This window comes from Pteronotus mesoamericanus, unplaced genomic scaffold (genome assembly GCF_021234165.1).
Source record: "Pteronotus mesoamericanus isolate MK-2021 breed Mesoamerican mustached bat unplaced genomic scaffold, CSHL_Meso_final contig_173, whole genome shotgun sequence".
In the NCBI taxonomy this organism is placed as follows: Eukaryota; Metazoa; Chordata; class Mammalia; order Chiroptera; family Mormoopidae; genus Pteronotus; species Pteronotus mesoamericanus.
This window is the reverse complement of record NW_026555072.1, coordinates 883117-955205: the sequence shown is the minus strand read 5'-3', so window position 1 is coordinate 955205 and position 72089 is coordinate 883117. Positions and strand designations below refer to the sequence as shown.

The window sequence follows — 72089 nt, the reverse complement described above, 5'->3', positions numbered from 1 at the left end:
GTGAGAGTGTATTATGTAATTAATTAACTAAGTATTTAATTTTTGCTTCTGCTTCAATTGGGCTGTCTAGATTTCCTGACTTTGTGGATTAAACTTCTATGCTAGTTGGTGGGTCTTTCTATTTATTTGTTTGTTTGTTTCTTTGTTTGTTTGTTTGTTTATTTATTTATTTATTCTTTACTTTTCTTTCTAGAGCTGCCTCTGATGATGTTAGTTCTTGACCCTATATGACTTTGGGTCGTTTGTTTGAGCTTTCCAGGCATCTACTGTCTGTGTCTGCCTCCTGCTTTGTGCAGCTCTGGGACCCGCTTCGGCCAGGGATCCACTATTTCTGTGAATCACTCTGCATTCTCACGCCCGCTCCTTGAGCACGCTTCCCTGTCTGCCATGATCCCCCGCCTGTCTGGGTGCGCACGCACTTGCTCCATCCCAGGAGCGCTTATTTTCCCGACCTCACACACTCCTCTGGCGCCCACGCCCGGCGGGTGCTCCTGGACTGGTCAGTTTAGGGTCTTCTATTCTGTGTTTTCTTCCACTTTTGGCTTTTTGTGGGAGTCGCCTGCCCGCGCAAAATGGAGCTTACGGAAATGGGAAGAAGTCAGCTCCAAGACTCTCTGGTTAATCCTGTCTCCAGTCTCTCCTCCAGGGTCTCTGGGCAGCTCTGTGACCCCTTCGGCCGGGATCCACTATTTCTGCAGACCACTCTGCACTTGCGGACCAGCGCAGGCACTGGTTTATGCCTGTCCTTGCCAATCTGTGCACTCCCTCGCAGGCCCCTTGGGCCCCAACCTGCTGGAGCCCTCGCCAGCCTTTGCTGTCGCGGGTCCACACACGCGCTCGCCAGTCCTCGCCAGCCACTCGGAGCGTGTGTGTGCCCACCTGCCCAGGGTGGTTTTGGGCTGTCTATTGTGTGCCTTTCAGCTTTTGGCTCTTTGGGGACATGGCCTGCCCGTGCACAATGGAGACTATGGAAAGGAGAAGGAGTTGGGATTCCCCAGTTCCTCCTCCCCTTCTTTCCCCAAGGCCTCGGTTTCCAGTCTCTCCTCAGGGGTCTCTGGGCATTTCTGTGACCCCTTCGGCCAGGGATCCACTATTTCTGCCAACTGTGTTGTATTTGCTGGCCGTATTGCTCCCACGCACCCACTTCTGCCTCTTTGGGGGCACGCCCTGCCTCTGCAAAATGGAGACTACAGAATTGGGAGGGAGTCGGGACTCCCGTGTTCCTCCTTCCGTTCTTTCCCCAGTGCCTCCGTCTCCAGTCTCTCCTCAAGGCTCTCAATGCAGCTGTGTGACCTCTTTGGCCAGGAATCCTCTATTTTTTCGAGCTTTTCTGCACTTAGCCCCCCAGCTCTCACGTGCACAAGCTGTGTGCAGAGCGCACAAAAGGTAGGTTAATTGATTCCCTTATGCCTGAGCGAGATGGTAGCTGCAGAGTGGGAGGTGAGTTATCACCGGGGCTCCGCAGGCGACCGTCTCAGTTCTCTTCACAAAGTTTTCCTCACCAATCTTTTCCCAGGTGCCAGCCCACTCTGCTGCCGCCTCTACCCAGAGATCAAGGAGGGCGGCTGCCACTGCAAATTTTTGTATTGGCCCTTTATATGTCTCTTTGCATCCCCAGCCGCCTGTCTCTGGCAGAGAGCGCCCCTAAGCTTTTCAGGGTTGCGTTTTGTCTGTGTGTTTTCCTGGTTTTAGCTGCTGTATTGTAGGGGTCCCTGTTTACGTTTCAGACCCTGTTCTTCTCAGGGGGATCCATCTGTCCATTTCAATGTCCCTCTGGTGCTGGTGCCCATGGGCACCCAGCCCACCCTCTCGAGCCTCCACCACACTTCTCACCCATTGAGATGTGTGAGAGTTGAATCCACTGTCTGTCCGAGGCTCTAAGGCTCCTCTCCCTCTATTGTTCCATTGTTTTCCAGGTGAATTCTCCACTATTTAGTCGCAATTCCAGTTTGGTTTTGGGAGGAGGTCAGCGTGACTCCCATTCACTCCTCTGCCATCTTCGAATTTCCCCTCTCCTTATCTTTAATCTTGGGTTATTTAATTATTGTATATTGTGGTGTGTTTCTCCTTGAGCCAAACTACTTTGGGACTCTCTGAGATTGCTGGACTTGCATGTCTCGTTCCTTCACCAGATTGGGTTCCTTCACCAGTTTTCCTTCATTATTTTTTAAAATAAGTTTTCAATTTCTTGGTCTTCCTCTTCTCCTTCTGGCACTCCTATGATTCAGATGAAAAAAAAAAGTCTGTTGGGGCAAGATCAGGTGAACAGGGATGGTGAGGCACAAAGATCATGCCATTTTTCTTTTTTATCAAAAACTGCTGAACACTCAGTGCAGTATGGGCAGCCGTGCTTGTAAATCACCCATAATGAAATGGGGAAATGTGTTGAAAGAGCCTTCAAATTAGTTTACTGGAGAATGAAGCCTCTTACAACAACGCCACTAGTACACTGATACAGATGGGTTCCTATAACACTCACCTAGCAAGGGAAGTCTATACATATTACAAGGGGCCCACCCTCCAGAAGATAATTCCAGTGTTTTTTTTGGGTCCCTCCTTGTATACAACCTATCACTGTCTGTTGGAGTTAACATTTTACTAGTTTGAGAGATGTGTAGAAACCTTGCTTCCCTTTACCCTTCTTCATCTATTTATTGTTTTAAACATTTCCTCTACATGCATTGAGCACCACATTAGGCATTGCTATATTTTTTTTGCTATAATTGTCAAATATAATTGAGAGAAAAGCATCAGAATGGAAGTTTATTGTATCTACCTATATTTTGGCTCTTTCCACTGGTCTTTCATCCTGATGTAATAAGATTCATAATACTCCTTCTATTACTTTTCTTTTTAATTTATAAACTTTCTATTTTTTTAAGGTGGGCATCTAAGAATGACTTAATTCCCCCATTACTCCTGAAGGATATTTTCCTTGGATAGAGAATTCTGAGATAACAGCTCTTTTTCCTTTACTGCTTAGAAAATACAATGTCACCTCTTTCTGGCTTGCATGGTTGCTGATGAGAAATTTATTGTCATTCAGAAAATTATGCCCCTATTAGAAATGTGTCATTTCTCTCTTGCTGCTTTCATTTTTTTTCTTTGTCTTTAGCTTTCAGAAGTTTCATTATGATGTGTCTTTGCTTGAATTTCTTTGGGTTTGTCCTTTTTAGAATTTGAATCTGTAGGTTTATTTATAAATTTTTGGAAATTTTCAGCCTTATTTTTTGGAATAAGTATTTTTGTAGGAAAGATTACTAGAAGCAGAATCTCTAGGTAAAAAGATTCAAACATTTCAAATTTAGTATGTATTTTCAAATAACCCTCCCAAAATTTATAGCAGATTTTACTCCTGCCAACAGTGTATAAAAGTGCCTATTTACCTACCCCCTTACCAGCAGGAGTTATTATTAAACTATTAAACATTTGTCAATGTCTTGAACAAAAACAAGGCATTGCTGTCTTAATCTGCATTTATTTTTAATAAAACAGCATATTTTCATGTTTATTGACCATTTCTATTTCTTCTCTGTCTTTTCTTTTTTTGCCAAAATTTTTGATAGATGGTTCATCTTCCTTTTTTTAAGATTTTATTTATTTATTTTTTGACAGAGGGTAAGAGAGGGAGAGAAATATCAATGTAAAGTTGCCTCTCATGCACCCCCACTGGGGACCTGGTCCACAACCGAGCCATGTGTCCTGATTGGGAATTGAACTTGTGACACTTTGGTTCGCAGGCTGGCACTCAATCCACTGAGCCACACCAGCCAGGGAGATGGATGGTTCATCTTATTGTTGATCATGAAGTTCTCTTTGTACATTTTGGAAATTATTTTTCTGTCATTTGTGTTGCCAATGTTTTTGCCAATCTGTTGTCAGGCTTTTAAACTTTACTTTTGTTTTCTGTTTGTTTTGTCAAAAAATTAAAATTTCTACCTACTAAAATTTACTCAGCCTTTTGCTGTCTCTAGAGTTTTTGTCCTGTTTTGATAGGTTTTTCCTTCAGCAGGGCTATAAAAATATTCTTTTATCTATTTGTCTAGTACTTCTATGGTTTCATTTTCATAATGAAATCTTGGATCCATCTGAAATATATTTTTATGTAAAGTGAGGTAGAAAATAGCAGATCTTTTCCATAAGGTTTTAAAACAGGGATGTGGTGGGGGGAGATAGAAGAGGTTATGATAATTTTGTATGCCTGGGAGGAGAAAAATATTGGAAAATGGTGGAGTCAAAAGGCTGTCTCCTCTTTTCTCAGTTTCCTCTCTGCGTGCTACCCAAAGGAAAGGTTAAATTAAGTCAACTGAGATGTGAAGGTTGAGAGAAAAACAATTTTAAAAAAATTTGGAAAAATCATAGCTTATACTTATTAATGCTTTAAAATTGAGGTATAATTGACATGCAACATTGTATTAGTTTCCCGTGTATAACGTAATTATTCAATATGTGTATATATTGTGAAACGATCACCACTGTAAGTCTAGTTAACATCCATTGCCATAGTAGGAAAAATGAAATTGTTTGTTTTGTGATTTTTGTGTTACTCTTCTTTTGGTAGAAGGACCTTTTTCTCTCTTGACCAGAGAAGACATAGAGTAACTTGTGTTAATATTATATTTCCTTTATAGTGCATCCTAGTGATATATTTGTTCCCAGTTATGACCTTTAAAGGAAGATACTCATTCAGTTAACAAATATTTTCAATCATCTCTCAAGGAGGTGAATATGCTTATGTGTTTGGTCTCTGGAATCAGACTGCTTAGATTTAAATTTCAGTCTAATAATTTATTAGCTGTGTGATCTTGGGCAAGTTATTAAATTTCACTGTACTTCAAATTCCTCTTCTGCAAAATGGGGATATGAACACTTCATTGTATTGTTGTCAGTGTCAGAACAGTTTCAAACATGTATAAGCAATTAATAAATGTGAACTATTATTAATGCTAATTGCTGGAGTTAGAACACAAGAGATATTGTCCTTTTAGTTACAGACCTGGCATTCTTGAGTGAGGATATAAATTTAAAAATTACAAATAGCACCGTGGCTAGGTGGCTCAGTTGGTTGGAGCATCATCCTGTGCACCAAAAGGTTGTGGATTTGATTCCTGGTCAGAGCACATACCTAGGTTGTGGGTTCAGTCCCTGGTCGGGGTACCTACAGGAGGCAACCTATCGATGTTTCTCTCTCTCTCTCCCCAAATAAATAAACACATCCTTGGGTGAGTGTTAAAAAATTACAAATAGCAATAATTACTGTAAAATAAAGCTAAGGTGCTGAGATAGAGCATAGGGAGAGGAGGTAGAATTTTACCTTAAATAACATAGTCAGGGAAGGCATCTCTTGAAGAGGGGGCATTTAAACTGAGACTTGAAGCATGAAAAAAAATAATTTAAATAACAGAGGAAAGAATATTCCAGACAGTGGGAATAACATGTGCAAAGATCCCAAGGAGAGGGATTTCAGTATATTCAAAGCTTTGAATGAAGACCATTAAGGCTGGAATGGAGTGAATGCGAAAGAGAGGGTGATGAGATAAGTCTGAAGAAATAGGCAGGATTTGTAGACTAGATTAAGGAATTTGGATTTTATCTTAAATTCTGTGGGAAACCACTAAAGTGGAAGAGGGACAGGATATACTTTTTCTTTTTTAAAAAGAGTGATCTTGTGTCGTATTTTTAAAAAGAGTAATCTTGTTGTGTCATATTTGCATTAGAGAAGGGCAAGATTGTAAAGGGAGAGAGAAGCGTGGAGAGGCTTTTGATAGTAGTCCAAATGAGGAACTGGTGGCAGTGGAGATGGGGAGAAGTGGGTGAATATAAGCTATATTTTTGAGGTAGAATCAATAGACCTTGCTGAAGGATTTGATACAGGGAGGTAAGGTGATGGAAAAGAATTTAAATCAAGGATGATACCAGGTTTCTGGCTTGATTAACAGGCTTGATGTGGTATCAATTTCTGAAATGGGGGACATTGGAGGAAGGATCAGTTTGGTAAGGATTGTGTACATGTTGAGTTTGAAGTATCTGTTAGACATCCAAGTGGAGATATGGAGTAGTCAGTTGGATTTATGAATTTGGAGTTTAGGACCAGCTTTTAGATGATATTTAAAGTCATGTATCTAGATGAGATAACCTAGGAAGATTAAAAAGAGAAGAGGGCCTGCCCTGACCGGTGTGGCTCATTTGGTTGGGCGCCATTCCGCAAAGTGAAAGGTCACTGGTTTGATTCCTGGTCAGGGCACATGCCTGGGTTGCAGGTTCTGTCCCCAGTCGGGGTGCATACAAGAGGTAACCAGTCGATGTTTCTCTCTCACGTCTATGTTTCTTTCCCTCTTTCTCCCTCCCTTCCCCTCTCTCTAAAAATAAGTAAATAAAATCTTTTAAAAAGTGAAGAGGGCCTGGGATTATGTGAATATTTTACCTTGAATGTAGGAACTATGAGATACTACAAATAAAATAAGCTAATAATAAATGTACGGATATAATTTAGTGGTAGAGTATCTGATATATGCAGGAAGTCCTAGATTTTATTCCTGGCATCTCCATTTCTCTTTGCCTCCTCAGAAGACAGAGCAGAGCTATACATTCTTCCAGTCTTTTTGTCAATTACTCATACATATTTTTTCTAGTTCATGGAGCACACAATGTGCTCAATAGATATTTTTGAATGAAAAATTATTGTATAAATGAAGTAAATGAGAATATCTGAGTTGTAGTACCTGCTTTGCCATAATGTAACTTTGTGATATTGGGCAGTTAGCAAGCTACAACTTTGTTTATCTGTAAAATGGCAGTAATAAAAATACCCATTTTTTGCACAGGGCTTAAGACAATAAAAAAATACAACAATTAGTACAGAGCTAGCACTGAATTAATGTTAGCTACTACTGTTAGCGCTCTGCACTTTGGGGCATAAAGTAAGGGCAATAATTTCTGCCCTGCTTCCCATCACAAGGCCATTTGTGAAGCCAGCAGGACTTAATGTTTGATTCTACAAAGGGTTATTAATATTAATGTTTTAACTGGTCTGAGCCTCGATTATACAGCCGCTTTATGCCTCATCCAGCAGGATTATTTAAATGAAAATGCTTCTTTACAGTGTCCCAGTACTCTAGCTAGTCAAACCTGTCTCTTCCAACCAATTGTACTGGAAACCACTCCCTAATGCTGTCCTTTAGCTGGAGAATACAATTAACCCTCAGCCCCGCCCCTCTGTGCTGGACGGTTACGTCACAACTCTGTACGCTGATTGGCCCCTGATGGCCAATCACCACTGAGCTTTCTCTAGGGAGGTAATTTTCAAAATTCGCTGCTAGTGGATTGGCCAGAGCACAGGCCAAGTTGAGACCTACGGTCGCTGCGATCCGGTGCTCCTTTTATTTCCCGGGCCGCTCCTGGTCTAGGAGTGCGTCCATAGTCTTTCCTGTTTTGCCCCCAGTCTTGATGTGAGGTAGGCGCCTTTGGGTTTGTACTGCCTGCTCGAATGTCCGGCTTTGTCGCACGCGTATTGGTCCTTGAGCGTCACGCCATCCCCTTGCTACACTCTGTTCCTGTCTTGCTGGGGTGTGTGGCATCCCTGTCAGGAAACTTATTTTGTTCTCCTGCCAGTCAGCAGACTGCAGGGTGAGTCTTGTACAAGGTTGGGCAGGGAGTGTGTATTAGAGGATGAGATGGCAAAGCAAATGAGACTGGGTCACGTCTTTTAGATGGAGCGTCTAGTACATATGCCTGAATAAGTACATTTACAAAATGTCTTTTCACAAGTCAAAGTGTGAAGGATCAGTTTCACCCACTAGACGACGTATTTAAGTCAGAGAATGCAACTTGAGGGATGTCTTTTGAAGTACAGGTTGATGGAAACATGTCCTTTTTCCCTTGTTATCTTTTTATCTCCACTCTTCTATCTCTGCTTCCAATCCCTTCATCTCTGGCTTGCCCATTACTTTCTGCTATGTGATTAGAATCGTAGAAGGCTAGATGTAGAAGGGACCTTAGAGCCTTGCTTCTTAAAACTTTAAAGCGTATACATACAAATCACCTGGGGATATTGTTGACTTGCATATTCTATTTAGTAAGACCTAGCCTGGGGCCTGAGATTTTAAAGGGCTAAAAGCTTCCACGTGATACTCATGTTGCCGGACCATTTACCATTCTTTGAATAGTATGGAGGTTCTTGTCCCATTGCCTTATTTTATTAAGTGAAAAAATGAAGCCTTGGGAGGGAAAATGGACTTGCTCAGTGTCACACAGCTAGCTACAAGCAGGGTCAGAACTAGACCCTGGGCATACTTCCCAGCCCAGTGGTGCTTTCTCTCCCTAATGTCTTGCTGTCAGTAGCCTGCCTTTATATATAAAATAAAGTTGCTACTGTTTCCTGAAGACTGTCTTTTGGAGTCTGAACAATTTGAACTTCTGAAATAGTCAGCTTGCCTCTGTGGGTTGCAGCACTGCTCTGGGTTGCCCAAGGAGGTCTTCGACATGTAGGAGAGTAGGAGAGTCTGAAAAGTGGAAAGGATTCTAATTTTCTTGTTTGAGTAAGACACAATATTTTGTAGGTAGTAGAGTCCAGAGTGTATTGCAGAGAGTGCCATTTTATTAAAGTGTATTTTTAGTGATGTCAATCCCCCTTTCTAGTGGCAAGGAAATTAGCTACTTAAGTCAGTTGTGTGTCCCCCAAAGCAAGTGATTATTGTTCAGGAGAGTGAAGGTGGTATATGACCATCATGTGAATAACTATTTTTTTCTGAGATTTAATTAATCTGTGACATTATCAGCTGGAAGTATTTTAGCCTTTTTTGTTCCAGTCCATTTTTTTCTTTTCCCTTGAAAAACAAAGGTTTCGGAATATGAGTGTATTGTCATCAGTAAAAAAAAAAATGTATGAGGTGTGAATTATAGTGGAGTAAGTGGCTTTCATACAGTGCAGTTAGGGGTGGGTGCACCCAATTTAGCTTTATTGCTGCTTGGCTGAGTTTTGAAGGGTGAGATAGAAAATAGTTTTGGATTTGAAGAAAGAGAAGAGGAATGCCAACCATTTATTTTGAGTGCCTACCATGCTTAGGCTTTCACATACAAATCTATATTTGAGCCACAGGATGCCTCTGCAAGTAAGTGATGGTATAGCTCTTTTGCAAAAGAGAAGCTGAGACTCAAAAGATGCTAATTTGGCTGATTTAAAAGCCCAATTCCTTCTTTTTAAAAAAGGCTGTGCTAATTCTACCTCTTCTCACCACCACACTTAGAGCCTTTCATTTTGGACCATGGACTGTTTTGAAATGTTTTTGAGTGTGGTTGGAGAGACTTCATGGTTTTTTAGAAAGAACTGGGTGATCTATACTGCTTAATAGCTTGTCCTGTATATTGAGTCATTTAACTCATCTGAGGCTATAAAATGGAAACAGTTTTGTTGTGAGGATCACTGAGGTAATAAATGTGAAGGCATACACTTGTACTGACTTTTTGTCATTGACAAAATGTTTAGTATTGAAATACTTCTCCATCCAAGGCAAAACTCAAATTCTTTCTTAATTAAACCTTTCCCCCAAGCTATAGTCTCCTCTGCTTCCCTTTGTTACCAGGATACCCCCAGCCTAGATTTCAGCCCTTTTCTAACTCCTCCCTAGCACATTCTTTATATTCTGCACTCAGACAACCTGCACATCCCTGAACCTTCTGTGCTCTGCATGTTCAACTGTTTGCCTTGCCTGGGCTCAGGTTTTCTTTGCCTGAAAAGTGCCCACAGTCAACTTGGCAACTTCTTTGTCCTTTAAGTCCGGGTCAAATATAACCTCTATATTTCCATTATATTTCCCTAGTACTTTGTATATACCTTGTTAAATCATTTGTCACATTTTTATGATACTGTTAGAACTGTGCATGTAAATAGTTCTAGGATAAAATCCATGATTTATCTGTGTTTCTCTCTCTTTTGCCTGAAATATCTGGTACATAGTGGTAAGTTTGTTGCATTGCCTTAGGGCTTCTCTTAGGGAAGCCTGTTGTTTGTATAATGCATTTGAACTTGGTGTTCAATGTGAGTGGGATTGGAGGAGCAGTTGTATCTGAGTGGGAAGGGTTTCTTGTGTATCCAAAAAAAATGATTCTTCCTCATACTGTATGTACGGGGCCACTTTGAGTGCTATTGGGGACTGTAGTCCCATGCAAGCTGGGGCCTGGGAGAGGACCCATAAGACTTGGCCGGAACACTGGTAATGCAATTGATAGGCAAGACCCAATAATAACTCCGAGGGCCCCTGGGGGAAATCAGGCCTACAAGTAAATTTCACTCCTTGAAGCATGCTTTGTTTCTTTCTCAAGCTTTGTTAATCTTATGCCAGATAAGCAGCTCAAGGCTGGGAAAGAAATTTATAAAATTCCTGGACCCTGATCCAAATCCCACCTGGCGCCATAATGTATGCTCATCTCAGACCCAACCAGTTTAGTGTGTTCCTGCCATTGTCTTCTTCAAACATCACATATTCTCTGTAAGCTTAAATTACTGATGTAATTAGATTACCTATACATTCCTGCTACCTATCCTCTGCTTGCAACCCTCTCAATAGAAACCATTGAGCACAGGGGCTTGGGGCATTCTCCTTGAGAGAGAATTGCCTTCCCCTTTTCTTGACAGGCAAATGGTGTCTGCAACAACTCATTCTTCCATCTGCAGCGAACGAGGGGCCTTCACAGGCCGAAGTCCCCCATAAATGTATTTGCTTGTAAGACATATAAGTATATCCTAACTACTAAGAACTCACAAACTACACACACCTTAAGAAATATAGAATGGGGTCCCGCACTGAGATGGGGTGAGGTAGTATTCTCCCAAATGTTGTAATATCTGTTAAATTTTTATGCTAACAGTTTCTTCTGCTTGAATGCAGCCCTTGAATACTCTCTAGCCTATTGTGCATATGTGTGTTTGCAGTGCATTCTTGTGTCTTTTCTGCAGCATATTACAATTGCCGTGGCCAGGACCTCATGCCTTTTAAAGAGCATTAATCCTACCAGCTAGCCTCCATACTACATGACCAGTCACATTCTTGATTGTTTTCAGTGTAGATCACGTACGTTGTGGCCAATGTTCCTAGGCCTAAATGAAGGGCTAGGCTATAATTGCAGGGCCCAGAGTGGATGGTAGGCACTGTGCTGGGCTTTTTATATAGAGTATCTCACTTAATTTGAATAGTACCCTGCCGGGGTAGGTATACTTATGTTCATTTTATAGATGAGATAAGTGGAGCCCAGGGACTTTCAGTCACTTGCCCAAGGTTAATTGCGTTTAAACCAAGATTTGAACCCATATTTGCCTAACTCAAAGTCTGTTTCCTCCTAGGGATGCTATAGAGAGACTGGGTTTTCTCAAGAGTCTCCAGAGAATTCTGTGATATTTCTATTGAATGGTGTTTTAAAAACTCTCTTTTTGATTGCAGTTCTGCCTTGGATAGACACTGCCCAATCCGTAAGAGATGTCATTGCCACTGCCACTACCACTTGGAAGCTCCAAACATGAGACCAAGAAATCTCAGTCCAGTAAAATTGTGCCCAGTGAACACAGCCAATCTGAAAAGGTTAGAGCAAACTGTCTTTCCCAAGTATCTCGAGTAACCTCTTCCTGGCTTAGTCCCTATTCTTACCCTTAAATCTTTTGGAATATGTGTGGTTTAATTTAAGAAGGAGGGAAGGGGTGGAGGTCCTTGTAGTTGGAAAAGACCAACAAATTAGAACTTGGGGGGAAAAGTGTGAACTTTGCTTTCCCATAAAATCATGGCTGAAATGAAGGCCACCCTCCACAATTTTAAAAAGCAAATAATATTCAGCTCTTGTAATGATAATATCCACACTCTTACTACCTCTAAGATGTTCAAAGCACCTTTCCAGGAGGCTGCTTGGTACATCGTGGGGAGAGTATAAAGATTAGGTCAACAAATGTATTATCAAGCTTTTTTTTTTTAAATTTGAAAAATGGATCCATTCTGACTCTGCTGTTTTGACCATGTGGGTAGTTTGACATAGTCATTTCAAGCCTGGGATGTTCTCTGTTCATTCATCATCATACATATTTTAATTGGAATTTTACTAACACTAATGAATTGTAATTAAGAGAGCATTTCCTAGAGCAGATGTTATTAGGCCAATTTAATTTCCTTGATTAGTTTCCTTTCGGTACAGATAAACATTTTCTAATCATTTTCATTTTAATTTTACAAAAGTGATTTTCATGGAGAGTCCAAATTTTTTTTCCTATATAAATTGGCAAGAAATTTTTGACACATTTATCAGATTTTTGTCCATATCAAATTTTCTGATTAGAGTTACATCATTGTAAGTTTTCTTTGGTGGTAGGGATTTTTCCAAATGCAACTTTATTGGTGCACATTTTGTAAATCTAAATTTTTTAAAAACATTTTTATTGTTGACACTATTACAGATGTCCCCCCATTTTCATGCCCTCTGCTTGCCTCCCCTTCCCCTAGCATTTACCACACTGTTATCTGTGTTTATTGGCTGTGCAGATATGTTCTTTAGCTAATACCTTCACCTTCTTTTATCCAGTCCTCCCACCCCCCACCCCCCTGACATTTGTCAGTCTGTTCCATACATCTGGTTCTATTTTGTTCCTTAGTTTATTTTGTTCATTAGATTCCACATATTAGAAAGATCATATGGTGGTCTTTTACTGACTAGTTTATTTCACTTAGCATAATAATCTCCAGGTCCATCCATGGTGCAGAAAAAGGTAAGATTTCCTTTTTTTTTTAACAGCCCCATAGTATTCCATTGTGTAAATGTACCACAGCTTTTTTATCCACTCATCTACCGGTGGGCAGTAAGGCTGTTTCCAGATCTTGACTATTGTAAATAACACTGCTATGAACATAAGGGTGTATATATTCTTTTGATTTGGTGTTTTGGGATCCTTAGGATATATTCCCACAAGTGTGAGCAGTGGGTCAAAAGGCATTTCCATGTTTAACTTTTTGAGGAAATTCCATATTGTTTCCCACAGTAGCTGTACCAGTCTGCATTCCCACCTACAATGCAGAAGAGTTCCTTTTTCTCCACATCCTTGTCAGCACTTGGTGTTGATTTATTGACAGTAGCCATTCTGGCAGGTGTGAGGTGATACCTCATTGCAGTTTTAATTTGCATTTCTCTGGTGATTAGTGATGTTGAGCATTTTTTCATATGTCTGTTGGCCATCTGTATGTCCTCTTTTGAGAAGTGTCCTTCGCCCATTTTTAAATTGGATATTGTTTATCTGCTGGGTGTTGAGATGTATAAGTTCTTTATATATTTTAGAGATTAACCCCTTATCAGATGTATCATTGGCAAATATGTTCTCCCATATGGTGTGTTCCCTTTTCATTTTGTTGATGGTTTCTTTTTCTGTACAGAAATTTTTAATTTGATGCAGTCCCATTTGTTTATTTTTTCCTGTGTTTCCCTTGCCCTAGGAGACATGTCAGCAAAACCATTGCTCTGAGAGATGTCAAAGATTTTGCTGCCTATGTTTTCTTCTAGGATTTTTATGGTTTTGCAACTTACTTTTAAGTCTTTTATCTGTCTGTATGGCATACGTTGGTGGTCTAGTTACTTTTTTTTTTTGCATATACCTATCCAACTTTACCAACACCATTTATTGAAGGGACTGTTTTTACTCCATTGTATGTAAATATAAATTTTTATTGAGTTCAATTTCACCTGTGAATTTTATTTGGGGATATTTCTACCAGTAATATTAAGTAGGAATTAGATAACAGATTGGTAGTTTATTTCTTAGCTAATTTGTGAGAAAATATTTTAATTTTTTACTAATTATTTCCACTAGGATTATTTATTGTGAACTAGACAAAAGACTAACAGTATACTAACAGTTACACTGTTTATATAAAAAAAGTTTATATAAAGTGTAAATAATCAGATATCATATTTTAAAAGTATATACTCCAATATGATTTTAAAACACACAGGGAAAATTTTGTATTTTAAGAAAGAAGTTTGGTAATTCATTTTAAGCCCTATTTGTTTGTATATACAAAGGAGAAATGATAGAAGGGAGGAGAGGCAAATATTTTGCAACAAGGGAGGCTTTCTTTCTAGATATTGTTTATCTGTGCATCACTTACCCCACTCCCAAATGAGTAAGATCATCTGTGGGAGTAAAAGTTAGGGTAAATCACATTGTAGACCCTTTCTACTCCTTAACAGGCCTGCCTTCCTTCTTTCCTTCCTTCCTTCCTTCCTCTCTTTCTTTCTTTTTTTTTTTTGGCAATATTCAAACCAGATTATAAGGTTTATTACAAAAAAAGCAAAGTTGATATTACATAATTGTTTTTTTCTAACAAAAAATTAAGCTGTTCCTAATGACAACAAAAAGAGTTCTTTCTAATGACAACTAGAAATACCCTGTTAAAAGACAATTCTTTAAGAGTTTATCAGATTCTTTCTTTCGTCTCCTAAGTATCAGACTTCCTTTATGAAATGAAAATAAACCTGGCCTTTCCTATATCAGAGAGTTATATGAAGCAGAACATTGGGATCAAACCATTTATTCACTTGGTCCTCTATCTACACCATGAACAGTTAGTACATGACACAGTAAGTGATCAGAAATTTAGAGAAGTGATTGATAGACCGATCTAACACAGTAGAGTAATTCTGAAAGAGCTGAGAAGAATTACTTCTGTTTTCTAATTGGTTAAGCTAAAAAATAAGTACCTTGACTGGGTAATGGTGGTGGTTGTTAATCTTGGATAGTATAACAACAAATATGTGAGAAGTAGGAGGGAAAATTAACTTTACCAAGCTATTTTGCTCATTCTAAGAGTTACACTGAATGTCATCTTGTCTCCTCACAGCCTTGTCCTCATCATCAATAATTACCTCCTTCAGGGACTCTCTAAGCAGCAGTGAATATCAAAATTTCCTTTTGTTGTAGTTTACTGGGGTTTATTATATGCATCTGTAGTTGCCTGGAGATTCTGGAATTTCCCCCAAGCCCAAAAGGTGTCCTAAAATCCCTGAAGAAGACTGCTCACAATTGGGTATACTCATTTACCTCTTTTACTTTTGTAGAAAGGGGAGAAATACCAAGCAAAGATATATTCATCTTCACCTCAGGGTCCTCTCAAAAAGAGATCAGCTTTGGAAGATCTCACCAATGTGAGTATGCTCGTCTAATCCTCTTCTGTGATGTTGCATAAGGTTTAGACAACCTCTTCCCTGAGTGTTCTTTTCACTTTACCAGACTCTGACCCTCTCTGGAATGTTGAGAGCTGATTTTATTCAGCATCAATGACCCAATTTCAGAAATTGCAGGGGCTCTTCTGCTGGCACATGCATCTGGGTTAATTGGTAGAGCTCTCTGGAAGCAAAAGATAAAGTGACTATTAGATATGAAATTGTAGATAAGTGGGAACTGTGGGATCTTGCATTTAGATAAAGTTCAGAGGTGGGTCAACTGATTGCCTAGGCCTTGAAGGTAAGTACTTTGGTGGATTCATTATAGTCTAAGGCAGTGTTAATCAATTCCAGAACTACAAGGATTTGGGGCAGGACATTTTTTTTCTGTTGTGTAGGACTGACCTTAGCCAGCATCCCTGGCCCACAGGCATTAAGTTCCAGTAGCATTCCAGTCATAGTGACAATAAAAAATGCACCCTGATATACAGAACGAGTGAACACCGCAGATCCGTGATCTGGTCTTTAACTATGGAGATCTAGAAACTCAATTTTGACTAGAATTCTTTTTTTTTGGTGGGGGGGATGTTTATTTTTTATTGTTGTTCAATTACAGTTGTCCCCATTTTGCCCCCATTACTCTCCCCTGCCCTGACCACCGCCCTCCCACATTCAGTCCTCCCCCTGCAATTGTCCTTGGCCATGGGTCCTTTATACATGTTCCTTGACTTGACTCTTCCCCTTCTTTTCCCCTGTTATCCTCCTCCCTCATCCCCTCTGGTCACTGTCAGTTTGTTTTTTATTTCCATGTCTCTGGCTCTATTTTGCTCTCTTGTTTCTTTTGTTGATTAGGTTCTACTTATAGGTGAGATCATATGGTATTTGTCTTTTATCGCCTGGCTTATTTTCACATAGCATAACACTCTCCAGTTCCATCGATGCTGTTGCAAAGAGTAGGAGTTCCTGCTATCTCTCTGCTGTGTAGTATTCCATTGTGTAAAAGTACCACAGTTTTTTGACCCACTCATTTCCTGATAGGTACTTAGGTTGTTTCCAGCACTTGGCTATTGTAAATAATGCTCCTATGAACATTGGTGTGCATAGGTACTATGGAATTGGTGTTTCCAGATTCTTAGGGTGTAAACCCAGCAGTGAAATTATCGAGTCAAAAGGCAGTTGCATTTTTAGTTTTGTGAGGAAATTCCATTCTTTTTTCCACAGTGGCTGCACAAGTCTGTGTTCCCACCATTAATGTACTAGGGTTCTCTTTTTTCCACACTTGTCAGCACTTGTTGTTTGTTGATTTGTTTTTGATGCCAATTCTGACTGGTGTGAAGTCATATCTTATTGTGGTTTTAATTTCCATATCTCTGATGGCTAGTGATGTTGAGAATCCTTTCATATATCTATGGGCCCTCCCTATGTCCTCTTTGGAGAAGTGTCAGTTCAGGTCCTTTGCCTGTTTTTAAATTGGATTGTTTGTCTTTCTGGCATGGAGTCATGTTAGTTCTTTATATATTTTGGAGATCAGACCCTTGTCCGAGGTATCATTGGCAAATATATTTTCCCATATGGTTAGTTTCCTTTTCATTTTGCTGATGTGTTCTTTAGCTGTTCAGAAGCTTTTTAATTTGATGTAGTTCTATTTGTTTATTTTTTCCTTTATATCCCTTGTTCAAGGGGACATATCTATGAAAATATTGCTGCATGGGATATCTGAAATTTTCCTGCATATTTTCTCTGCTAAGACTTTGGTGTCATGACTTATAATTAACTTTTTTCTACCTTGAGTTTATTTTTGTGTATGGTGTAAGTTGGTGGTTGTGTTTCATTTTTGTACATGTACCTGTCCAGATCTCCCAACACCATTTGTTGAAGAGGTTATTTTGCTCTATTTTATGTTCCTGCCCCTTTGTCAAATATTAACTGACCATAGAGACATGGGTTTATTTCTAGGTATTCTATTCTGTTCCATTGATCTGTTTCTGTTCTTAATGCCAGTACTAGAAAGTTTTGATTACAATGGCCTTGTAATATAGTTTGATGTCAGGTATTGTAATCCCTCCTACTTTGATCTTCTTCCTGAAAATTGCTGCAGCTATTTGGGGTCGTTTATTGTTCCATGTAAATTTTTGAAATATTTGTTCTATATATGTGAAATATGCCATTGGTATTTTAATAGCGATTGCGTTGAATGTAAAAATTGCTTTAGGTAGTATGGACATTTTGATGATGTTAATTCTTCCAATCAATGAACATGGTATATGCTCCCATTTATTTGTGTCTTCCTCAATTTATTTCTTCAGTGTTCTGTAGTTTTATGAGCACAGGTCTTTTACATCCTTGGTTAGGTTTATTCCTAGGTATTTTATTTTTCTTGTTGCTATAGTAAATGGGTTTTTTTTCCTAATTTCTGTTTCTGATATATCATTGTTGGTGTACAAAAATACCTTTGATTTCTGAATATTGACTTTGTATCTTGCTGTACTGCTGAATTCACTTATTATGTCGAGTAGTTTTTTGGTGGAGTATATAGGGTTTTCTATATATGGTATCATGTCATCTGCAAACATGGCAATTTTACTTCCTCCTTTCCAATTTGGATGCCTTTTATTTATTTTTCTTGTTTGATCACTGTGGCTTATACTTCCAATACTATGTTGAGTATAAGTAGTGAAAGCAGACACCCTTTTCCTGTTTCTAATCTTAGGGGAAAAGCTTTTAATATTTGCCCAGTGAGTATGAGGTTGGCTGTAGATTTCTCATATGTGGCCTTTATTATGTAGAGGTATGCTCCATCTACTCCTACTTTGCTGAGTGTTTTTTATAGTAAATGGGTGCTGTCCTTTACTGAATGTTCCTTCTGCATCTACTGATATGTCCATGTAGTTTTTGTCTTTCCTTTATGTGATGTATTACGTGTATTGACTTGCAAATATTGTACTATACTCATATCCTTGGGATGAATCCCACTTGATTGTGGTGCATAATCTTTTTAATGTATTGCTGTAAGTGGTTTGCCAATGTTTTTTTGAGGATTTTAGCATCTACGTTCATCAGCAATACTAGCCTGTAGTTTTCTTTCTTTGTTATATCTTTATCTGGTTTTGGAATTAGGATGATGCTGGCCTCATAAAAAGAGTTTAGGGGGGAATCAAGATTGGGGATGAGTGAATGGAAGTCACACTGACCTCCTCCCAGGACCAATATGGAATTACAAATAAATTGTGGAGAAAACACCTGGAACAAAAAACTGAGCAATAGCGAGAGAGGAGCCTTATAACTTCGGATGGACAGAAGAATCAGTGTTAGCACAACCTAACTGGTAAGGAGTGCAGTAGGGACTCGAGAAGGTGGGCAGGGCATCCACAGAGAGCAGTGCCAGAGGGATGTTGAAACAGCCTGTTGGATCCAGTGAGAAGAGTGGGGTCTAAAGCATAAGCAGGGATCTCGAGCCTACTGCACCAGAGCCCAAAAAGTACACAAATAACACCTAGCTGTGAAGAGTGGCAGGGATGCTCTCTGCCAATGACGAGTGGCTGGAGATGCAAAGAGCCTTTTAAAAGGCCAATGCATAAATTTTTATTTGCAGCCACTTACCCTGGGCCCCGGCAAAGGCGGGGTCAGTGTGGGCAAGAGACACCTGAGGAGAGATTGGGGAAGGAGTCTTTGGGGAGAGAACTGAGAGAGTAGCTGGTGGGATCCCAGTGCTGACTCATCCCCCATACGGCAGCAGCTATCTGGCCCAAGCAGACCACTCACTGAGTGGCAACAGCAAGAAAGGAGCCAATAATGCTTCCCTCAGGAGCAACTCTGCCCTGCACTGTGGTGTCTGAGCCTGACTGCTGAGTGTAGCATGACTAGATTAACAGCTAAAGAAGACAGCCACAGACAGTAGATTCCTGGAAGTCTGGAAGAGACTGCCTAAACTCAGACCCAGTCAACATCTGACACCATCAGAGGCAGATCTAGAAAGAAAACAGCTGTCTCCTACCATAGAAGTTCAAACCACAAAGTCAGGAGATCAAGACAGATCAACTTAAGAAGCAGAAGCAAGACAAGAGTCTCACAAATAATGGGAAGACCAAGAAACAACCCCCAATTGAAGGGAAAGGGGGAATACGCTGAAAGAGAACTAAATGTAATAGAGGCAAGTAAACTATCAGATATTGAGTTCAAAACAATGGTTCTAAGGGAGCTCAATGAGCTCAGTGAGCTCAGAGAGAATTACAAAAAAACTACAGGGAAACTATGAGGAACATAGTGCAAACTATATCAGCAAGAAAAAGAACAAATAAAGTATCAGTAAGAGCAAGAGGAAATGAAGAAAGCAATTTCTGAATTGAAGAACACAGTAGAAGGAATCAAAAGCAGGCTAGATGAAGCTGAGTAGTGAATGAGTGAGCTGGATGATAAGGTAGAAACGAGCTCCCAGAAAGAGCAAGAAAATGAAAAAAGACCCAAAAAGAATGAAGAGGTGTTGAGGGAAATGCAGGACAACCTGAAACGTAATAATATCCGGATAATAGGGATACCAGAAGGAGAAGAGGAGGAGGAAGGGATAGCAATCCTGTTTGAAAAAATAATGATAGGAAAGTTCCCTAATTTGAGGAGAGAAAAAGTCACATAAGTCAAGGAAGCACAGTGGGTCCCATTCAAGAGGAACCCAATGAGGCCCACTCCAAGACACATCATAATTACAATGGAAAATATGAAAGACAAAGAGAGAATCTTAGAGGCATCAAGGGAGAAACATGAAGTAACATTCAAGGGAGCCCGATACAGCTAGCAGCGGAATAGAAACAGAAACACTAGAAGCCAGAAGGGAATGGCAAGAAATATTCAAGGTAATGAAAAGCAAAGGCCTGCAACCAAGGCTGCTCTACTCAGCAAGGCTCTTGGTTAAAATGGAAGGCAAAATAAGGAGTTTCCCAGACAAAAGAATACACCTCCACCAAACCAGCATTGCAAAATACGCTAAAGAGACTGCTGTAAGAAGATGAAGAAAAAGAGTCTATGAATACCCAGTTCCTTTCACAGTCACCAATACTTGATATTACCAATTAATCTGATTGTGACAATGATGGGTTATTTTAATTGTTAATTTATTATTTGTTGAAACTAAACCTGTTTGTGTATGTTTCTTGCCTATTTCTATTATTTTTAAAAGCTTTAAATGACTTTTTGGTATTCTTTATCCTTTTTTTGATTGAATATTTGTAGAATATTTTTCTGGAAGAAAAAAACTATTTATCCTTTTTTAGATGTGTTGCAAATACTTTCCTATTCTATTACTAGTCCTTCAACTTTTTTATATGTATATTACTATATAGTCTTAAATGTTTAATAGAGCCATATCGTCATTGTTTTACTTTATAGCTTCTGGGTTTGAATATTTCTGTTCAGGATAAGAAAAATATTATTTTGTATTTTCTCCTAAAACTCCTTAGATATTACATATTTATTAACTCACATGAATATTGTTTGCATAGTGTGTGAAATAGGGTTCTATATTTGTTTCATTTAAGGTAATAATGGTCCATGCACCTAATTTTGTGAATAAGCCCTATTTCCCCATTGACTTGAAATATCAATTTAATCGTATATTACATTGTTAGGTAGATATATACGTTTGTTTCTAGAATGCTAATTTTATATCATTGATCTACTAGATTATTTCTGTGCTGGTGTCATGTTTTAATTGCTGACACTTTATAATCGATTTATTTTTATTTTTTTCCTTGATAATTTACATTTTTTTTAATTTATTTTTTTTCAAATACATTTGTCTTTACCTTCCCCTCACCACTTTCCCTTGCCCCCTCTCTCCCTCCCACCTTCCCCGAACTCTTCCACTTTGGTTTTGTCCATGAGTCCTTGCTATATGTTCCTTGACTTTCCCCCATCCCTTCCTTTTCCCTGCCCCGCCTCGGTCCTTCCCTCTTGTCTCTGTTGGTTTCTTTTCCTTTCAGTGTTGCTAGTCTTATTTTCCTTGCATCTTTGTATTCTTGGTTAGGTTCCACTTATAGGTGAGGTCATATGGTATTTTTCTTTCGCCCCCTGGCTTATTTCGCTTAGCATGATGCTCTTGAGTTCCATCCATGCTGAAGCGAAGCTTAGTAGTTCTTTTTTTCTTTCTGCTGCGTAGTATTCCGTTGTGTAAATGTACCATGGTTTTTTGATCCAATCATCTACTGATGGGCATTTAGGTTGCTTCCAACACTTGGATATTGTAAATTGTGCTGCTATAAACATTGGGGTGCATAGGTTCTTTTGAATGGGTGTTTCAGGATTCTTAGGGTATAGTCCCAGCAGGGCAATGACTGGATCAAAAGGAAGTTCCATTTTCAGCTTTTTGAGGAAATTCCACACTGCTTTCCACAATGGCTGCAGCAGGCTGCATTCCCACCAACAGTGTACTAGTGTTCGCTTTTATCCACAGCCTTGCCTGCACCTGTTGTTTGTTGATGAGTTTATGACGGCCATTCTGACCGGTGTGAGGTGGTACCTCATGGTGGTTTTGATCTGCATTTCTCTGATGGCTAGTGATGCTGAGCATCCTTTCAAAATCTCGGGGCCCTCTGTATCTCTTCCTTGGAAAAGCGTCTGCCCAGTTCCTTTGCCTATTTTTTGACTGGATCATTTGTCTTCTTGGAGTAGAGTCGAGTGAGTTCTTTCTATATCTTGGAGATCAAACCTCTATCTGATGTATCATTAGCAAATATATTTTCCCATATGGTTGGCTCCCTTTTCATTTTGATGATTTTTTTTAGCCATGCAGAAGCATCTTATTTTGATGAGGTCCCACTTGTTTATCTTTCCATTATGTCCCCTGCTTTAGGAGACCTATCAGTGAAAAAGCTGCTGCGTGGGATATCTGAGAGTTTCGTGCCAATGTTCTCCTCTAGGACTTTTATGGTGTTGCGACTTATATTTCAGTCTTTTATCCATCTTGAGTTTATTTTAGTGTATGGTGTCAGCTGATGATCCAATTTCAATTTTTTGCATGTAGCTGTCCAGCTCTCCCAACACCATTTGTTTAAGAGGCTGTTATTACTCCATTTGATGCTTCTGCCCTCTTTGTCAAATATTAGTTGCCCATATAGACCTGGACTTATTTCTGGGCTTTCTATTCTGTTCCACTGGTCTATGGGTCTGTTCTTGTGCCAGTACCAGATTGTTTTGAGTATAGTGACTTTGTAGTATACTTTGAAGTCTGGTATTGTGATCCCTCCTACTTTGTGTTTCTTTCTCAAAATTGCTGCGGCTATTCGGGGTCATTTATGGTTCCATATAAATTTTTGAAATGTCTGTTCTATTTCTGTGAAATACATGATTGGAATCTTAATAGGGATGGAGTTGAATCTATAAATGGCTTTGGGTAGTATGGACATTTTGATGATGTTATTTCTTCCAATCCATGAGCACGGCATATGCTTCCATTAATTTGTGTCTTCCTTAATTTCTTTCTTCAATGTTGTATAGTTTTCTGCATACAGGTATTTAACCTCTTTGGTTAAATTTATTCCTAGGTGCTTTATTTTTCTTCTTGATATATCGAATGGTATTTTTTTTCTGATTTCTTTTTCTTCTATGTCATTGCTGGTGTACAAAAGTGCCTTTGATTGCTGAATATTAACTTTGTATCCTGCTGTTTTGCCAAATTCACTTATAAGGTTGAGAAGCTTTTTGGTAGAGCCTACAGGGTTCTCTATGTACACTATCATGTCATCTGCAAACACTGATAGCTTTACTTCCTCCTTTCCTATTTGGATGCCTGTTATTTCTTTTTCTTGTCTGACCGCTGTGGCTAGGACTTCCAGTATGATGTTGAAAAGAAGCGCTGGAAGTGGACATCCTTGTCCTCTTTCCGATCTTAGTGGGAAAGCTTTCAGTTTTTGCCTGTGGAGTATGATGTTGGCTGTAGGTTTTCATATATGGCCTTTATTATGTTGAGGAATGCCCCATTTATTCCCATTTTGCTGAGTGTTTTGATCATAAATGGGTGCTGTCCTTTATCAAATGCTTTTTCTGTGTCTATCGAGATGATCATGTGTTTTTTGTCTTTTCTTTTATGTGATGTATTACGTTTATTGACTTCCATATATTGAACCATCCCTTCATCCCTGGGATGAATCCTACTTGATCGTGGTGGATGATGTTTTGATGTATTGGTGGATGCGGTTTGCCAATATTTTGTTGAGGATTTTAGCATCTATGTTCATCAGCGAAATTGGCCTGTAGTTTTCTTTCTTTGTAGGGTCTTTATCTGGTTTTGGAATCAGGGTGATGCTGGCCTCATAGAAAGAGTCTGGGAGTCCTCCCTCCTCTTGGATGTTTTAGAATAGTCTGAGAAGGACAGGGGTTAGCTCTTCCTTAAATGGTTTGTAAAATTCTCCTGTGAAATTGTCCGGCCCTGGGCTTTTGTGTGCTGGGAGTTTCTTGATAACTGCTTCAATTTCCCCAGCTGTTATAGGTCTGTTCAAGCTTTCTATTTCTTCCTCTTTCAGTGTTGGAAGATTATACTTTTCTAGAAATGTGTCCATTTCATCAAGATTTTCAAATTTCTTGGCATATAATTGTTCATAGTAGTTTCTGACAATCCTTTTATTTCTGTGGTATCAGTTATTTCTCCTCTTTCATTTTTCATATTATTAATTTGGGTCCTCTCCCTTTTATGCCTGATGAGTCTGCTTAAAGGCTTGTCAATTTTATGTATCTTTTCAAAGAACCAGCTCCTGGATTGGTTGAACCTTTGAATTGTTCTTTTCATCTCTGTCATTCAGTTCTGCTCTAATCTTGACTATTCCCGTCCTTCTACTTGCTCTGGGATTTATTTGTTGTTGTTTCTCCAGTTCTTGAAGTTGTAGTGTTAGGTCTTTTATTTGAAATGTTTCTATCTTTTTTAGGTAAGCCTGTATTGCTATGAACTTTCGTCTCAGGACCGCCTTTGCTGTGTCCCATAGGTTTTGGACTGTTGTCTGTTCACTTTCATTTGTATCCAGAAATTTTTTGATTTCTTCTCTTATCTCATTATTGACCCATTCATTGTTTAATAGTCTACTGTTCAGTCTCCATGAGTTTGCAGGTTTTTGAAGTTTCTCTTTGAGGTTGATTTCCAGTTTCAAGCCCTTGTGGTCTGAGAAAAAGTTTGGTATTATTTCAGTTTTCCTGAATTTGCTGAGGCTTGCTTTGTGTCCTATCATGTGGTCTATCTTTGAAAAACTGCCATGAGCATTTGAAAAGAATGTGTATTTTTCTTCTTTGGGATGTAAGGTTCTATATATGTCAGTTAAGTCTCTTTGATTCAGTGCGTCATTCAGCGCCACAATATCCTTATTGATGTTTTGTTTGGAAGATCTTTCCATTTTTGACAGTGGGGTGTTGACATCCCCTGCTATCAGTGTGTTGCTGTTTATATCTTTTCTGAAGTCATCCAACAATTTCCTTATATACTTGGGCGCTCTATGTTGAAGCATATAAGTTTACAATGGTGATGTCTTCTTGATATTCTTCCTTTAAGTATTATAAAGTGCCCCTCTGGGTCTCTTTTTATGGCCTTTGTTTTGAAATCTACTTTGTCTGATACAAGTATGGTAACCCCTGCTTTCTTCTCTTGTCCATGTCCATGGAATATTTTTTTCCATCCCTTTACTTTCAATCTGTGTAGGTCTTTTGTTCTAAGGTGGGTCTCTTGTCGGCAGCACATGTGTAGGTCATATTTTCTTATCCGATCAGGTATCCTGTATCTTTTGATTGGGGCATTTAGTTCATTTACATTGAGTTATTACTGATAGAAACCTATTCATTTTTTCTCTTTATACCTTTGTTTTACTCTTTCTCACTCTTTTCCTTCATCTTCTTAAACCAGTCCCCTTAGCATATCTTCGAGTGCTGGTTTGGTAGAGATGTATTCTTTTATCGTCCTCTTGTCTGGGAAACTCCTTATTTCCCCTTCTATTTTAATTGAGAGCCTTGCTGGGTAGAGCAGCCTTGGTTGTAGGGCCTTGCTTTTCATGACTTGGAATATTTCTTGCCATTCCCTTCTGGGTTACAGTGTTTCTGTGAGAAGTCAGCTCCTAGCCGTATCGGGGCCCCCTTGTATGTTACTTTCTCTTTCTCCCTTGCTCCCTTGAGGATTCTCTCTTTGTCTTTGGTAGTTGCCATTTTAATGATGATGTGTCTTGGAGTGGACCTCCTTGAGTCCCTCTTGAGTGAAGTCCTCTGTGCCTCCTGGATCCATGAGACCCTTTCTCTCCTCAAATTGGGGATATTTTCCATCATTAGTTTTTAAAAGAGGTTCTCTATCCCTTCCTCCCATTCTTCTTCTTCTGGTATCCCTATTATTTGGATATTATTGCGTTTCAGTTTGTCCTGCATTTCCCTAAATGCCTCTTCATTCTTTTTTAGTCTTTTTCCCATTTCTTGTCTTTCTAGGAGCTTTTTTGTGCCTTATCCTCCATCTCACTGATTCAAATCTCGGCTTCATCCAGTCTGCTTTGGATTCCTTCTACTGTGTTCTTCAATTCAGAAATGGTATTCTTCATATCCTCTTGTGTCTTCTTGATATTTTCTATGTCCTTTTCCAGGTTGGTATAGTTTGTTGTAAGATCCTGATAGTTTCTCTGCAGTTTCTCATAGTTCTCTTTTAGCTGGCTGAGCTCATTGAGTTTCCTTAGAACCATTGTTTTGAATTCAATATCTGATAGTTCCCTTGCCTCTGTTTCATTTAGCTCTCTCTGTGGGGAGTCCCCTTTTCCACTCATTTGGGGGGAACTTCTTTTTCTTCCCATTTTTCTGAGAGTGTGTTAAGTAATTTATTTATTTGTTTGTTTGTTTGTTTGTTTATGCTTCTGCTTAAATTGGGGCATGTAGATTTCCTTCCTTTGTGCATTAAACTTCTATGGTAGTAGACGGGTCTTTTTATTTATTTAGTTAGTTAGTTAGTTATTTTTCCTTTTTTTTCTTTTTGGACCTTTCTTTGATGATGTCAATTGTTGGCCCTATGTGTCCTTGAGTCGTTCGTTTGAGCTTTCCAGGAGTCTATTTTCTGTGTCTGACTCCTGCTTTGGGCAGCTCTGTGACTCCTTCAACCAGGGATCCACTATTTCTGTGGATCGCTCTGCACCTTCTCGCAGTCTCTTTGAGCGCGCTCCCCGGCCAGACAGGATGCCTGGCCAGACACGATCCCGGGCCCAACAGGATCTCCAGCCTGCCTGGGCGCTTATTCGTCCAACCTTCTGCACTTGTTTAGCGCCGGCGCCGCTGGGTGCACTGGGACTGGTCAGTTTAGTGTTTTATATTCTATGCTTTCCCTGCTTTGGCTCTTTGGGGGCGTCACCTGCCTTCGCCAAATGGAGACTATGGAAATGGGAGGGAGTCCGCTCCTGTAGTTTCCAGTTAATCCTGTCTTCAATGTCTCCTCCAGGGACTCTGGGCAGCTCTGTGACCCCTTCTGCCCGAGATCCACTGTTTCTGCGGACCGCTGTACACTCGCTGGCCCGCGTGGGTCGGTTTACGCCTGCCCTCGCCGATCTGCGCAGTCCCTTGCAGGCCCCTTCGGTGCCCACCCTGCGGCAGGCCTTGTTAGCCCGCACGAGCCCTCGCCAGCCTGCGCGGGTCCACATACACACTCGCCAACCCTCGCTGGCCACTCTGTGCGAGTGCGCGCGCCTTCACTGGGTGGTTTTGGGCTGTCTATTGTGTGCTTTTCAGCTTTTGGCTCTTTGGCTCTTATCAATAAACATCATTTCTGAATTGAAGAACACAAAATAAATACACAATGGAGACTATGGAAAGGAGAAGGAGTCGGGACTCCTTGGTTCCTCCTCCCATTCTTTCCCCAACACCTCTGTCTCCAGTCTTTCCTTAGGTGTCCCTGGGCAGTTCTGTGACCCCTTCGGCCAAGGATCCACTATTTGTGCAGACCGCGTTGTAATTGCGGGCAGTCTGGTTCATGCACGCCCCGCTTCTGCATCTTTGGGGGCGCGCCCTGCCTGCCCAGGATGGAGACTATGGAAAGGAGAAGGAGTCGGGACTCCTCGTTCCTCCTCCCGTTCTTTCCCCAACGCCTCTGTCTCCAGTCTCTCCTCAAGGCTCTCAATGTAGCTGTGTGACCCCTTTGGTCAGGGATCCTGTATTTCTTCCAGCTTGTCTGCACTTAGCCCCCCAGCTTACACCCACACAGCTTGCAAAAGGCAAGTTAATTGATTCCCTTATGCGTGAGCAGGATAGTAGCTGCAGAGTGGAAGGTGAGTTATCACCAGGGCTCTCCTGGCCGCCATCTCAGTTCTCTTCACAAAGTTTTCCTCACCAATCTTTTCCTAGGCACCAGGCCACTCTGCTGCCGCCTCTGCCCAGAGATCAAGGAGGGTGGCTGCCACTGCAATTTTTGCGTTGGCCCTTTAAATGTCTCTTTGCATCCCCAGTCACCTGTCCCTGGCAGAGAGCGCCCCTAAGCTTTTCGGGGTTGCGTTTTGTCTGTATTTTCCTGGTGTTAGCTGCTGTAGTTTAGAGGTCCCTGTTTATGATTTAGACCCCGTTCTTCTCAAGGGGAGCTAACTGGCCATTTCAATGTCCCTCTGGTGCTGGTGCCCGTGGGCACCCAGCCCACCCTCTCGAGCGTCCACCAAACTTCTCATCCATTGGGATGTGTGAGAGTTGAATCCACTGTCACAGCTCCAAGGCTCCTCTCCATCTATTGTTCCATTGTTTTCCAGGTGATTACTCCACTATTTAGTCGCAATTTCAGTTTGGTCTTGGGGGAGGTCAGCGTGATTCCTATTCACTCCTCCTCCATCTTTCTCTCTCTCTATAATTGATTTAAATGGTTTAATATTTTTTAATGGATTTTGACATTTAAAAATAAATAAATAAATATAATCAGTCTTCATTTAAAATAAGAAAAAAGAAAGAAGGAACTCTTACCTTTTGTGACAACACAGATAGAAATGGAGAATATTATCCAAAGTGAAATAAGCCAGTTGGTGAAAGACAAATACCATATGATGTCACCTATATTTGGACTCTATTCAACAAAATAAACTAACGAACAAAAGAAACCACAGGCATGGAAACATAGAACAGACTAAAAGTGACCAGAGGGGATGGGGAAAGAGGACAATGGTGGAAAGAAGGGGAAGGGACTAGATAAAGACCATGTATGAATGACCCATGGACATGGACAACAGAGTGGGAACTGACTGTGAGAGTGAGGGGCAGGTGGAATAGGTGGAGGAGGGCATGGGGGAAAAATTGAGACAACTGAAATAGAGTAAACATGATTTTAAACAAAATAAATAAAAAGATATGTATATTTAAAAAAAGAGTTTGGGAGTCTTCCCTCTTCTTGGATTTTTGGAATAGTCTGAGAAGTACAAGGGTTAGCTCTTCCTTAAATGTTCTGTAAAATCCTCCTGTGAAATTATTGGGCCCAGGGCTTTGGTATGCGTAGAGTTTTTCGATTACTGCTTCAGTTTTACCAGCTGTTACCTGTCTGTTCAGGCTTTCTACTTCTTCTTGATTCAGTTTGGGAAGATTATATGTTTCTAGAAATTTGTCCATTTGACCCAGGTTTTCAAATTTCTTGGCATATACTTGTTCTTAGTAATTTCTTACAATCCTTTGTATTTCTGTGGTATCAGTTGTAATTTCTCCTCTTTCATTTCTGAGTTTGTTTATTTATTTGGATTACCTCTCTTTTTTTCCGGATGAGTCTGGTTAAACGCTTGTCAATTTTGTTTATCTTTTCAAGGAAGTAGCTCCGTTATTTATTGATTCTTTGTATTGTTCTTCTAATCTCTGTGTCATTTAATTCTGGTCTGGTCTTGATTATTTCCTTCTTTCTGTTTGCTCTGGGTTTTGTTTGTTGTTGTTTTTCTAGTTCTTGTAGATGTAGATTTAGGTTGTTTATTTGAAATGTTTCTATTTTCTTTAGGTAGGCCTGTTTTACTATACATTTTCCCTTCAGGACAGCCTTTTCTGTGTCCCATTGGTTTTAAGCTGTTGTGTGTTTATTTTCATTTGTTTCCAGAAACTTTTTGATTTCTTCCTTGATCTTTGTGTTAACCCACTTGTTATTTAATAACATGTTATTCAGTCTCAATGAATTTGAATGTTATAGAGTTTTTTCCTTTACGTTTGTTTCTAGTTTCAAGGCCTTGTGGTCCGAGAAAATGCTTGATATTATTTCAATTTTCTTGAATTTGTTGAGCTTTGTTCTGTGCCCTATAATGTGATCTATCTTTCAAAATTTTCTTTTCATTTTAGAAGAATGTGTATTTTGCTTCCTTGGAGTGAAAGGTTCTGTATATATCAGTTAAGTACATTTGATCCTGTGTGTTGTTCAGTGCCACAATATCCTTTGTTGATATTTTGTTTGGAAGATTGATCCATTGTTGAGAGTGGTGTGTTAAAATCCCGTACAATGAGTGTGTTGCTGTCTATATCTTTCTTGAAGTCCTCCAAGATTTTCTTTATATATTTGGGTGCTCATAGGTAGGGTGCATACATTTTTACAATATTTGTCTTCTTGATTGAATCTTCCCTTGAGTATGATGAAGTGTCCTTCTGTGTCTATTTTTATGGTCTTTGTTTTGAAGTATATTTTGTCTGATATGAGTATTGCTAACTCTGCTTTTTTTCCCCCTGTCCATTTGCTGGGAATGCTTTATTCCTACCCTTCACTTTCAGTAAATGTACATGTTTTTCCTAAGGTGGGTCTCTTGTAGACAGCATATATGTGGATCATGTTTTCTTATCCATTCAGGTACCCCATGACTTTTCATTGGGGCATTTAATGCATTTATATTTAAGGTTATGATTATTATTTACTTTAATTTTATTTCTTAATATATATTTTATTGATTATGCTATTACAGTTGTCCTATTTTTTCTCCCCTTCATTTCCCTCCTCCCTGCACTGCTCCCACCCCCAGGATTCCCTCCCACCTTAGTTCATGTCCATGGGTCGTACATATAAATTCTTTGGCTTCTCCATGTCCCATACTATTCTTAACCTCTCCTTGCCTATTTTGTACCTACTATTTATGCTGCTTATTCCCTGTACCTTTTGCCCCATTCGTCCCCTTTCCCATCCCCTCTGATATCCATTTCTATGATTCTGTTTCTTTTCTAGTTGTTTGCTTAGTTTGTTTTTGTTTTTGTTTTTTTAGGCTCAGTTGTCGATAGTTGTGTTTGTTGCCATTTTACTGTTCATAGATTTGGTCTTTTTCCTAGATAACTCCCTTTAACATTTCATATAATACCGGCTTATGAACTCCTTTAACTAGACCTTATCTGGGAAGCACTTTATCTGCCCTTCCAGTCTAAATGATAATTTTTCTAGATAGAGTAATCTTGAATGTAGGTTCTTGCCTTGCATGACTTTTAATACTTCTTGCCAGCCTCTCCTCGCTTGCAAGGTTTCTTTTGAGAAATCAGCTGATAGTCTTGTGGGAACTCCTTCATAGGTAACTGCATCCTTTCCTCTTGGTGCTTTTTAAAATTCTTTCCTTATCTTTAATCTCAGGTAATGTAATTATGAGGTGCCTTGGTGTGTGCTTCCTTGGGTCCAACTTCTTTGGGACTCTCTGAGCTTCCTGGACTTCCTGGAAGTCTATTTCCTTGGCCAGATTGAGGAAGTTCTCCTTCATTATTTTTTCAAATAAGTGTTTAATTTCTTCTCTTTCTCTTTTCCTTCTGGCACCCCTTTGTTTCAAATGTTGGAATGTTTAAAGTTGTCTCATGTTCCTAAGCCTCTCCTCATTTATTTGAATTCTTGTTTCTTCATTCTGTTCTAGTTGAATGTTTATTTCTTCCTTCTGATCCCAGTCGTTGATTTGAGTCCCAGTTTCCTTCCCTTTACTGTTGGTTCCTTGTATATTTTTCTTTATTTCACTTTATGTAGCCTTCAGATTTTCTTCCATTTAGTGACTATACTCAACCAATTCAGTGACCATCCAGATTACCAGTGTTTTGTCCTGTGCATCTGATAAGTTGGCTATTTGTTCATTACTTAGTTTTATTTTTGGAGCTTTGATTTTTTTTTTCATTTGGGCCATATTTCTTTGTGTCAGTGAGCCTGTTATGTTTGCAGGGGCTAAGCCTGAGGTATTCACCACTGCAGGACAAACCAGGTCGCTGTGTTCTGATGTTGTGTGTGGGGGAGGGATCCGAGAGGGAACAATGCCGCTTGCTCGCTTCTCTACGGCTTTCAGTCACTTCTCCCGCTATCCACAAGCAAATTGTGCCCTTCTAGTGCAGATTCCCGGGTGGGTAGGTTTGTGTACGTTTTCGGACCCTTTTGTTGTCTCCAACAGACTCTCTAGTGAGGCTGCGAGTTTCTCCTGCTGCCTCAACCTCCACAGGTTTTTACCTCCAGATGTTTTGAGGCTTTCTTTTATCGGACTGGATTGCACAGTCTGTCTCATTCCCCAGCTGTTCCTCCAAGTGTATCCACATGGAAATGTGCAACTGCCTCGTCCTCCAGCACTCGACTTGCCCCACATCCTCTCAGCCCTGGTTTCCCTGCTCCGCCCCTCCTACTGGTCTGGAAGAATGTTCGTTGATTGTCAGACTTCTATACAGTTCGATTTTCTGGTATCTCTGGTTGTTTTTTGTTTTTAAATTTGTTGTCCTTCTTTTGGTTGTGCACGGAAGCAAAGTATATCTACCTATGCCTCCTTCTTGAACAGAAGTCCATTTAAGGTTATTATTTATAGGTATTTATTCATTGGCATTTTTTTCCCTTTGCTCATGTGTTTCTCTCTCTCTCCCTCTTTTTCTTAATCATCTTAAAGCAGTTCCTTTAGTAGATATTGGAATGCTGGTTTGGTGCAGGTGTATTCTTTTGTCTGGGAAACTCTTTATTTCGCCTTTCATTTTAACTGAGAGTCTTGCTGGGAAGAGCAGACCTGGTTGCAGGCCTTTGTTTTTAATGACTTGGAATATTTCTTGCCATTCCCTTATGGCTTGTAGTGTTTCTGTTGAGAAGTCAGCTGCTGATTGTATTGGGGCTCCCTTATATGTTACTACCTCTTTTTCCCTTACTTCCTTTAGTTTTCTCTGCTTGTCTTTGCTGATTGCCATTTTAATTATGATGTGTCTTGGAGTAGGTCTCATTGGGTTCCTCTTGAATGGGATCCCCTGTGCTTCCTGGACTTGTGTGACTTTTTCTCTCCTCCAATTAGGGAACTTTTCCATCATTACTCTTTCAAACAGGTTCTTTATCCCTTGCTCATCCTCTTCTTCTTCTGGTATCTCTATTATAGGTATATTATTAAGTTTCAGGTTGTTCTACCTTTATCTAATCGCCTCTTCATTCTTTTTGAGTTCTTTTTTCATTTTCTTGCTCTTTCTGGGAGCTTTTTTCTGCCTTATCCTTTAGCTCGCTCATTTAATCCTCTACTTCATCTAGCTTGATTTTGATTTCTTCTACTGTGTTCTTCAATTCAGAAATTGTATTCTTCGTTTCCCCTTGTGTCTTATTGATAGTTTCTAAGTCCTTTTTCCTGCTGATATAGTTTGCAGTTAGTTCCTCATAGTATCCCTGTAGTTTTTTTGTGATTCTCTCTGAGCTCACTGGGCTCATTGAGCTTCCTTAGAACCATTGTTTTGAACTCAATATCTGATAGTTTACTTGCCTCTATTACATTTAGTTCTCTTTCAGGGGATTCCTCTTTTCCCTTTGATTGGGGGTTGTTTCTTGGTCTTCCCATTATTTGTGAGACTCTTGTCTTTTGCTTCTGCTTCTTAAGTTGATCTGTCTTGATCTCCTGACTTTGTGGTGTGAACTTCTATGATAGGAGACGGCTGTTTTCTTCCTAGATTTGCCTCTGATGATGTCGGATGTTGATTGTGTCTGAGCTTAGGCAGTCTGTTCCAGACTTCCAGGAATCTACTGTCTGTGTCTGTCTCCTTTAGCTTTTAATCTAGTCACTCTGCACTCAGCAGGCTGGCTCAGAGACACCACAGGGCAGTGCAGAGTCCCTCCTGGGGGCGAGGTTATTGGGTCCTCTCATGCTGTTGCCATTCAAGGGTGCCACCTGCTTGAGCCAGATGGCTGCTGCCTTATGGGCAAGGAACCAGCACCCTTATCACGCCAGCTACTCTCTCAGTTCCATCCCCAAAGCCTCAATCTCCAGTCTCCTCTCAAGTGTCTCTAGACCACTCTGCGCCCCTCTTAGCCAGGGATCTACCTTCTGTGGCTGCCTCTCTGTACTCAGCAGGGCCGAGTCACTTGTAGGGTTGGGGCTTGTGTCCTCTCACTTTGATGCCAGTCAGGGGAGTGGTCTGCCTGAGCAAGATGGCTCCTGATGCTGCATGGAGAATGAGTCAGTACCATGATCCTGCCAGCTACTTTCTCAGTTCTCTCCCCAAAGCCTCCTTCCCCAGTCTTTCCTCAGGCATCTCTAGCCCTCTCTGCCCCCACCTTTGCCAGAGACCAGGATAAATGGCTGCAAATAAAAATTTATCCATTAGCCCTTTAAATGGCTCTTTGCATGTCCAGCCCCCGTCTCTGCAAAGTGTAACCCTGACAGTTTTCGCACCTGTTTGTTATCTGTGTACGTTTTGGGCTCTGGTGCTGTAGGCTGGAGATCCCTGCTTAAGGTTTAAACCCTGCTTTTCTTAAGGGGATCCCACTGGCCATTTCAATATCCTACTGGCACTGCCACCTATGGGCGCCCCACCCACCTTCTCGAGTCTCTACTGTACTCCTTACCAGTTAGGTTGTGCTTAAGGTGATTCTTCTGTCTGTCCCAGGTTATAAGGCTCCTCTCTCTCTATTGTTCAGTTGTTTGTTCCAGGTGATTTCTCCACAATTTAGTTGTAATTCCAGGTTGGTCCTTGGAGGAGGTCATTGTGACTTTTACTCACTCCTCCATCATCTTGATTCTCTTTATTTTTGTTTTTCAGATTGTTGTTGATAGTTGTGAGTTTGTTGTCATTTTAGTGTTCATAGTTTTGATCTTTTGTTTCCTAAATAATTCCCTTTAACATTTTATATAATAATGGTCTTGGTGTTGATGAACTCCTTTAGCTTTACCTTGTCTGGGATGCACTTTATCTGTCCTTCAATTCTAAATGATAGCTTTGCTGGACATTGTAATATAGGTTGTAGGTCTTTGCTTTTCATCATTTTGAATATTTCTTGCCTTTCCCTTCTAGCCTGCAAAGTTTCTTTAGAGAAACAAGCTGATAGTCTTGTGGGAACTCCTTTATAATTACCCCTCTGCCTTTCTCTTGCTGCTTTTAAGTTTCTGTCTTTATATTTAATCTTTTGCATTATAACTATGTCTTGGTGTGGACCTCTGTAGATCCAACTTGTTTGTGACTCTTTGTGCTTTTTGGACTTATTTATCTATTTCCTTTGCCAAACTGGGGAACTTTTCTTTCATTATTTTTTTCAAATAAGTTGTCAGTTTCTTGCTCTACTTCTTCTCCATTTAGCATCCCTGTGATTCGGATGTTGACCTTTTTGGCTATATTCCAGAGTCATCTTAAACTCTCTTCATTTTTTTTTTTTTGAATACTCATTTCTTCATTTTGTTCTGGTTGAATGTTTACTTCTTTCTATGTTCCAAATCATTGATTTGAATCCTGGCTTCCTTCCCTTCATTGTTGTTTTCCTGTAGATTTTTCTTTATTTCCCTTAGTATAGCCTTCATTTCTTCCCTTATGCTTTTACTGTATTCAATGAGATCTTTGAGCATTCTGACCACCAGTGTTTTGAACTCTGTGTCTGATAGGTTGGCCATCTCTGCACCACTTAGTTATTTTTCTGGGGTTCTATTCTGTTCCTTCATTTAGGCCATATTTCTTGGTCTCCTGATTTGGGCAGCCCCCCTCTGTCTGTGTACCAAGTAGAGCTGCTTTGATTCCTTTTTAGCACACTTGTTAAGTTGTGTGCAGAGCCTTGGGTATTCACCTAAGTGAGGCAACTGTGGATCCGTGTGTGGCAGAGGGGTAGAAGAGAGGACAGTGCCATTGTTTGCTGACTTCTAGTGGCTTGTGTGGCCCTCACTCCATTTCTAGTCACTTCACCCACTTCCTGTATGTGACTGTCACCCCTCTAGATTCTGTCCTTGATGTGGATCCCAGGGTGAGTGGGTTTACGTGAGTTGGGCTCTCATGAAAAAGTGGCAGTTTCTTCCTCTACCCCAGCTCCCACTGGGTTTACAGCCAGAAGTTATGAGGCTTTCTTTATGTGGTGTTTCATGGTCTGGCCTGAGGCTGGGCTTACTTGCTCACAAAGTGTCTCCCAGATTTTTATCCAGTGCACATGAATGTGGTGCTACCAGTTCTGCCGGCCACCACCACCTCTGCGCCTCTCTGCCCCTGGCTCACCACTGCTATATGAAGTCCTCTCCACCCAGATTCCCTGTCTCAGCCCTTCCTACATGTCCAGATGAATATAGCTTCTTTAAATCCTTGATTGTTGGACTTTCATACAGTTCTGTGTGTTTTTCTGGGTGATTTTCTGGCAATTTTGTGTGCTTTTTATTTTTAAGTTAGTTGTGCTCCTTCTTATGGTTGTGCAGTGAGGTGAGGTGTATCTACTTATGCCTCCATCTTGACCAGATTGATTTATTTCATTTTAAAGGTATTACATTTAAACTTATTTCTACTGATGTTATTTGTAGAACCAGGATCTCTCCTACTGTTTAATAGAGTTAGTCATGGTTAGAGTTTGTGGTGGAGCTCCTCAGAGTTCCATGTTAGATATTAGAAGTCTACACTGAAAACTTAGTTGATTTTGGTATATTCAGGCAGCAAAGCCATCTATTTTGCCTTTTCCCCACTTTGACCATATCATGGGGTCAAAGTGGAATGTGATATTAGCAAAAAAATCTGTTCGGTAATTTGCCAGCCAGTATGCCTGACATGGAGATCAGAACTACTTCCTTTGTGTCTTAGAATCACTTAGTGCTGCTATTTAGTTAATAATTACCAATTATATTATACTGCTAACTTTCACTGTGATTAGTCACATTGGTGCTATACCGATTGTGAGATGTTTTGATTATTCCTGGGAACACTCAAAGAAGGTGTCTAGGGTGAGGATGTGGGTCAGAATTTTCCTCTAAGAGCCACCTATAGGATAATTTTGTGGTGCTCTGCATTTTTTTGCTTCCTTCCCCTCTGCCCATTTTTTGTAGGCTTCTCAAAGTCAACCTGCACAGCCCAAGAAGGAAGCCAATAAGGAGTTTTTAAAAGATGTTTCCAAGAAGATAAACAGGACTACACCTGCTCTGGAGTTGGCCAAAAACAATGAGATGAATATGAAACAGTGAGTAAGAGGGGATGCAGATGGCATTGTTTTGGATGCTAAAGGAGATTGTGTGACATCCTTTTGATCCCCTTTTGTCCCCATTGAGAACATGTTTAATAAGCCATGTTGGTGATTACTACATTAACGCTCGTTGCTGAGGTGGACCCAGCTGTGGTTGCTAAAGTGTTACAGGCCTCTTCTCTCTCTTTTTCCATGGTGTGTGTGCATATTGAAAGACCTGTTGTCATTGGGGAATTTGCCAAAAGATCTTGTGCTTGTCTTTTCTACCTTTTATTAATTTAGTCCCTGTTTTAACTATCTGTGCTTGAGAGTGTGGGAGCAACTTAAGTTTTCAGAGGATTCTCAGCAGCTGGTTGATATCTCGTCAGTCTGATTATCCATTAAAAGTATTAGGGAAGTTTTGTCCCTTGTTATTGGAGAGAGATTACTGTTTCTCTAGGTCCAAAACATGTGTTTTCCATCTGTTACAGGGAACTGTTCATAAGTTCTGCAAGTAGATATGTGTTCTCATCTAGGATTGGAAAAAGGATTTAACTGAGAAAAACTTCTATTGGAAAAAGAGAGTGCAGTGAGGACTTTCTATATCTTCTCCTCATTTCAGTGGTAATTACTTCTTCAGGAAAGAATATAATAGTTAGATAGATACCTATAGCAGGGCTAAGCATGGGTTCCAAAGGTTAAAGGGAAAAAGTTGGGGAACTTCAGGAAATTAACATACCAGGTCCACACAATTACCCAGCAAAAAGAAATCAACCCAGATTAGCATTTAGCCCTACTTGGTTTCTTGCTGAAATGGAATTCTTGGGATTTGCATATGTATTTTTTAATGTGAATTCCGTTCTTTTGAATTGCTTATCATTCAGACTTTAGCAGGGAAAGCCTCTCAAAATGTCATAAACATTCTTGCCTTCATTCAGGGTTCAGTGGAATGGATACTAACAATAGCACTAGAACTAATAGTTAATATTTATTGAGAGCTTATTATAATCATACATTATTCTAAGTGGGTTTTTTGGTAACACCTTAATTGAGATATAATTCACATCCCATACAATTTGCCCATTTAAAGTGTACAATTCAATGACTTTTAGTATATCCAGTTATTTAGCTGTTAACATGAGTTTTAGAACATCTTAATCAAACCAAAACAAACTCTGTACCTTTAACTATCATCTCTCACTTCTTTTTTTTGAGTTGTATACTTTATTTTTTTAAATTTTTAAATCACATTTATTCTATTACAATTGTTTCAATTTTTCCCCATTTATCTTCCCTCCACCCATCCCACCCCCACTCCTCACTCCCACAGTCAATTCCCACTCTGTTGTCCATGTCCATGGGTCATTCATACATGTTCTTTGTCTAGTCCCTATCCCTTCTTTCCACCATTGTCCTCTTTCCCCATCCCCTCTGGTCACTTTCAGTCTGCTCCATGTTTCCATGTCTGTGGTTTATTTTGTTTGTTTGTTTGTTTGTTTTGTTGAATAGATTCCACTTGTAGGTGAAATCATATGGTATTTGTCTTTCACCAACTGGCTTATTTCACTTAGCATAATATTCTCTAGTTTATCATCTCTCACTTCTGCCATCCTTCCTGCCATCCTTCCTAGCTCTGGGCAACAACTAATCCATTTTCTGTCTCTATAGATTTGCCTATTTTAGACATTTCTTATAAATGGAATAATATACTATGTGGTCTGATGTATCTAGCTTCTTTCATGTAGCATAATGTTTTCAGGGTTCAGCCACATTGTAGCAGGTATCAGTATTTCATTCATTTTTATTGCCAAATAATATTTCATTGTATGGCTATACCATATTTTGTTCATTCATTCATCAGTTGATGGACATTTTGTTTGTCTCTACCTTTTGGTTATTCTATATAGTGCTGATACGAACATTCACATACCAGTTTTTGTTTGAACACCTATTTTCAATTATTTTGTGCATGTACCCAGGAATATAATTGGTAGGTCAAATTGTAATTCTATGTTGGACTCATTGAGGAACTGCCAAGATGTATTCTATAGTTGTTGCACTATTTTACAGTCCTACCAGCAATACATGAGGATTTCCAATTTTCCACATCATTGTCAACCCTTGCTATTTTCTTTCTTTCTTTTATTATGGCTATCCTAAAGAATAAAGCAGTACAGTATCTTCTTGTTTAGATTACATTTCCCTGATGTTGAGCATCTTTCACGTGCTTAGTGGCCACTTGCATATCTTTGGAGGAATGTCTGTTCAGATCCTTTGTCCCCCTTTAAAAATTTGGTTATTACCAAAGGGAAAGAGCTGAGGGAGGGAAGGAAGGAGGGGGCAAGGGAAAGTGGTGGGGGGTAGGCAGAGACAAATGTATTTGAAAAAATAAATTAAAATAAAATTAAAAAAATAAATAAAAATTTGGTTATTGATCTTTTTATTATTGTGTTTGTAAGAGTTCTTTACATATTCTAGATACAAGTCCCTGATCAGATAAATGATTTGCAAATATTTTCATCCATTTTGGTGTTGTCTTTTCACTTTCTTTTTGGTGTCCTTTGAGGCACAAGCATTTTTAATTTTGAGGAATCCAATTTATTTTTTTATCTTGTTGCTTATGCTTTTGGTATTATGTCTAAGAAACCATTGTCAAATCTAATGTTACAGAGATTTACTTTTTAAAAATTTTTATTGAATTTATTGGGGTGACATTGGTTAATAAAGTTTTATAGGTTTCAGGTGTACAATTCTATAACACATCATCTGTATATTGTATTGTGTATTCACCACCCCAAGTCAAATCTTCCATCACCATTTATTTCCCCTTTACCCTCTTCTACTTCCTCCCACCCACCTTTTCCTCTGATAATCACCATTCTTTTGTCTGTGTCTATGTGTTTTTTTTCTTTGCTCACTTTTAAGATTTTCTTTTCAGAGTCTTAAAGTTTTAGCTCTTACTTTAGGTTTTTGATTTAATTTTTGTTGTTGGTGTATGTTAGGGTTCTAAATTCATTGTTTTGTATGTAAGTATCCTGTTGTCCATCGCCCTTTTCTTTTTCTTTTAAAGATTTTATTTATTTATTTTTAGAGAGATGTGAAAGGAGGAAGAAAGAGAGGGAGAGAAACATCAATGTGTGGTTGCCTTGTGCACCCCCTCCTGGGGACCTGGCCTGCAACCCAGGCATGTGCCCTGACTGGGAATTGAACCGATGACCCTTTGGTTCACAGGCCAGCACTCAATCCACTGAGCCACAACAGCCAGGGATTTTTCTTAAAAAGTTTAATCTTTCTCCACTTAATTGTCTTGGCACCCTTGTCAAAAATGAATTGACTATTAACTATAAATGATTTTTTTTAAATTACCCTCACTGGATGACATGCTTATTGATTTTAGGGAGAGGGGAAGGGAGAGAGAGGAGAGAAACTGCTTTGAGAGAGAAACATCATCAGTTGCCTCTCATATGTGCCCCAACCAGGGGCCAAACCTGCATCCTAGGTATGTGCCCTGACCCGGAATTGAACCCACCACCTTACAGTTTACAGGATGATGCTCCAACCAACTGAGCCATACTGGCCAGGACAATTGTTTATTTCTGAACTCTTAATTTTATTCCATTAATCTACATATCTATCATTATATCAGTACCACACTATCTTGATTATTGTTGCTCTGTAGGACATTTTGAAATTGAGGAGTGTGACTACTCTAATTTTTTTTCTCTTTTTCAAGATTTTTTGGCCATTCTGGTTTTGTGCAATTCCATATGAATTTTAACATCACCTTGTCTATTTCTAATAAACCAGCTAGCACTTCCTTTTACAAAATAATTCATTGATTTTTTTTGTATTGTATTTTTTAGATTTGTACAGCCATCACTGCTGTCTAATTTTAGGACTTTTCCAATACTCCACTCCTCCACAAAAGAAACTCGTACCCATTAATAGTCCTTTCTCTTTTCCAGTCTCCATTTTTACCCTTCCTTTTCCAGACCCTGTCGCTTCTCAGCCCCAGGCAACCACCAATCTACTTTCTGTTATGAATATGTATATTCTGGATGTTTTAGTTAGATAGAGCCATATGATATCTGGTCTTTTGGAGGTACTTACTTTTGATCAGACTGATGACTATATTTGCCTTTAATCCTCTCACTTTTTCTGATTTCTAGTCATCTAGTGATTTGGTCATACTAGATTAGTCACTCTAATTGGACATGAAATCCTGTTCAAAACAAAGCTTTGCATCTGACATGTGAAAAATGCATATTTTGGTCTTATCATGTCTTACACTGAGAAAATACCTTGTGAATAACCTAGGGTAAAGGGCCTATGGCTGGATACCACCAATGTTAAGTATCAACCCACCTTTGACTTATAAACCTTCACTGTATACCTCTCTCTAATAATTCTCTCATAAGCCTTCAAAAATATTAATTTCAACTTGCATTTTACCAGATGTCTGGTGCTGATAGGTAAAGAAAAATAAATGCAACAAGGGAAGGAGACTGATGTGTAAGCAGATAAGTCATACAATGTGTAAGTATTATAATGAAAGCCTTTATATATAAATTAAGGTAATATATCATATATGAGAAAAGTATAACATGGATTTCAGAGGAAATTTTTCAGAAAAACATGGGGACCTAGGCCATAGAAACTATACAGTGTGCTACTTAGTTGGTTCACTATAGCACTCAATGACTTTTATACTCTAATCTGTCCCTTGGAGGTGAAAACCTTTCCTTTTCCATACCTTTAGTAAATATAGCAACAAAATGAGATGGTAGGTGAGGATTCTAGAAAATATATTCTTCTTACCCAGACATTGTTTTCTTTACAGATATCAGCTGGAACCCTCATCAGCAGCAGTTTCTACCACTATGGTATTACACATTGTGAAGAAACCACTCACTCTGAAGATACCTACCATCTCCAAAACACCCACTACTGAGGAGTCTCCTCTTCCCAAAAAGCCATTAGTTTTAAAAGAGAAACCCACTACCAGGGGCACAGTCCTCAATAGGAGGTCATTATCTTTAAAGAAGCCCATAAATCAGAATAACATCTCTCTATTTGAGAAGCCCCTAACCTTGCTTGAAGAGACTGAGAGTGACTTAGAGTATGTTTTAGAGCCAGTGACTTTTGGGAAAAAACAAAAAACTGAGAAGGCAGCTGTCACCAAGAGGACATTATCCTTCAAGGAGATGTGTACATTTCAGGGGAAGCAGTCCTGCTGTGAGGAGGAGATGACATTGCTGAATATTACTGCTGAAAAGGATTCCTTCTTTATGGAGCCAGTGAACTTTAGGAAGAAGCTTGAAACTGAGAAGGCAACCCCCACGAAGCGGCTGTTAACTTTAAACAAATGTGCCACTCAGGAAAAGATGTCCCACGAGAAGCCACTAATATTGCAGAAGGCCACCTCCAGAGAAAAGCCACTCACTGAGAAACCATTGTCCTTTCAGAAGAAGCCTACCACTGAGGAGTTCCTTTTCCAAGAATCATCTCTGTTGCAAGAGAAGCACACCACTCAGGGGGAGGTGTCCAACTTGAAGAAGTCCTTCGTCTTGCAAAAGACTCCAACTGAGGAGGAGTCACTTCTAAAGGAGACTCTGGCTTTTAAGAAGAAGCGTACCATTGAGGAGGTAACCCCTTCCAAGGAGCTAGAAATTTTAAAGAAGAAATGTACCACTCAAGATAAGATATCCTGCTTGAAGACCATTTCTGAAGTGAAGTTGATTACTAAGGAGCCATTGTCCTTTAAAAAGAAGCCTACCACTGAGGAGGAGTTCCTCTTCAAGGAATCATCTGCGTTACCAGAGAAGCACACCACTCAGAGGGAGGTGGCCCTCTTGAAGAAGCCATGGGCATTGCAAGAGAATATTCACAGTAAAGATGAATTTCTTATGGAGCCAGTTTCCTATAGGAAGAAACATACCACAAATGAGGAAGCCTCTAGCAAAGAGTTAATGTCTTTAAAGAAGAAAGAGTGCGCCATTCAAATAATGATGTCCATCTGCCAAGTAATATTGGACTTGCAGAATATGATTGGCAAAGGTAAGGATCCCTTCTTTATGAAGCCACTGTCATTTAGGAAGAAGTTGCCAACTGAAGAGGCAATCCTTACTAAGACAGCATTATCTTTAAAGAAGAGAATCACTCAGGGAAAGGTATTTCTCTTAGAGAAGCCACTGGTGTTAGACAAGACTACCTCTGAAGAGGAGTCACTCTTGAAGAAGGTGTTGCCCTTTAAGAAGAAGCTTGCAACTGATGAGGAGTTTCTCTTGCAAGATCCATCTCTATTGAAAGAGGATCACACCACTCTGCAGGATGTGTTCCACTCAAAGAAACCATTGGCCTTGCAGGAAAAGACTACCACTGATGAAGAATCATATATTAAGGAACCATTAGAGAAGAAGCCTCCCATTGAGGAGGAATCCCTCTTTAAGGAGCCATTTTCATTGCATATTAAACCTGCCAACAAAGATGAACCCCTTTTCTGGAAAGGTTTGAATGGGCAGAATAAGACTGATACCAAAGAGGACCTCTTGCACAAGCTGTTGACTTTGCAGAAGAAAAGCACCACTGAAAAGGATTCCCTTTTCAAGAAACCATTGGTTCTGAAAAAGAAGCTCTCCAATGAGGCAAAAACAAGCATAGAGAGCCAATTACCTTTAAAGAAGAAGCAAATTGCTCAAGGGAAGGTGTTCCTCTTGAAGAAGCAGTTGTTCTTGCAAGAGAATATCACTAATGAAGATGAATTCCTTATTAAACAGCCACTGACCTTGCAGGAGAAGACCAGCATTGAGAAGGAATCCGTCTTCAAAGAATTAACCTTTCATGGGAAGCCTACCATCAATGAGGCATTCCATTTCAAGATGTTTTCCTTGAATGAGAAACCCACCACTGGGCAGGAGTTGTCCTTTGAGGAGCCATTGGCCTTGCAAAATAGTCCTACCCACAAGAAAGACACATTTCTTAAAGATGTCTCTATCCTCCAAGTTGAGAGTAGCCCACAGGTGTTCAGCGCTGCCTCTGAATCCAGAACAGGCATGTCCAGCTCTCGCACCATGTCCAGTGTGAGCAAGTTTAATACCACAAGGAAGTCTAGTGCTTGTGAATGCGGTTCCAATAAACCTTTCTCATCTTGTGGCAAGAGATCACAGAAGGAGGTATTTTGCTGTCTTCTTAAATTAGATGAAATGTTCTTTGTTGTCCTGAAGATAGCTACTAGCAAAGAGATATTTTTTCTTAAGCGGCAATTGAGTTGTGTGTTATAAGCTATAGTAAATCAAGCTGGCCTTTGAGAATCTCTTGACTTCCCAATTGGCATAGTGATTTACCTAAGCAATTAGAAAGTATTTATCCCAGGAATACCCACAATGTCCTGGAATGCTGCATATACAGAGGTGGACAAAGGTAGGTTTACAGTTGTTCATATGGAAAAATACATGCAGGTTACAGCTATTACAATAGTTTTATTAACTCAAAAGTGTCACAATGGCATGGTAAACCTGCTTTTGCCCACCCCAGTATATATAGGCTTTGCAGTAGTGTTTACTTATTTCAGGAAATGGCCTTTCTTAGTAATTGCAATCTGCATTCAAGTTGGCTTCTAAGAAGGATAAAGTTCACAGAGGCACCTCCCAAGAAAGATGGTCTTTAAGTTGTAAATTGAAAGGATAACAGGATCAGATTTGGAAAATAGGAGGAGAAATACAACTCTTGTAGGCAAAACAACCTGAATAAATGTGTAGAAGGGAGAAAAGGGCTACCGAGAAGATTAATTGGGCCAGATGAAAGCATTGGGACATAACAAAGAACCTAAGAAGATAGGTGACATAAACTGAAATTGTAAAATAAGAGTGTCTTCGTTGAAGAGTCTTGAGCTTACCTGTAAAAATGGTGCCTGGTTCTTAGGGTAGAGCAGGCATGTACAAGGAGAACTAAGTATTTCTTGGTCACTCAGCAGTATGAAGATTGCAGGGTTCAGGGGTGCTCTATTATAGCTCAGAATGTATGAGGCTTGAGGGACCTTAGCAGAAGATGGCAGTGGTAAGAAGGGAGTCATTTTTTATTTGCATGTGCTAAACCTTCCCTGGAATGTTTCTTCTCCTAATATATCTTTTTGCTGATTTCCAAGCAGATAACCCCACTGGAGGATATTGGTAAGAACCACAATAATCCATTTTTCAACTCAATATATGTCAAGGATATCTTCAGATACATGAAGGAGAGAGAGGTAAGTAGATAGCTGGTGGGGGGGGGTAATGATTCCTAGTTCTCATTTCCTTGTCACTTCATCCTTCAAATGCAAGTCGAAAGGGGAGCAACAACTGGCATCTCTTGGTAGCAGACTATGAGTTAGACTTTGTTGTATGGGATTTATAGACATTTTATTTAATTCTCCTAATAATTTCATGATGATAGATATTATTATCTCCTTTTTATAGATGGGGGAAGCTGCTCATAGTCACACAACTAGTATGTGATAGAGCTGGGATATGGACTAAAGTCTCGTTACTTATAAGAACATAAGCCTGCACCTCTAATTACTGAGGATACTGTCTCAGATACAAAAATGGTCAAGTAGTCCCTTTCTGAGTAGCTATTCTTGGAGATCTTTTCCTTTCTCTCTGCAAGTTTCTATTGTCATATGTAAAATCACACTCTTTGTTTCACCTCTCTAATCTGGTGAAATTTTATTCCTCCTTTGAAATCTGCCTGTCTCCTTTACTACTAATCTTTATCGATTCCAAGTTTGTTTTTTTCCTGTCTCTTTCAACAGAACAGATGGGACCAAGATTATCTGCCAACCAGAATTTTAGCAGGCCATGCAAAAGAGGGAATATGAATATTTCATATTCTCTCTAGAGATGTTGCATTTGATTAACTGACTCCAGAGCCCACATTTTTTTTTCTAGTATACCTTAGAAGAAGTGAAAGAAAACTTTGCAATACCAGAAGTGTGGGCCTTAGCTCGGCAGTATAAGTTTCACTTGGGATTTTGTTAGAAATGCAGAAATCTGGACCTACCACAGACCTTCTAAATTTGAATGTGAATTTTAAAGATCCCAAGTAGTACATATACATATTAAAATTTGAGAAACATTGCTCCGCATAGCATGGTATTGTGCTTTTAGATTGAATTGCACAAAGTGGGCAGAACCTTTTGGTATTCATCTATAGTCATACGTGTGTTCCTACCCATATCCGCCCCCCCCCCACCAAACTCCTTAGTATCCACCCTGATGCTTGAATATCATGTGTGTCCATTTTCCAAGGATAACTGGAATTTGTCTGGAAAAGAATACTTTGATCTGCCCCTATTAGATAACAAGCTGAAAATGAGTTAAACCATAAAGGAATTAATTATGTTGTTACAATTTTTTTTCTGAGATATTAGTTGCAAACATTTTTTCCTAAGTTACAATTTTGGAACTACAAGAATTGTTTATTAACATTTCTTTCTTATTGTCACCAGGAAAAGTTCATACTTAAAAAATACATGAACAGGCAGAGTGACATCAGCAGTAACATGAGGGCCATTCTTGTGAATTGGTTGGTGGATGTGCAGGTGAGCCCGGCAACTCCTGTTTTAGGGAGCTGCTATTCTGTTTATCAATTATTCATTCAGCACTGCCAGGGTCCAAATTTGGTAAAAATTTACTGGGTCTACAGAGCTGAATAAGCCATGGGTCCTGCCCTTGGGAAACTTTTGATATAAGGGGCAAGGTAAGACATGCGGACAAATAACTGCAATACAAAGTAGAATACACTTAAGTAATATAAGAATGTTATAAATAAGACACTATGAGAAACCAGTGAAAGGAGAAATTATGTGTAGAAAAGGCAATGATGGTATGGTAGTTTAATCCTTCTTAAAATCTTGTAAAAGTATATCTAGTGATTTGGATAGTGGTCAGTGACAAAGTCTTTCAAATTTGGGTGGGATAGATAATATGAAGTACAGTATAGCACCAAACATGGCAAGTAGCTGTTAGTCCAGGGTTGGTTATTGAGGGAATACTGCTATGAATATTTATCACTTTATACTAAGGAAAGATAACCCAGAATAGTACCTAGCACATACTAAGGTGTCAATAAATAGTTTGTAAATGAATGGGATTGAATGGATTGCTATGGAGTTTGCACAGAAATATAAGGCATAGTCCATGCTCAGCAGAATGTTATTATATAATTGGGGAGAAAAGGTACTATAGTGTAATATCCTTTAAGTGCCAGAGAAGTGATTCAGGCTCACTTTGGAGTGACACACCAGGGAAATGTCGTAGATTTGGACATCAGCAAAGCATGAAAATATCTCTCAATTTATGGAAATGATGAAGAGTAGTAAACTATAAAAGAGTAGAATCTGGGGAGATCTTACATAAATAAAATTGATCCCAAAGATTGTTAATCATTACCAAGATAGAACAAGATTTCTAGTGGACTGGTAGCAGACTTTGTTTTGATCAACATTTTTATTAGCAGTGTAGATGAGAACAGAGAACAGAGAAGATCTACTCATTTCATTCATGGGTAATTGAAACTGGGAGTAAGGAGAGGGAATAAGTGCATAAGAGAGATAAAATATCTCTATGAACTGGAATGATAAATTGAATCTTTTTAATTAAAACTTTTATTTTATCAAATTCTTTTTTTCAAATATATTTTATTGATTATCCTATTACAGTTTTCCCATTTTTTCCCCTTTATTCCCCTCTGCCCTGCACCCCTCCTCCCACCAGCATTCCCCCTGCTTAGTTCATGTCCATGGGTCGTACATATAAGTACTTTGGCTTCTCCATTTCCCATACTATTCTTAATATCCCCCTGTCTATTTTGTACCTACTATTTATGCTGCTTATTCCCTGTACCTTTTCCCCATTCTTCCCCCTCTCCCTCCCCTCTGATCTCCATTTCTATGATTCTGTTCCCGTTCTAGTTGTTTGCTTAATTTGTTTATGGTTTTTATTTTTTTGGTTCAGTTGTCGATAGTTGTGTTTGTTGCCATTTTACTGTTCATAGATTTGGTCTTTTTCCTAGATAACTCCCTTTAACATTTCATATAATACCGGCTTGGTGCTTATGAACTCCTTTAACTAGACCTTATCTGGGAAGCACTTTATCTGCCCTTCCAGTCTAAATGATAATTTTTCTAGATAGAGTAATCTTGAATGTAGGTCCTTGCCTTGCATGACTTTTAATACTTCTTGCCAGCCTCTCCTCACCTGCAAGGTTTCTTTTGAGAAATCAGCTGATAGTCTTGTGGGAACTCCTTCATAGGTATCTGCATCCTTTCCTCTTGGTGCTTTTTAAAATTCTTTCCTTATCTTTAATCTCAGGTAATGTAATTATGAGGTGCCTTGGTGTGTGCTTCCTTGGGTCCAACTTCTTTGGGACTCTCTGAGCTTCCTGGACTTCCTGGAAGTCTATTTCCTTGGCCAGATTGGGGAAATTCTCCATTATTTTTTCCAATAAGTTTTCAATTTCTCACTCTTCCTTTTCTCCTTCTGGCACCCCTATGATTTGGATGTTGGAATGTTTAAAGTTGTCTCATGTTCCTAAGCCTCTCCTCATTTATTTGAATTCTTGTTTCTTCATTCTGTTCTTGTTGAATGTTTATCTCTTCCTTCTGCTGCAATCGTTGATTTGAGTCCCAGTTTCCTTCCCTTCACTGTTGGGTTCCTGTGTATTTTTCTTTATTTCCCCTTTTCCTCCATTTTGTGACCATGCTTAACCAGTTCAGTGAGCATCCAGTTCTCCAGTGTTTTGGACTGTGCATCTGATAGATTGGCTATCTCATCGTAACTTAGTTCTATTTTTGGAGCTTTGATTTGTTTTTTCATTTGTTCCGCATTTCTTTGTCTCAGTGTGCCTGTTAGGATGGGAGGGGAAGAGCCTTAGGTATTCACCAGGGTGGGGCAACTCAGGTCACTGTTGTTGTGATGCTGTGTGTGTGGGAGGGGTCCAAGAGGGAACAATGCCACTTGCTCAGCTCTCAGCTGGCTTTCAGTTACTTCCCCTGCTATCCACAAGCAAATTGGGCCCTTTTAGTGCTGATTCCTGGGTGGGTGGGTTTGTGTACATTTTAGGACCCCAAGTGTTTCTCCAGCGGACTCTCCAGTGAGGCTGAGAGTTTCTCCTGCCACCGCAACCCCCACAGATTTTTACTTCCAGAGGTTTCAAGGCTTTCTTTTCATGAACTGGAACCCTGAGTTTCACAGTCTGTCTCACTCCCCAGCTGTTCCTCCCAGTTTATCTGCAGGCAAATGTGGGACTTCCTGGTCTGCCCAGCTGCTCCCTTACCACACGTCCTCTCTGACCCAGCTGCCTGTCTCTGCCCCTCCTATCTGTCTGGATGAATGTTTCTTCTTTAGGTCCTTGGTTGTCAGACCTCCACAGAGTTCAGTTTTCTGGCAGTTCTGGTTACTTTTTGTTTTTAAATTTGTTGTTGTCATTCTTTTGGTTATGTGAGGAGGCAAAGTGTACATACCTATGCCTTCATCTTGGCTGGAAGTCCTTCTTCCTCGCTAATTTATTTTTTCTGCTTAACTTATCAAAGTCTGAAAGCAATGTGGGAACCACCCATAATTATTGTTGTTTAATTGATTATCCTGGCAATCCTTTACCACCTCCATCTCACCTTAACCCCTCCACCCCATACTTTTTTTTAAACTACAAAGTGAACACATATTTATAGTATTTTTGTATGTATTCATATCTATTTGCATATGTGTGTTTGTGTGTGTTTGCATAAAGTCAACAACCCTTTTCCTTTTTTTCTTATTCCTCAGAAGTAGCAACTATAGTTTACAGTGTATCCTTTTTTGTGTGTCTTATCACTTTTATTACTATTTGGCTATCCTTTCTTTAAAAATATTAAATGTATGAGTAGCACATAAATGCATACATATACATGCATATATGAACATATAGAATACAGCTTTTTAATGAGTGTGGGTTAAGATATTTTTCTTATGTGACTAGGTCTTGCTGTACATATTGTTCTGAAACTTGCTCTTTTCTCTTAAAAATAAGCCTTAGTAATCTTTCCTTTTAAATATAGATCTACCTCATTCTTTTATACAATTGTATAATGTTCCATTATATAGATATAGTCATTATTTAGTTAACCAACCTTTTGGCTAATCTGATCTATTAATTGCCCCTCAAGTGAGATGTAATTATTCATGTACTTTTAGTTTATTTCTTCTTCTTTTGTTACTTAAAGTACTCTAGACTTTTAGATCTAGACTCTACCTAATATATAGAAACAAACACAGGGAGGCTGCCAAATTAAGGAGAAAAAAGAAATATGGCCCAAATGAAAGAACAGAATGATACCCTAGAAAAAAGAACTAAACAAAATGGAAATAGCCAACCTATTAGATGCAGAGTTCAAAACATTGGTGATCAAGATGCACGAAGAACTCATTGAGTATGGCATAGCATAAAGGAAGAAATGAAGGTTACTCTCAGTGAAATACAGAAAAATCTACAGGTAACCAACAGTGAAGGGAAGGAAGCTGGGATTCAAATCAAAATCAATGATTGGGAACATAAGGAAGAAATAAACATTCAAGCAGAACAGAAAGAAGAAACAAGAATTCAAAAAAACAAGGATAGTATAAGAAGACTCTGGGACATCTCCAAACATGCCAACATCAAATCACAGGGATGCCAGAAGGAGAAGTGGAAGAGCAAGAAATTAAAAACTTATTTGAAAAAATAATAAAAGAAAACTTCCCTAATTTGATGAAGGAAATAGACATACAAGTCCAGAAAGCACGGAGTCCCAGAGAAGTGGACCCAAAGAGAACCACACCAAGACACATCATAATTCTAATACTGAAGGTTAAAGGTAAAGAGAGAACCTTAAAAGCAGCAAGAGAAAGCAGAGAGATACCTACAAAAGAGTTCCCATAAGACTATCAGTTGATTTCTCTAAAGAAACTTTGCACGCTAGAAGGGACTAGCAAGAAGCATCCAAAGTGATGAAAAGCAAGGACCTACAACCAAGATTACTCTATCCAGCAAAACTACCATTTAGAATTGAAGGGCGATAAAGTGCTTCCCAAACAAGGTAAAGCTAAAGGAACTTTTCATCATCAAGCCATTATTACATGAGATGTTAAAGGGACTTATTTAAGAAAAAGAAGATGACTAAAACGATGAACACTAAAATGGCAATAAATACATATTTATCAACAATTGAATTAAAAAAACAAAGTAAACAACCAGAACAGAACAGAATCATAGGTATGGAGATCATTTGGAGTGTTGTCAGCTGGGAGGAGAAAGGGGGAAAAAGGGAGAAATGGTGCAGGAATTAAAAAAGCATAATTGGTAGGTACAAAATAGACAGGGGGATCTTAAGAATGGAATAGGAAATGGAGAAGCCAAAGAACTTATATGCATCACCCATGCACATAAACTAATGGGGAGGCTTGCTGGGGGAAGGGGGGTTACTTACAGAGGGGGGCAAAGGGGGAAAACTTGGAACAACTGTAATAACAATCAAAAATATTTTTAAAAGATAAGGTAATTACCCTGGATTATCCAAGTGGGCCCAGGGTAATCACGAGAGTCCTTAAATGTGGAAGAAGGAGTCAGAAAATGATGTAGTATGAGAAAGACTTGGCTGGCAATTGCTGTCTTTGAAGATGGAAGGGACCCCAAACCAAGGAATGCAGGAATCTTCTAGATGCTAGAAAAGGGATTCTTCATCATAACCTCCACAAAGAAACTCAGCCCTGCTAACACCTTGACTTTTTTTTTTTTGTCCAGTGAGTCCTATTTTGAACTTCTGATCTCCAGATCTGTAAGATAATGAATTTGTGTTGATTTCAGCCACTAAGTGTGTGGTAATTTATTATAGCAATAGGAAACTAATGAAGGCAGATTTCTGAGAGTATCCAAGGCCATGTCCCATGAACAACAGGAACAACTTTTTAGTGTTTCTGTTATTCAGAAACATAATGTATCTATTGATGAACCAATATATTCAACCTTCTGATAATCATTCGCGTATGCTAATATACACCCATTTCTCCAAAGCTTTTTATTGACATACATATGTTGTGGCCAGCTAGGCTCCATTCAGTAAAAGTAGCCTATACAATGGATTCCCAATGATGTAGGTGAAAATTTCAGGGAGGGCGATTATTACTCAATATAAGGAAGAATTTTTTGTTAAAACTATTCAAAGAGAGATTGAGCTATATTTGGAGGTTCTATGGCAGGAACTGACCAACTATTTGGTAGAGACATTAAAACAAGTGTTCAAGCATTGATTGAGGTATCAGACTTACTCATTTTATTGTTCTCAAGCCCTAAGAACCTAAGGGGTTGTGAGAAAGAGCATCAAGATTGGGTAGGACCCCTGTGTACAGTGCAAATTGTGGCTACGCATTGCCTCCAGCCAAAGCAAAAATAGACAGTGGAATCTAGCTCATACTATTTGTCAGGCTGTGCATTCTGGCTGTGGGGCTGCTATGCCCTGAGACAGGGGCACCTTTTGCTAACTTATATATAGACATTGTGCGCCTTCAGGGCTGCATTCATCCAAAGAGGGTAACTTTTTTATAATTTTCACAAAGCTGCTATAGAGGCCAGCACTAACTCTGGGACTACTTAAAAAAAATCTTTATTGTATTTTTTTCCATTACTATTTATTTTCCTTATGGCCCTCTCCTCTCACCAGTCACCACACTGTTGTCCATGTGCAGAAATCCTTTTTCCTTTTTGCTCAATCCTTCCATCCTCTGGGACTACTTTTATTGGAGATTGTTTCTTGGAATTCGTGAGGGCAAGACAAGGATATATAAAAGAAGGAAAGGAGGATTGTACTACTAATGCTTTAATCTGTCTGGCTTCTTCAGCCCCTCACTTCCAAATGGTGCTATTTTTACTTGCTCTGAATCTATGCATTCTAATAGCTTAACTAGTTGGGAAGAGATAGTAATAGATGGATAAACTAATAAATAAGCAAACAAGTTGTCTATATTTCAGAGCTAAATAAACATCATCTCTTTTGGGAATTCACTGTATAAGGTAGTAGCAAATGGGGGAAAACAAGAATCTAAGTATGTATCGGAGATCAAGGAGAGAGGGTGTGTTCATTCAGTGTGTTCATAGAAAAGGCAGAGTCTCTCTCTCTCTCTCTCTCTCTCTCTCTCTCTTTCTCTCTGATTTATAAGACTGATCACTTTCCTAAATGTAGAAAATGCCAATGTTCTCAAAGGCACAGGAGATATAGTCAGGCACCTATCTAAAGTTGTTCCTGTATTCAGAGCAGGATCTCAGCTGGTGTTTTTTGTTCTCAATGCTACAGACCAGGTTGTTAAATTTATCTGGATGTGATTTTGGAGCTGGATAATATACAGATTTTTGCCCTGTTTGTGTATTCCTCCAGATTTCCTTTGAGGTGAGTCATGAGACCCTCTACTTGGCAGTGAAGCTGGTGGATCACTATCTTATGAAGGTAACATGCAAGAAAGACAAACTACAACTCCTTGGTTCCACTGCTTTTATGATTGCAGCAAAATTTGAGGTGAGCCTGAGTCCATAGGACCTGGAGAAAGCTAATCAATCAGATTTCTATTCAAGTCACATGCATGTGTATATGAGTATGTATATATGTGTATGTATATATATTACATACATATACACACATGTATATATGTTTGCATATATTTGTACCTCAGTCTGTATAAAATAACTTTATCTAGCAAGTTTTTGTCTGTCTTCCCCAGCAGGAAAGTTATATTTGTTCTCTGGCATCAACAAGGTTCTTCCATTTTCTCTAAGATATGTGTACGTGGGCATATGCATAATTCAATGTATGGTTCTTTTTAAAGCTTCATTTTGGTCCATGATTCTCTGCCCCCACCCCTTTTCTCCTTCCACCAACTCCATCTCCATCTTGTGGAACCTTGAATTGCATATGTAAGAGAGAATTTCCAAACTTGGGTGCTGGAGATACTTAAGAGAAAATCGCCTGGTAGTGAGTCCAGGTTAACTGTTATTTTTGAAGTGGCAGTATAAAAGCAAGTAGCTCAACTTTCCTTCGTAACCATAATCTATCTAATTTCTCTGATTCTTTCCCCTTCTTTAGATGCCTAATGATCTTGTTCAACTCCCATTTTTCCTTCAGATTAGCTAGTTTTGTGAAACCTTAGGGTTTAGGAGCAGAGAGGTAGTAGCCACTTTTATTGAGTTCAAAGAACTTAAGAACCGTGGGATTGTTTTTGTGTTCTTCTGTCTGCTCCCTTCCTCCCCAGCTCTATTCCTAACTTGATTCCTGCCTTTCTCCCTCCTTTGCTCACTCACTTCCCACCTACATCTGGCAGTTTCTTCCTCCCTATCTCCAACCTTCCCTCCTTTGCTCCTTATTTCCATCCTTCTTCCCCTCCCTCTCTTGCTGCCCTTTCCCTCACTTCACCCTTGTCCTCTATCACTTCTGCCCTCACTTCACTTATGCTTTCACTCTCTAGTAATCTTTCTCCAGTCTTCTATTAATCCATCCCTTGATCCCTCCATCCCTACTTTGTGTACTCACTCAGTCCATACTGGGCTCCCTTCCTCTATGGTGTTTTCTCTCCCTTTCTGGCTCCTCTCTTGCTCCCTCCCTTACCTGCTCACTTGCTCCCTGGTTCCATTCCATGCTCCATCCGTCCCTCACTCACTAGTGTCTTTCCTCCCTCTTTTCCGCCCATTTTTGTTACATCCTTTACTCCTTTGTCTCCCTCCCTGCCACCTTCCCACCCTTACTTCTTCCTTCACTCAGTCACATTCCATGCTTCTCCCTCCCACCTTTAGTCCCACCCTTCCTTTCTTTCCCCTTACCTTGCTAACTCTCTCCCCTTCATCCCATCCTCTCTCCCTCTCTTCCTTTCTTATCCCTTCCTCCCCCACCTTGCTTCTATTGTGCCTTGTTCCCTCCCCCTCCTTGGCTTTCCCTTTCTCTTGCTGATTTCCCCTCTTTTATGCTAATTCCTTCTCTCCTCTCCTTTTTTACCCCTTCCTTTCTTACTGACCGCCCTCACTCTCTATTCTTCTACTTCCCATACTGCCTCTCACTTTTCTCCCTCACTCCCTTGCTCTCTCCCTCATTGTTTCCCTCTCTGGATCACTTCCTTCCCTACCCTGTTTTTCCCTTGCTCTCCCTCCTCCATGCTTACTCTTTGCCCCCTCTCTGACAGCCCCCTCTCTTGCTCGCTTCCTTGCTTATGTCCTCTCACATACTCTTACTTACTCTCTTCCATTGTCCTTCCCTCCCTTTCTCCCTAGCCTCCTTTTTCCCTTTCTCCCTCTCTCCCTTCCACTTCCCTCATGCTTTCCCTTGCTTTCTTACTCATTTCCTGCACTGCTCACTCAGTAATCCCTGGTTCATTCCCTTGTTCCCTCTCCCTCTCTCTTCTCTCTTCTTTCCTCCCTGTCTCCTTCCTCCCCTTCCTCCTCTCCCTTTCCCTACCTAGAGCTGCTTTTTATGTTTTGAGCAAGTACTTTATGCATCAGCCTCAAGGGTGTTAAAAAAGCAGCTGGGGCCCCTATAGAGGAGGAGGGAGGAGGAGAGTAGGATGGGGCACTTTTCAGTAAATATTGGAACCAGAAGCACTCCTTTTTTTGGTTGCCAGGATGAATGGCCTCTTCTAAGTGTTCTGGAGAAGGAGTATTTTCCCCTCACTGGGTTGAGAAGTACAGAAAGACTTTCACAAGGGGAGGTGTAGAGATAGTACAAGAAGAGAAGAAAGGAAGGAGCCGGTGATTAGAGCAATGAAAGGGAGAGTTTCTTGCCCTGGTCTTACCACTAGGTTGTTGAGTTACTTTTTCTCTCTGGGTCTCAATTTCCTGTCTGAAAAACCAGAGGGTTGGTCTAGTTTGTGATCTGAAAACAGAGAGATGGAAGTTTGGGAACAAGAGTGGGGTGGGTAGGTGGGTGCATCTAGGAAAAGATACAGTGGTGTTTCTGCGTCCCAGTCCTCTCCCCGAAACCAAGGTTCAGTCTGTAGAGGCCAGGACATGGGAAACTGCTCCCAGACAGGGTTCTAATCACTTTCGGGTTGATCTGGATCTTCCCAGTCTAGACCTCATGCACATCCTCCCACCCACTTTTGTCTTCAGTCTTCGCTTAGGACTACAAGCCAAGGACTGCTTGGCTCCCTCTGTGCCTGTCTGCATCTTTCTCACTGCCTGTTACCCCAGCACAGCCCCCTCCCAAGAATCCTTATTTTTTTTCCTTAGATTAGGACACAATGAGGGTTATTTTCCATGTCTAGTCCCTGTTTTTGTGGTCTCTTTTCTTTCCTTCCTCCAGAGCAGGCCTTAGATTTCCCATTCATGCCTCACACCCATTAGAAGAGACATCATTGATCCCGGTCCTTGTGCCATGTTTTGTGTTTCAAACACTGTAAGAATCCATCTCCCGAGGCCCCATCATTTCTCTAGTGGTGCAGTTTTGAGGCAGATCTCTCCTGTCTCTCTGATTGTGTTTTTCAGATGGACCACTCAGATCAACCAGAAGTTGGCTCTCAGAACTGACCTGAAGGTTTATTCCCAGAAAGTCATTGCCTCCAATCCTTCACCCTCTCCCTCTCTGCCTTTGATCTCCAAGCAGAGAGAAGTGGGCTGTCTTGGCTTGGTTATGACTGCCTCTCTCTACCTGTAGGAGTCCTGCCCACCTAGTTTGGATAACTTCCTGTACATCTGTAATGGTGCTTATCAGCGAGATGAGATGCTTGCCATGGAAATCAACATTTTGAAAACCCTAGATTTTGATATCAACATTCCTGTCGCCTATCATTTTCTGCGCAGATATTCTGTGGTAAGAGAGAGGACTCACATATTCCTGCTGGGTTTGTTTCCTCCATACCCAGAGGACCTGTCTGAGTGCTGGGAGAAGGAAAGGGACAACTGGGACAGAGGAATTTCTTCTTCAATCCATCCTCCTAGATTGAAAAACTTTATGAAGTGTAGGAAGAAGAAAATTGGATATTTGCAAAATATGCCTATAAAGTTTTGAGGTGAGGGGAGAATACAAGAGGGACAGAAGATTCTTTTATAATATTTTTTTCTTTTCTTTTTTAATTTATTTTTTAAAATACATTTGGCTCTGCCTAACACCCACCACTTTCCCTTGCCCCCTCCCTCTTTCCCTCCCTCCCTCAACTCTTCCCCGTTGGTTTTATCCATGAGTCCTTGCTCTATGTTCCTACTTTCCCCTTCACTTCCTTTTCCCCGCCCCGCCCTCCTTCCCTCTCAGCTCTGTTGATTTCTTTTCCTTTCAGTGTTGCTGGTCTTATTTTCCTTGCATCTTTGTATTGTTGGTTAGGATCCACTTATGGGAGAGATCATATGATATTTGTCTTTCGCCCTCTGGCTTATTTGGCTTAGTATAATGCTCTCCAGTTCCATCCATGCTGTCGTGAAGTTTAGTAGTTCTTTTATTTCTTTCTGCTGCATAGTATTCCATTGTGTATATGTACCATGACTTTTTGATCCAATCATCTACTGATGGGCATTTAGGTTGCTTCCAACACTTGGCTATTGTCAATTGTGCTGCTATGAACATTGGGGTGCATAGGTTCTTTTCTATTGGCGTTTTGGTATTCTTAGGGTATAGTCCCAGCAGAGGAATCACGGGATCAAAAGGCAGTTCCATTTTCAGCTTTTTGAGGAAATACCACACTGCTTTCCACAGTGGCTGCACCAGTCTGCATTCCCACCAACAGTGTACTAGGGTTCCCTTTTCTCCACAGCCTCGCCAGCACCTTTGTTTGTGGATCTGTTTATGATGGCCATTCTGACCAGTGTGAGGTGGTACCTCATGATGGCTTATGATCTGCATTTCACTGATGGCTAGTGATGCTGAGCATCCTTTCAAATGTCTCTGGGCCCACTGTATCTCCTCCTAGGAAAAGCATCTGCCCAGGTCCTTTGCCCATTTTATGATTGGATCGTTTGACTTCTTGGAGTGGAGTCGAGTGAGTTCTTTATATATCTTGGAGATCAAACCTCTATCTAATGTATCATTAGCAAATATATTTTCCCATACGGTTGGCTCCCTTTTCATTTTGCTGATGTTTTCTTTAGCCGAGCAGAAGCTTCTTATTTTGATGAGGTCCCACTTGTTTATTCTTTCCTTTATGTCCCCTGCTTTAGGAGACATATCAGTGAAAAAATTGCTGTGTGGGATCTCTGAGAGTTTCCTGCCCATGTTCTCCTCTAGGACTTTGATGGTGTTGTGACTTATATTTAAGTCTTTTATCCATCTTGAGTTTATTTTAGTGTATGGTGTCAACTGATGATCCAATTTCAATTTTTTGCATGTAGTCGTCCAGCTCTCCCAACACCATTTGTTGAAGAGGCTATTACTGCTCCATTTTATGCTTCTGCCCCCTTTGTCAAACATTAGATACCCATATAGACCTGGGCTTATTTCTGGGTTTTCTATTCTGTTCCACTGGTCTATGGGTCTATTCTTGTGCCAGTACCAGATTGTTTTGAGTATAGTGGCTTTGTAGTAGAGTTTGATGTCCGGTACTGTGATCCCTCCTACTTTTTTTTTCTTTTTCAAAATTGCTGCAGCTTTTCGGGGTCATTTATGGTTCCATACAAATTTTGGAAATGTCTGTTCTATTTCTGTGAAATACATCCTTGGTAACTTAATAGGGATTGCGTTGAATCTATAAATTGCTTTGGGTAGTATGGACATTATGATGATATTAATTCTTCCAATCCATGAGCACGGTATATGCTTCCATTTATTTGTGTCTTCCTTAATTTCTTTCTTCAGTGTTGTATAGTTTTCTGCATACAGGTATTTTACCTCTTTGGTTAAATTTATGCCTAGGTACTTTATTTTTCTTCTTCCTATATCAAATGGTATTTCTTTTCTGATTTCTTCTTCTTCTATTTGTTGCTGGTGTACAAAAATGCCTTTGATTTCTGAATATTGACTTTGTATACCACTGTTTGGCCAAGTTCTCTTATAAGGTTGAGAAGCTTTTTGGTAGAGCCTACAGGGTTCTCTATGTACACTATCATGTCATCTGCAAACAATGATAGCTTTACTACCTCCTTTCCTATTTGGATGCCTTTTATCTTTTTCTTCTGTCTGACCGCTGTGGCTAGGATTTCCAATACGATGTTGAAAAGGAGCAGTGGAAGCAGACATCCTTGTCGTGTTCCTGATCTTAGTGGGAAAGCTTTCAGTTTTTGCCCGTTGAGTATGATATTGGCTGAAGGTTTTTCATATATGGACTTTATTATGTTGAGGAATGCCCCATTTATTCCCATTTTGCTGAGTGTTTAGATCATAAATGGGTGCTGTACCTTATCGAATGCTTTTTCTGCATCTATCGAGATGATCATGTGGTTTTTGTCTTTTCTTTTATTTTTGTGATGAATCATGTTTACTGATTTGCGAATAAAGAACCCTCTCTGCATCCCTGTGATGAATCTGACTTGATCCTGGTGGATAATCTTTTTAATGTATTGCTGGATGCAGTTTGCCAATATTTTGTTGAGGATTTTATCATCTATGTTCATCAGCGCAATTGGTCTGTAGTTTTCTTTCTTTGTAAGGTTTTTATCTGGTTTTGGGATCAGGGTGATGCTGGCCTCATAGAAAGAGTCTGGGAGTCTTCCCTCCTCTTAGATTTTTTGGAATAGTCTGAGAAGGACAGGGGTTAGCTCTTCCTTAAATGTTTTGTAAAATTCTCCTGTGAAACTGTCCAGCACAGGGCTTTTGTGTGCTGGGAGTTTCTTGATCACTGCTTCAGTTACCCGAGCTGTTATTGGTCTGGTCAAGCTTTCTGTTTCTTCCTCCTTCAGTGTTGGAAGATTATACTTTTCTAAAAATTTGTCCATTTCATCAAGATTTTCAAATTTCTTGGCATATAACTGTTCAAAGTAGTTTCTGACACTCCTTTGTATTTCTGTGGTATCAGTTGTTATTTCTCCTCTTTCATTTCTGATATTATTAATTTGGGTCCTCTGACTTTTTGTCTTGATGAGTCTGCTTAAAGGCTTGTCAATTTTATTTATCTTTTCAAAGAACCAGCTTCTGGATTGGTTGATCCTTTGAATTGTTCTTTTCGTCTCTATGTCATTCAGTTCTGCTCTAATCTTGACTATTTCCTTCGTTCTCCTTGCTCTGGGATTTATGTGTTGTTGTTGTTTCTCCAGTTCTTGAGGTTGTAGTGTTAGGTCTTTTATTTGAAATGTTTCTATCTTTTTTAGGTAAGCCTGTATTGCTATGAACTTCCCTCTCAGGACCGCCTTTGCTGTGTCTCATAGGTTTTGGACTGTTGTCTGTTCACTTTCATTTGTATCCAGAAATTTTTTGATTTCTTCTCTTACCTCATTATTGACCCATTCATTGTTTAATTGTGTACTGTTCAGTCTCCATGAGTATGCAGGTTTTTGAAGTTTCTCTTTGAGGTTGATTTCCAGTTTCAAGCCCTTGAGGTCCGAGGAAACGTTTGGTATTATTTCAATTTTCCTGAATTTGCTGAGGTTTGCTTTGTGTCCTATCATGTGGTCTATCTTTGAAAAACTGCCATGAGCATTTGAAAAGAATGTGTATTTTTCTTCTTTGGGATGTAAGGTTCTATATATGTCAGTTAAGTCTCTTTGATTCAGTGCGTCATTCAGCGCCACAATATCTTTATTAATGTTTTGTTTGGAAGATCTGTCCATTTTTGACAGTGGGGTGTTGAAATCCCCTACTATCAGTGTGTTGCTGTATACATCTTTTCTGAAGTTATCCAACAATTTCCTTATATACTTGGGGGCTCCTATATTGGGAACATAATAAGTTTACAATTTTGATGTCTTCTTGAGAGATTCTTCCTTTAAGTATTATAAAGTGCCCCTCTGGGTCTCTCTTTATGGCCTTTGTTTTGAAATCTACTTTGTCTGATACAAGTATGGCAACACTGGCCTTTTTCTCTTGTCCATGTCCATGGAATATTTTTTTCCATCCCTTTACTTTTAATCTGTGTAGGTCTTTTGCTCTGAGATTGGTCTCTTGTAGGCAGCATATGTGTGGGTCATGTTTTCCTATCCATTCAGCTACCCTGTGTCTTTTGATTGGGGCATTTAGTCCATTCACCCTGAGAGATATTACTGATAGAAACTTACTCATCTTTTCTCTGTACCTGTGTTCCTCTCTCTCTCATTCTTTTCCTTCATCTGCTTAAACCAGTCCCCTTAGCATATCTTGGAGTGCTGGTTTGGTAGAGATGTATTCTTTTAGCCTTCTCTTGTCTGGGAAACTCTGTATTTCCTCTTCTATTTTAATTTAGAGCTTTGCTGGGTAGAGCAGCCTTGGCTGTAGGCCCTTGCTTTTCATGGCTTGGAACATTTGTTGCCATTCAGTTCTGGCTTGTAGTGTTTCTGTTGCGAAGTCAGCTCCTAGGTGTATCCGGGCCCCCTTGTATGTTACTTTCTCTTTCTCCCTTGCTGCCTTGAGGATTCTCTCCTTGTCTTTGATAGTTCCCATTTGAATGATGATGTGTTTGGAGTGGACCTCCTTGGGTCCCTCTTGAGTGGAGTCCGCTGTGCCTCCTGAATTCATGAGACCCTTTCTCTCCTCAAATTGGGTAAATTTTCCATCATTATTTTTTCGAGGATGTCTTCTATCCCTTGCCCCTCTTCTTCTGCTTCTGGTATCTGTATTATACAGATATTATTGCATTTCAGGTTGTCCTGCATTTCCCTAAATTATTTTTCAGTCTTTTTTCCATTTCTTGTTCTTTCTGGGAGCTTTATTGTGCCTTATCCTCCATCTCACTGATTCGATCCTCGGCTTCATCCAGCCTGCTTTGGATTCCTTCTACTGTGTTCTTCAATTCAGAAATGGTATTCTCCATATCCTCTTGTGTCTTCTTGATAGTTTCTATGTCCTTTTCTAGGTTGATATAGTTTGTTGTAAGATCCTGATAGTTTCTCTGCAGTTTCTCATAGTTCTCTTTGAGCTGGCTGAGCTCATTGAGCTTCCTTAGAAACTTGTTTTAAATTCAATATCTGATAGACCCCTTGCCTCTATTTCATTTAGCTCTCTCTGTGGGGAGTCCCCTTTTCTACTCATTTGGGGGGAACTTCTTTTTCTTCCCATTTTTGTGAGAGTCTGTTAAGTAATTTACTGATTTATTTATTTATTTTTGCTTCTGCTTCAATTGGGCTGTCTATATTTCCTGACTTTGTGGATTAAACTTCTATTGTCGTAGATGGGTCTTTTTATGTAATCATTTATTCATTTTTCCCTTTACTTTTCTTTCTGGGCCTGCCTCTGATGATGTTACTTGTTGACCCTATATGACCTTGGGTTGTTTGTTTGAGCCTTCCAGGAGTCTACTGTCTGTGTCTGACTCCTGCTTGGGGCAGCTGTGTGACCCCTTCGGTCAGGGCTGGGCTATTTTTTGGGATCGCTCTGCACTCTCACGGCAGCTCCTTGAGTGCGCTCCCCGGTGTGGCAGGATCCCCCGCCTGCCTGGGCTTACGAGTACTTGCCCCAGACCAGGGGGCTTATTCGCGACCTCGCGTACTCATCTGGCCCCCCTGGCCGGCGGGCTCCCCGGCACTGTTCAGTTTAGGGTCTTCTATTGTGTGTTTTCTCCGGTTTTGGCTCTTTGGGTGCGTTGCTTGCCCTCGCCAAATGGAGACTACGGAAATGGGAGGAAGTCAGCTCCAGGACTCTCCGGTTAATCCTGTCTCCAGTCTCTTCTCCAGGGACTCTGGGCAGCTCTGTGACCCCTTCAGCCCGGGATCTACTAATTCTATGAGCCACTCCGCAATTGCAGGCCAGGTGGGTCAATTCACACCTGCCCTTGCCGCTCTGTGCACTCCCTCGGAGGCCATATCGGTGCCAATCTGTGGGAGGCCCTGCCGGCCCGTGCAAATGTTAACCAGCCCCCACGGGTCACACACACACTCGCCAACCCTTGCTGGACACTGGGAGTAAGTGCATGACTGCACTGGGTGGTTTTGGGATGTCTAGGTGTACTTTTCGGCTTTTGGCTCTTTGGGGTTGTGACCTTTTCCCCCACAATGGAGACTACGGCAAGGAGAAGGAGTCAGGACTTCTCGGTTTCTCCTCCTGTTCTTTCCCAACGCTTCCATTTCCAGTCTCTCCTCAGGGATCTCTGGGCAGTTCCATGACCCCTTCGGCCAAGGATCCATCCCCTGTGCAGACTGCGTTTCAATCACGAGCTTTCTGGTTCGTGGGTGCCCAGCTACTGCCTCTTGGGGGGCGTGCCTTTCTAGCCCACAATGGAGACTACAGAACGGGGAGGGAGTCGGGACTCCCCGGTACCTCCTCCCATTCTTTCCCCAATGCCTCCATCTCCAATCTCTCCTCAAGGCTCTCCCAGCCAGTCTGCACTCAGTCCTACAGCTCACACACGTACAAGCTGTGTGCAGAGTGCACAAAAAGCAGGTTAATTGATTCCCTTATGTCTGAGGGAGATGGTAGCTGCAGAGTGGGAGGTGCGTTATCACTGGGGCTCCGCCGACCACCATGTCAGTTCTCTTCACAACGTTTTCCTCACCAATCTTTCCCCAGGCACCAGTCCACCCTGTTGCTGCCTCTACCCAGAGATCAAGGGGGGCGGCTGCCACTGCAATTTTTGCGTTGGCCCTTTAAATGTCTCTTTGCATCCCCAGCCACCTGTTTCTGGCAGAGCGCCCCTAAGCTTTTCGGGATTGCATTTTGTCTGTATTTTCTTGGTTTTAGCTGCTATAGTTTAGGGGTCCCTATTTATGATTCAGACCCCGTTCCTCTCGGGAGAAGCTAACTGGCTATTTCAATGTCCCTCTGGTGCTAGTGCCCGTCGGCACCCAGCCCACCCTCTTGAGCCTCCACCGCACTTCTCACCCATTGGAATGTGTGAGAGTCCAATCCACTGTCCGCAGCTCCAAGGCCCTTCTCCCACTATTGTTCCAGTGTTTCCCAGGTCGAAAATTTGTAATATTATATTTTATTTAATTCAATATACCTGAAATACAATTTTTTAAAGATTTTTATTTCTTTTATTCTTTTAAAATCATGTTTATTCTATTACTGTTGTCTCAATTTTTCCCCCTTTGCCCTCCTCCACCCATCCCACACACCCTGCCCCACTCCCACACTCAATTTCCACTCTGTTGTCCATGTCCATCGGTCATTCATACATGTTCCTTGTGTAGTCTCTTCCCCTTCTTTCCACCATTGTCCTCTTTCCCCATCCTCTCTGGTCACCTTCAGTCTGCTCCATTTTTCCATGCCTGTGGTTTATTTTTTTCGTTAGTTTATTTTGTTGAATAGAGTCCACTGATAGGTGAGATCATATGGTATTTGTCTTTCACCAACTGGCTTATTTCACTTAGCATAATATTCTCCAGTTCAGTCCATGTTGTTGCAAAAGGTAGGAGTCACTTCTCTCTTTTTTTAAAAGTGCAGATTGATTTTATTTATTTATTTGTTAAATGTCAGAATCCATTATAAATTATTTAAAAATTTAAAAACATTATAAAGTCTCAGCAATTAAAACAACATGACACCAGTACAGAAATAATCAAGTAGATCAATGAAATATAATGAGCATTCTAGAAACAATCGTATATATCTGTCTAACAATGTAATATATGATTAAGGTTATATTTCAAATCAATGGGTAAAATAAGGCTTATTCAAGAAAAAAAGGTGCATGGACCACTATTGAAATAAAACAAATATAGAGCACTATTTCACACATTATACAAACAATAATCAGGTGAGTTAAAAATCAATATGTAAAATCTAAGGAGTTTTAGGAGAAAATTTAAAATAATATTTTTCTTACCCTGAAGTAAAATATTGAAACCCAGAAGCTATAAAGTAAAACATTGACAATATGACTATATTAAACACTTAAGTCTATACAGTAATATACATATAAAAAAGTTAAAGGATAAGTAATAGAATAGGAAAGTATTTGCAACACATCTAAAAATGGGTTAATAGTTTTTTTTTAGGGAAAAATATTCTACAAACATTTAATCAAAATATGGATAAAGAATACCAAAGAGTCATTTAAAGCTTTTTAAAAATAATAGAAATAGGCAAGAAATATACAAAAGCAGGTTTCATTTCAACAAATAATAAAGTAACAAAATAGCATGTAATTTTCACAATCAGGTTAATAGGTATTAAAAATATTGGTAATATCAAGTATTGGTGACATTGAAAGGAACTGGGTATTCATAGACTCTTTTTCTTCATCTTCTTAAAGCAGTCCTTTTAGTATATTTTACAATGGTGTTTTGCGGAAGGTGTATTCTTTTAGCCTTCTTTTGTCTGGGAAACTCCTTATTTCGCCTTCCATTTTAATTAAGAGCCTTGCTGGGTAGAGCAGTCTTGGTTGCAGGCCTTTGCTTTTCATGACTTCAAATATTTCTGCCATTCCCTTCTGGCTTGTAGTGTTTCTGTTGAGATGTCAGCTACTAGCCATATTGGAGCTCCCTTGTATGTTACTTCCTTTTGCTCCCTTGATGCCTTTAAGATTCTCTGTCTTTGATATTTGCCATTTTAATGAAGATGTGTCTTGGATGAGGCCTCATTGGGTGCCTCTTGAATAGGACCCTCTGTGCTTCCTGGACTTATGTGACTTTTTCTTTCCTCCAATTAGGGAAGTTGTCCATCATTGCTTTTTCAAACAGGTTCTCTATCAGTAGCTCCTCTTCTTTTCCTTCTGGTATCCCTATTATACGGATATTATTATGTTTCAGGTTGTCCTACATTTTTCCTAACACCTCTTCATTCTTTTTGAGTCTATTTTCATTTTCTTGCTCTTTCTGGGAGCTTTTTTCTACCTTATCCTCCAGCTCGCTGGTTCGATCCTTGGTTTCATCTAGCTTGCTTTTGATTCCTTCTCCTGTGTTCTTCAATTCAGAAATGGTATTATTCATTTCCTCTTGTGTCTTATTGTTAGTTTCTGCATCCTTTTTCATGCTGATACAGTTTGCAGTAAGTTCCTTGTAGTTTCCCTGCAGTTTTTTGTAATTCTCTCTGAGCTCACAGAGCTCATTGAGCTTCCTTAGAACCAATGTTTTGAATTCAATATCTGATAGTTTACTTGCTTCTATTTCTTTTTGTTCTCTTTCTGGCAATTCCTCCTTTCCCTATGAGTGGGGGGTGTTTCTTTGTCTTCCCATTATTTGTGAGACTTCTTTTTTGCTTCTGCTTCTTAAATTGATCTGTCTTGATTTCTTGACGTTGTGGTGTGAACTTCTATGGTAGGAGACCAGTTTTTTTCTTTCTGGATCTACTTCTGATGATGTCAGGTGTTGACTCTGTCTGACCTTAGGCCATCTGTTGAAGACTTTTAGGAATCTACTTTCTATGGCTGTCTACTTCAGCTATTAGTCTAGTCTCTCTGCACTCAACAGGTCGGCTTATACACCACAGGGCCGGGCAGAGTCCCTCCTGAGGGTGGGGGTATTGGGTTCTCTCATGCTGCTGCAGCTGAGGGGAATGGTCTGCCTGAACCTGATGGTTGCTGATATTTAGGTGACAAATCAGCACAGGGATCCCGCCAGCTACTCTTTCCATTTGCTCCCCAAAGCCTCTCTCTCCTGTCTTTCCTCAAATGTTTCTAGACCACTTTGTGCCCCCTTTCGCCAGGGATCTACTATCTGTGGCTGCCACTTGGTATTTAACAGTCAGAGTTTAGCACTGTGGGCCAAGGCAGAGTCCCTCTTGGTGGTGAGACTATTCTGTCCTCTTGCTGTTGCCACTCAGGGGAGTGGTCTGCCTGGGTAAGATGGCTGCTGCTGTATGGGGGATGAGTGAGCACTGGGACCCCTCTAGCTACATTCTCAGTTCTCTCCCCAAAGCCTCCTTCCCAAGTCTCCCCTCAGGCATCTCCATCCCACTCTGCCCCCACCTCTGCCAGAGACCAGGATAAGTGGCAGTTAAGTTTTACTAATGCTGATTCTTCTGTCTGAGGTTATAAGGCTCCTCTCTTGCTATTGTTCGGTTATTTGTTCCAGGTGATGTCTCTGCAATTTAGTTGTAATTCCAGATTGGTCCTGGGAGGAGGTCAGTGTGACTCTCCTTCACTCCTCTGCCATCTTGGTGTCTCTAAAAATTTTTATTTATTTATTTTTAGAGAAAGTTGATCGGAGGGAGAAAGGGAGAGAAACATCACTGTGTCATTGCCTCTTGCATGCCCCCTACTGGGGCATGGCCCGCAATCCAAGTATGTGCCCTGACTGGGAATCCAACCCAAGACCCTTTGGTTTGCAGGCCAGCACTCAATCCACTGAGCCACACCAGCAAGGGTTAAAATATTATTTTAACATGTGCCAAAAAACCCCACAAAATAGTGAAATGTTTTGCATTCTTTTTGTGTAAATATTTGATATCTGTTGCACATTTTCTACGTATGGCACATGTCAATTAGAACGTTAAATTTCTATTAGAAATAGTATGTAGATTTTATAATGTTTGTTGCTGAAAAAGTAGATTTCTATACCCAAATGCTTCAAGCATGCTTAAAGTTTTCCAATAATGTATCAGTTTCATATAAATATCAGTTTCATATAAATAATTATATTTTCCCTGACTAGTGTGGCTCACTGGATTGAGCTCCAGCCTGCGAACCCAAGGGTCATGGTTTGATTTCCAGTGCAGGGCACATGCCTGGGTTGCAGGCCTGGTCCCGGTAGGGGGCACGCAAGGTGCAACCATGCATTAATGTTTCCATTCCTCTCTTTTTCCCTTCCTTCCTCTCTCTAAAAATAAATAAACAATCAAACAATCAAACAAATAAATAAATAAAATCTTAAAAACAATTATATTTATTATTTCAATTAAGTGAAAATCAGGAAGGGACATGTGAGAAGTTTGGGGGAGATGCTGGCAAAGTTCTCTTCTTTCACCTCCATATTGGTTACAGGGGAGGTCACTTTATAATTATTCATTGCATTCTACAAATGAGTGTTGTGTACTTTTTCTCTCTGTGTTATACATTATAATTAAAAAAAAAAACAAGAGAGGGGAAAGGAGTTCTTTTGGAGCATGGAACACCTCAGGGTAGAACCAGGTGCAAAGTTACAGTTGGAGGGCTTTGGCTTTTCAAAGGATGACTTCTATAGAAAGAGTAGATGGGAAGGTACCACAAGCACACTTGGTAATTTGGTTAAAATCCCTAAAGGTGGTGAATCCCACTGCTGATTTCAGAATCCACCATGCCTTAAGATTCTGTACTTTTAAGGGTAGGGTGACTTAGTATGAATCATGATGGCAGGAGAGGTACATTGTTTATGCAGAGAGCCATTGGAGTTGATGTTGGAGAGAGTGGATACAGGGGGTCTTCTGCTTAGTTCTGGTTTTCTGAATTGCTTGCTGAACTAGTCTTCTTGCTCCCTTTAGTGTTTCCGTGTCAACATGAATACAATATTGTTATCCCGCTTCATCTGTGAGATGACTCTTCAAGAATATGACTATATCCAGGAAAGGGCTTCCAAACTAGCTGCTGCTTCCTTCCTTCTGGCCCTCTACATGAAGAATCTCGGACACTTGGTAAACACTTGCCTAGGGGCACAGGATAAGGATTCAGAAGAACAGGGTCAGCTCAGGAGGAAGGTGTAAATTTGGGCTGTGGGAGGTTCTGTGACAAAGCTGCTGTGTACCCACAGTTAGGAATTCTTTGACATCTCGATATCATAGGGTCCTAGCTGCTTAAAGGGTTTCTACAGCAATTTTTTGAAGTATTTTATTCCATTTTTCTTAGTCATAGTACCCTTTGTTCCAAGGAAAGATTACCTGAAAGTCTGATATGACAAAACAGACTAATATGGAATTATTCTGGTTGCAGCAGGGCTGGGGTGGGCCTACCTGACTCTAATCCACCTCTGCCCATTGCAGTCCCTTCAACAAGGTTGCCCGCTGAGGGAGCTTGTAGGAACAGGGTTTGAAAAGCACTGACACAGAGAACAGAGTAGTGAAAGCAAATGTCTACGTGTATAACAGGAGACTTATAGGTATACTATAGTGTCCTTTTCTGAAGAGGAAGGCCCCCAGAGCCTCCTTCCTCAGTACAATAAAACTCATATTTGATGCTTTCTTAATTTCACAAAAAATTGTGAAAAGCAACATCAGATAATTATTAATTTTTACTTAAGTGTAACATGCAATCCAAATAGAAAGAGTATGCTTGCAAATGAGCATACTCTTCCCAACCACTTGTAAGACCCTTCAACTTAGAAATCCTGGAACCACAACTACTGGGAGAAAGTCTTTGTGTGTTGAGAAAGAACTCGGTTAACAGTTGTGTTTATAAGTTGAGTGCTTAGTGACCTAAGCACTATGTATTAACTTATTTAATCTTCACAATATTCCTACAAGATCAATATTATCCTATTTTATAGATAAGAAATAAATTACCATGTTTTGCTAATGAGAGGCAGAGCTAGGAATGGTGTACAATCATACTGTATAATCAGAATGGGTGTGGCCATAGCTATGGAGCCATGGTCTGGAGGCCCCATGCTGAGCCAGGCTTTCATCCATGGATCCTGGGGAAGTCTAGTAGGTACTGATGAGGATAATTGAGTGGCTTAGGGCAACAAACTACTTGCCAATCAGTATAGAAATATTTCAGTGTTTTAATACTTGGCATGATTTTATCAGAGAGTATCAGCTCAATGTCAGCCCTAATCTTAATCCTGGTAGTCTGGTTCCACAATCCACAATGATATACATCCTGCTTCTATGTGTAAGAAAGGCTTCACAAAGGAGGTGACTTTTGTGTTGGGTCTTGAAAGGAAGCTGTGAGAGGAGACATGTAGGTAGAGGGAATGATAGCTGAAGAGGCATGAAGGCAATAATAAAAGTGTGATGTATTAGGGGCAGAATAAGACATTTCCTATGGATAGTGCAGAGGCTATATGAATAGGTAATGGGGAGAGATGAGGCCAGAATGGCAGGATGTGATCAGATTGTAAGAGACCTTTGATGTCATGCTTAGAGACCCATTTTGTTACTAAGGCACTGGAAGTTTTTAGGCAGGGGAGTGACATACCCCTGCATGTGTTTTGGAAAAACTGGTATAGCAGTATAGAAGGTATACTAGATGATAGTGTAAAAGTGGCAACATTGGTAAGTAAGTTTTTGTAATAGTCAAGGTGAAGCATTGGAGCCCGAACTGATGCAGTGACATTGGGGCCATTAATCTTATTTAACACATTGAATATAATGTGTTACCACATGTTACTCCCCTGCTCAGCTTGTGGCAATGGTTTTCAAACTATTCAATAGAGCCCTGGGATTCTTGCAGAAGTGTCTCAGAGGCCATTATAAAATAAATAGATTCAAATTGGTGGGCTTCTTAGCCCTCACCCCCAATTCCAGGTAACATATTTGGGCTTCCAGGTAAGATTTTTTAAAAGGGAGTTTGGGAAAATAATTTAAGATACTTTTATTTTTAAAAATATTTTATTTATTTATATTTAGAGAGAGGGGAAGGGAGAGAAGAAGCAAGGAAGAGAGGGAGAGAAACATCAGTTGGTTGCCTCTCGCGTACCCACTATTGGGGACCTGGCCTGCAACCCAGGCATATGCCCTGACTGGGAATCGTACCAGTGACCTTTAAGTTCACAGGATGGCACTCAAGCCACTGAGCCACACCAGACAGGGCTAACTTAAGATACTTCTAGAAAATCACAGCATTTTGGATAAATCTTCCTTTTTCTACTTGTGGAGCTACCATTTTCAACCCTTATTCTAGATGTTCCCTCTTCTATGAAGCTTTCTGTGACTCTCCTGGCCAAAATTTGTGGGTCTTGCTGCCCTGTACCTCTAGTGCCCCATGCTCACTTCCATAGTGGGATTTCCCACTCATTTTGTAATTTTCTTTGTGCATGTTTGTCTCCCTCATTAAGCTCCCTCAAGTGAGGGAAGCTTTAGTCATCTTTATAGTCTCAGCATCCTACACAGGGCTTGGTAATATTATTAATCCTAGCTAGCATCATTTAGGCACTTACCATGTACAATGCTGTGCTCCATGTGCTTTGTATATATTAACTCATTTAATCCTATAATGTAATTACTGTAGTATCCTCATATGGCAGATTGGGAAACTGAGGCACAAGAGGTTAAATGACCAGCTTAAAGTCCTGCTATTTGTTAAACTGGGATTTGATCCCAGGCAATTTACCTCCAGAACCTTTGCTCTTAAATACTCTGCTATTTTGCTTTTGCTACATAATAGGCATCCTTAATATTGAATGAGAAAATGAATAAGTGGCTGTTGAGTTGGGATCTTATGTGTTCTGAGGTTTGCCTGGATATTGACTTTTGACCTGAGAGTGAGTAAATTATAAAGTCAGTCGTGTTCCTTGGATTCTTTGGTGGTGGGTTTCAGCTTACCTGAATATCTATGACCAAGGCTAATATCCAACAGGTACATAGAGATATAGCCATACTACTAGTTTGTGACTGGAACCTATTCTCCTGTAATTATTTGTTAGTGTCTGTGAGGTATGAGTCTTTGAAATGTTTGACTCTCTTCTCTTTCTATATCGTAGATAGGAAGTTTGGATTTGGAACAGTAGACACAGAGGAAGTGTCTGCTTCCTCTTGTAAAAGTCACTGTTTATGTTGCTTCTTCCAGGCTTCTACCCTGGAGTATTACAGTGGCTACAAGACCTCTGATCTTCACCCCTTGGTCAAGAAGCTGAACATACTGCTGACTTTGCGTTCTTGCGATGATAGGCTCAAGGCTGTGCGTTCCAAGTATTCTCACAGGCAAGTACCAAGCCCTAGCTGAGGTTGGGTTTGTGTTCAGTCATGGGGAGGCCCAGACTATCCTCACTTAAGGGAAAAGAAAGATTAAGGTAGCTTTTACCTTACTTTCTGTCCCAGGGTTTAAGCAAGATAGGGAACCAAGGACCCTATGTCCCATTCATTCCATGAAGCCTGCTGACTTCGGCCTATTTTACACTGACCAGATGTCTCTTCCTTTTGCAGGCTCTTCTTGGAAGTCACCAAAATCCCCCCCTTGGACATGTGGAATCTGGAGGAGATTTTGAACTCCTGCTAATTCTCAAACTGAGGGCCTGGAACTCTGAAAGCAGCTACCAGAGACACGCTGACATGTACCTAGGCTATATTTATTGTCCTTGAATTTGTCTTTTGATCACTTTTCTTCATTTTTACTCCTTGTCTTTTCCAAAAATGACAATGTTATAAATATTTAAGTTTTTATGAAAGAGAAGAAATTGTTGTAGTATTTGTTTAGAAATATAATTAAAAAATTGATATTTGTTGTTAAAATGGCTCATCTCCCCTCTTATTGCTCAGAAGCACTGCAGATGTTTTTCTCTTGTCTAGTAAAGGCTGTGCCTCAATGTCTAGCTTATCCAGTTTCCTTCTCTTTTGGCAGCTTTCACTTCAGGTGAAGAGGAATTGAGTTGATTTAGGTGTGAATTGATGGACGGGTCTGCAGAAAGAGCATCCTTGGGGGTTGGGTGCAGGATTGGGTGGTGGTGCCCAATCCAAGAAGAGAGACCTCTACTTGACAGACAGGCCTCTGTGTTCAGATATGGACCAATACCCTTTGATCCCTATCTGAGGTTCCTTGCTTTCTCTCCTTCTTCC

At 40.1% G+C, this 72089-nt stretch overlaps 1 protein-coding gene across 1 annotated transcript; it reads left to right on the top strand.

Annotated features, from left to right (window-relative positions):
• Positions 1–11471: 11471 nt before the first annotated feature.
• On the top strand, positions 11472–71532 carry CCNB3 (cyclin B3). Its single transcript, XM_054566362.1, has 11 exons — positions 11472–11573; positions 15082–15168; positions 36345–36475; positions 41298–43629; positions 44601–44699; positions 45942–46034; positions 52878–53015; positions 56133–56288; positions 67863–68012; positions 71104–71237; positions 71460–71532. The coding sequence occupies exons 1-11, from the start codon at positions 11472–11474 to the stop codon at positions 71530–71532; spliced, it is 3495 nt and encodes a 1164-aa protein (XP_054422337.1).
• The last annotated feature ends 557 nt before the right edge of the window (positions 71533–72089 follow it).

Excerpts from the sequence above, each read along its gene's own strand:
- CCNB3 (XM_054566362.1), top strand. The coding sequence starts at position 11,472 with ATGTCATTGCCACTGCCACTACCACTTGGAAGCTCCAAACATGAGACC. Across the intron at positions 44,700-45,941 it reads GATACATGAAGGAGAGAGAG|GAAAAGTTCATACTTAAAAA; the intron begins GTAAGTAGATAG and ends TATTGTCACCAG. Across the intron at positions 68,013-71,103 it reads TGAAGAATCTCGGACACTTG|GCTTCTACCCTGGAGTATTA; the intron begins GTAAACACTTGC and ends TGCTTCTTCCAG.